Source organism: Barbus barbus (assembly GCF_936440315.1).
Source record: "Barbus barbus genome assembly, chromosome: 9".
NCBI lineage: Eukaryota > Metazoa > Chordata > Actinopteri > Cypriniformes > Cyprinidae > Barbus > Barbus barbus.
The window spans coordinates 23,355,019-23,427,107 of NC_136737.1; the positions used below are offsets into that span (position 1 = coordinate 23,355,019).

A 72,089-nucleotide genomic window follows, 5' to 3' on the forward strand; every position below is an offset into this window, starting at 1 on the left:
TTTTGCTGGGGCTTTGCAGCAAGCTTAAGCCTATTGCGTGCATTTGAACGCAGAACTCTTCATCTGCGCTGACTGCGCGCTCTCTGCTCCTGTGGGACTCTAAACACCGCTGAGTCGCTCTTGACAGTCGCGGCACGGTCTCGTGTTGTTTCCACCAGCGTGGCAATTTTTTTTCATCACTAATTGATGAATGTCTAAAATATCAAAATAAGGAAAAGCCTAAAACAGGCCTGAGGCTTGGCCTGCGTTTGAACTATGACGTGAAAATTGGCCCGAAGCCCAGCCCTAGAGGTGTAAAAAAGTCGGGGTGGGCTGAAATGCAGGGCTCCAACGTTCCCCTCAGTAGAAATCACGTTTCCCCTTAGAATCGTCCTAACTATATCTATATATATATATATTCTTATCACAGAATAAGACAGAAAATATATTCTATACCGTGATGCAGGCTATGCTGATACAGTGGGGCAAATAAGTATGTATTTGTAAATAAGTAATAAGTTGGCAAAAGATGAAATAAAATGGAAATAATTTATTCAAAAATCATACAATGTGATTTTCTGGATTTGTTTTTTTATATTCTGTCGCTCACAGTTGAGGTGTACCTACGATGAAAATTACAGATTTCTCCGTTCTTTGTAAGTGGGAAAATAAATCGGCAGTGTAACAAATACTTATTTGCCCCACTGTAAGTGTTGCATCGCAATTGTGTTTATTGTCTTCATGTTTCATCATCTGCACGTTACTCAGCTGTAGTGATATCTGCTGCGTTTGTCCATTTAAGGAATTTCCCGGAATGTCATAAGTTTAAAGCCTCTATGAGTCTATTCTAGTAGACTCAAAAAGTATTTTTTTTAAGTATACTCTTTCCACCACTACCATTTGGTCCTCCAAAAAAAATTAAAAAAAATAAATAAATAAAAAATAAAAAACTCTCTGAAGAAGTCCTGCAGGCGCCCCTATTCTGAAGCTATTCAACAGGTTTTGGAAGAAATTCAGTTACAGTATATGAGTAATTTATATTATACTCACAGAAAATATTTCCTCCTGTTCTGTCCTGTGAATTGATGCCTCAACTGCAAACTCTTTTTAGATCAGCTTTGTAGAGCAGAGCATGGATGGATTTATGATGAAGCAATTCAGATGGAGAAAATCCTAGAAAACAGGATTGGGCTGTACTTGAGGCGGTGCTACATGTGTCCTTAACTCTCATTGGCTCAGTCATCTTTTATGATAGGAAACATGTTCGTAGTTTTATTGTTCAAGTATGTGAGAACTGGAAATTTTTCACAAAACCTTCGTTATGTAACCTTTTGCTGAATTCATTTTTTTATATCACTTTTTGTCAATTCATGATTTATAAGAAAATAAAAAGAGAGAGAGATAAATGTTGATGAATCATGCATTATCATATGTCTTATGCAAAGTTTTATATATGTTAATTAGAAAAACAAAAAAGCAAACACACTAGACCATTCTTTTTAATGTTTCAAAAAAAGTACCTCAGATAACATCTATACAGTGCTGATGTTTGCATTACTGCTCTAACATAACACATGCTTTCAGTTTCAATTAACTAATTCAATTACACTTGATTTGTGTAGGGCGGCTATACAGTGTATATTTTTAAGATCTCAGTCCAATACATAATATCATTTTTATTAATATCAATAATAAGTCAATATCTATAGTTAATATTGGTTAAATGGGTGGGGGAAATCCTATCCTGCCCATATCCCGCAAGGGGAAAAAAATGATAAAAGCACTACTATTCATTTGCTGAAGTGGTATTCAGGAATTGTGAATAAATCACTGCATAATAATAATAATAATAATAATAATAATATAATGGCAATAATAACATACTCTGCAACCCTTAGATAAAGTTTAATTAATATGTAAACACAGTACCGGTCAAATGTTTGGACACAGTACAGTTTTTAATGTTTTTGAAAGAAGTCACTTATGCTCATCAAGCTATACATTTATTTGATCAAAAATAGCCTACAGAAAAAAAACTAAAACAAAAAAAAAACAAAACAAAAACAGCAGTTGTTTAATATAGAAATATTTTGTAACAATACCATTCAAAAGTTTGCAATTCAATGGGTCAGAATTTTTTTTCTTTGCTTTTTTCTAAAGAAATTAATACTTTTATTCAAAAGGATGTGTTAAATTGATGATGAAAATTCAGCTATGACACAAATAAATAGATATTTTAAAGTGTGGTAAAAAAAACAGAAAACCATATATATATATATATATATATATATATATATATATATATATATATATATATTTATTTATTTATTTATTTATTTATTTTTTATTATTTTTTTATTATTATTTTTATTATTTAAAATAAAAAAAGTTCAAGTTTCACAATATTTTAGTTCTTTCTGTATTTCTGATCAAATAAATGCAGACTTGATGATCATAAGCGACTTATTTCAAAAACATTAAAAATAGTAATGTCTAAAATTTTGACTGGCTGACTATGTAAGTAAAAATATACAAATTTTAAAATTAAATGTATAAATAAAAAGGTTTGTAATCATATTTGTTTCAAATGCTTTTTATTGGGGGTGGGGGTGGGGGCTCCAATGGCAATGGCAATTCCAATGTCTCAAGGACAATCTGGTGATTCTGACTCACAGCCTGTAAGTACGTTTCTATATTTAAAGAATTTGCTGACGAGTTTTGAGAAGTGCTTGTTTGGTGTTCCACCAATCACAAATGCAGACATGGTGTTATGTTTACGCGGGGCGCAGCGCAACGCAATGAGTAAAAAGATCATTAGTCATTATAATCAGTATTTATGTCCTCACTGGATGTTTTATTGTTTTTGCGTCATCGATTGGCATCACAATACTGTAAGGGGTGTAACATTTCCGTCACACGCTTGAGGTATTCGGCCAATCAGAACACTCTGGATAGCTGGCCACCTAGCACAACTCACTTCTCAGAATGATGAGCTTTGTAAAATTCGGCACGTTTCAGAAAGGATGAGCATAGAGGGGCAACAATAATGTACAGTATATGGAAAATGTGTTTTTTGAACCTCAAACCACGTAAACAGATTGCATTACACAAAATAATGTTCTTTTTAGCAACATCATATGACCCCTTTAATGTATTATCTTAATTATGAACACACTGGTTTGTAGTGCAAAGAGTTTTACTATTTACTGCACGTTGTGTTATTCTTGTTGTTATTTTCCTATAGCGGCTGATGAACCGGAAGTCTTTCTTAATTCTGCGTTGAAGAAACAGGTGGAAAATGCCTGAAGCTGTGTGTGTGTGAGTGTATGTATCTGTTTTACACTCTTAATGTTTTATAGTGTAACCCCTTCCTTACTGTCCACTTTTTTACTGCATTGTAGTTGAATTATTGAAGGGGGGGGGGTTGCCCAAACATATCGGCCAAAATATCGGCATCATATATCGGCCATTGCCAGTCCTGACTTTTAAATATCTGCATCAGCCAGAGAAAAACCCATATCGGTCGACCTCTATTTTTCACGTCAGTTTGATTTGGATATTTTAGCTGTATTTTGGCGTCAATTTTTGATGTCAATTTCAGGACTTTTGAACACCATTTGCATCACGTTTCAAAAGGAGATGTGGCAAATCGATGCTGTCCAAGGCCTCAGTTAAAGGGGTCATGAACTGCCTTTGTTTTTATTTTGTATTGTTCTCTGAGGTCCACTTATAATGTTATCAAGGTTTTTACATCAAAAAACAACATAATTTAGAAGTAATAAGCTATTTTCTGTCCTGTTAAACAGACAGCCATGTAGAAGCAGGCATTGATCTTCTTCTGTGGTGCTTATCCACACTATTACATCATAAAGTGGCACATTCAACAAGCTGTCGTTTTGGCAGACTGGCTTCAATATAAGCTGTTTTTAGACTTACAAGAACGTTTTGAGTTCTGAAACTTCCAGGATGTTTTTTTTTATAGTACAATGACATCAAATGATGTAAAAACATCAAGGGAATTTTGGTTTCTCAGTTTAGGACCCTTTTAAGAAACAGTGCTATTTCAACTTAATTAGGCTTACAAAGAATTCGTATTATGCAATAAATATCAATCAAACACACAAATCATTGATGTCAATGTGATGTCCATATGACATCAATTTGATGTCTAAACCATAACATTGACTTGATGTAAACTGAATGTCAAACACATTGGCCTGCATATACATTAGGCCAATTTCAGTGCGCGTATTAATTTAATATTTTCACCCAATTACCACTGCAAGAAATTGCTGTCCAAACTGACCTTAAAACGACGTTATACAGCAACTTGATCAAGTCTTGACTAACATTTAACATCACATTGATATCAAGGTATCCGCTGGGATATTATTTCCTGTAATTAAAGGCTTTTCCTGTAAAGCACCATTTACTTTCAGTTTCACTTTAGCAGAAGTGCATCAGTTTCTTTCATTCGCACCTGAAAAGACAGAAGGAATGATTATCAGATGTGCGTCATTATTTCCTGCTTAGCATTTCCCATTTTAACAAATAGTAGAAGAAAACATACTTTAACAGAAACAGCAGCGTGAATAAAGTGACCAGATTTCAGAAATGAAAACTGAATCTGCTTTTGTGCAAGTGAGATGAGAAAATGCATGTTCACATTTAGTCTAGAACTGCTGTAAGCATCATGTTTACAGAGCACACACAACACTTACTTATTTGAAAAAGTAACTCATTTATTTTGTTACAAATGTGAAAGTAATGCATTACTTTACTCATTACTCAAAAGTAATCTGATTACATAACAAAGATGGTCCTATAATCTCCGCTACAAATTAGGAATAATATTTAGTGTTATGACTTTCATTTTTCTTTTTTTACAATTGTGATTTGCTTGATAAATTGATTATGTTTTAAGACTCATATTAGATTAATATCGAATCACTGATATTACAGCAATAACATTTTTTGTAAATGTTTAAATTGTGTTCAGTGGATTTCATTATTTGTACCACAGATCTTCATCATGCTCCGCTCATCTTCACACATTTGTAAGAAGCTGCTAATGTCACTGAATCTGTTTGAGGTTTTATAGCGTTGAATTGTTCTCACCACTATTGTGTAACTGTTCTAGAATTTCCAGGTCAACGCCCCCTATTTTTCTTGTCTTGTGTTTTAATTTTGTTGTTTTTAATTTTAGTTTGCTTTGATGGTTTTGCAGAATAGGTGTATCAAAGTGACAAAGCTGCATTCTTTGAAAGGTTTTCATGCCGATTGTTTTGATACAGAAAGAGGCAAAAAACTCCAAGAAAGAAACAGGTAAACATTTCATGAGGAAACATCTGGCATTTCCTTCCTCTCTTTGGTCTCTGTTTTCATCATTCCACCTCTGATGGAGGAGAGGCTCACTGAAACGATAAAACTATTCCTAATTTCTCTGTTTTTACTCCATTCAGAAACATAACTTTTGTAAAGCATTGGGCATTTCCATTCTTCTATTGCTTTTCCGTTGTTCTTGTTTGATTTACTGTAAATGTTTAGTCAATATTCTGATCTATAGTGATCCATGACACCTGCTCATGAGAAACCTCCTCAATGTTCAGCAGACTATTAGTTGTTGACAAATTATGAAGATTTTTATTGTTACAGGGTGTATATACTTCCTTTATGTCCTTAATGCTACAAACCCTTTAAATATGTTAAATTATAATGATTGAACCTTATATCATGTTATAATGTAGGTACAGTCACTGATTGTTTATTGGTTGTTGTAGGGGTTTTTATGGTGATGTCAGTCAGAATGGCTCTTCCTCTCATCTTCTCATAATTCACAATGAGTTACAGCAATGCTTACGTTCTATATTCACTGATCAAACTCATTTTATTTCAATTGTTTTCAAAATATTTCATTATTTGTACAGCATCAGTTGTGGCAAATGCCTGATTTCTGCTCATCTTCATCACCCTCCACTCATCTTCCTACTTTTCTCATTAGAAATAGTTCAGCAATTGTATAAGCGGCTGTTAATGTCTTTATGAAATCAGTTTCAAGGCTTTATGTTGCCATAATGCTCCTGATCCATGAGGGGTAATAATTGAACCACAGATCAACACTGACCTCTAGTGAAGCATTTCTGTTGAGCTCTGACTTCATTGCACTTTGTTAACTTTTGTCTAAATGTCGTGTTGTGGTAACCTGTAGTTTTATATTGAACAAAAATCTGTTCCAGTGCACAAGTATAAATGAGAAATACTCTACATTATATATGTATGTCTTGCTAATAATAACTTACATTTGTCAAGATCTCATAAAGAAACATATTAATTGTTATTATTTCTGTTTTTCAGGGGTTTCTAGTGCTGACTGGGGTGTGAGTTACAGTCATTCACACATCTGTGCACTAAAGGATTCATCAGTGATAATGAGCTGCACTTATACATACCCTACTAAATATCAGATCATGAAAGTGTGCTGGAGCAAAAACCCTGTAAAGGTTGTATATCCTCCAGATCTGTTTGAGGACCCTGAATACAGTCAGAGGCTTCAGTTTCTGGGAGATAAACAGCAGAATTGCACCATCAGACTGAGTCATGTGACACAGAAAGATGAACATATGTACTATTTCAGATTCAAAACCAATATAGATAATTGGATTGGTAAACCAGGAGTGAATCTTACCATCACAGGTGACTTTCATGAGGCTGTGCTCTTCTTCCGTGCATTATGTTGAAAATTAAGAGTTTCACCCCGTCATTGCTGTGCACTTTTTTCTGCATTGTGGCAGATCTATAGATTGCACACACAAAGTTTTTGTCAATTTCCCATTCATTTCCTATGGTCGGTCCATTTTTGACCGAAGACCACAATTGTGACTATTTTTTTAAGACCACTTAGCCTGCTCGAATCAAGTCCTGTTCCATGAAGATATTTTATAAATATCTTACCATAAATGTCAACGTAATCAAAACGTAATTTTTGATTAGTAATATGCATCGCTAAGAACTTCATTTGGACAAATTTAAAGCCGATTTTCTCAATATTTAATTTGTTTGCACCCTCAGAGTCCAGATTTTCAAATATTGTCTGATCCTAACAAACCATACATCAATGGAAAGCTTTTGAAAAATTGACACTTAAGACTGGTTTTGTGGTCCACATATTTTAATTGAAATATTTCAATCGCAGCTTCACAATTGACAATGTATCATTTGATGGCCTCAAAGTGTTCAATATTATCAGCGTCTGTTATCCTATTTTTCGTTTCTGTAACTTTCCCTTTAAGTGATCTGTTTTATTAGTGCCGAGACTGGGAAGTCACCTGTAGGGGGAAAAAAAATCAATCCATGGCGACGGTTTTACAATTCGTCCCCTCAGTTATCAACCGTACTCACAAATTGTTAAACTGTTCCCTCGATTTAACAAATCGTGCCCACAGATTAATAAACCTTACCCACAAATTTTAAATCCGTGTGCTCAGATTTTGTAAACCGTACCTTTGGTTTTTAAATCCGTAGCCACAAATTCCTAATCCGTTCGCACGCTTTCGCAATCCGTTCCCGCGGGTTTGTAAACTGTACTCACGGTCACGGATTTGTGGCCCCACCCCCAGTCTGTGCCGGCAGATTCAAACAGGACACCTGTTTATGTGTGGGATGCATTGTATTGTGTTTAAACTTTTTTTTCATAGTATATGAGACCATGATCCGCACTGAAAAAAATAGCCTTCTTTTTAGCGTTTATTTTACATTATTTACATTATTGATGATTAATGTAAAATAAACGCTAAAAAGAAGACTATTTTTTCAGTGCGGATCATGGTAATTTAATAGATTAATGCACCAAAATAAAATATTAAGTGACGGAAGATTGCAACCCAGCAGGGACACAACGTCATAAGACGTTGATATTTGGTTAAATTTAGGTTGTGACATCGAGTGACCAGAATTCAATGTAAATTCAGCATCTAATGTCAATGTTAAATTGATGTCCAATGCTGGTGTCAGCTGACCTTGATATTTTGTTGTTTTTAGGTTGTGTGACCAAAATCCAACGTCAAGTCAATGTCAAATTGACGTCAAACATTGACTTAACCCAATTTTCATTTTCAACCAAAATGCAACGTTTGTCCGATGTCATGTCCAACGTCAACCTGACGTTACATAGACGTCCGGTGCCTGCTGGGAAATGGCTTTGTAAACTTTTTTTCAAAATAGAGAATTTCCTGAATTTTCTAAAAAAAAACTATAGAGTTTCGAGAGGAGAAGGTAAAAAGCAATACAAAACAATGTACAGGTTATGTTGTCATTCCTTTGCTCTTTGGCTGAATGCAGTGTTATAATAGGCCTAGTTATTTAATAATAATATTAACCAGTGAAGACTTACATGTATCTAACTCTGGGGGAAAAGCTTAGTATAAAACAAATCACCAAAATAAGTCTTCATGTTAAATCTGTAGAACAGTTTCTCAAACTGAGGTTCTTAAAAGAGCTAGGGGTTCCAAATTGTTTAAATATGGCTTGCAACCATGTACATAACATTAACATAATATTGATTACAAACAAGAGCTCAAGTCATATAAGGATCATCTTGTACTTTCAGTAACCTCTGAGAAGTCTGTTCTACAACCCAAGTACAAACCTTCATGCATATAAGAAAACAACATCTGAACATTGCATGCAATAAAACTATCACAAAACTGCGACCATAATCAAACAACTGAGCATGCAAGCATTCTCAGTTCATACAGATTTCTCAGACCATAGGCTTCCCAATGACACAAATGTGTTTAAATCTAAAGGTAATACCTGATGCAAAAAAGGTCTGAGACACCGGAAGTATATTAGAACAAGTACAAATCTTCATGCAATTAAGAAAACAGCAACAACTGAACAATCTCTGAAATAAGATGATCTTGCCACGTAGAGAAAGTTCATATGAACGTTACCATTTCATGAGTTCACTAACATATAATATGATTGAGCAATTACTAAGCATATTTGGCGTGCTGTCAGGAGGGAGTGCTCCGAGCTCGGGAGGGAGCCCGAACCCAGAGAACTCCCCAAAAGAAGCTAGTGGCATGGGACAGCAGCCGGAGTGGAAATTGTTAGTAGCCCCCCAAAAATATGCTTTTCATGAAGAAAAATGGGTTGTGCGAGGAGGTGAAATGAGGAGCACGATGGAAGGCCAGGTGAGGGACTCTCGCTGCGTCCGAAGGGAGCTGCGGCTCTGCTGCACCGGAAGGGAGAGTCCCTCTTGCAATGTGTTTTATGTGGCATTGGATAATATATTCTCTGCATTAGATATCCGCTTCCAAACCACTGCAAAGAAATACAAAGAGTTTTTTTGCAATCTTAAAATTAAAAGACTTAGAAGAAAATCAGATTTACCCAGCTTGCCACTCATTAGTGAGCAAATGTACACAGGATCTTACAGCAGGCTTTGAGAATGAAGCGAGGCATCTTAAATCTGTGTATAATGCCACATTTGCAGACTGTCAGTCTCCTCTCGACCTGCTAAATTCAATCTACAGGATGCAGCTCCAGAGCATTTTTGGAGAGGTGTGTGTTGCAGTACTCATCTTTTGCACTCTACCTGTCTCTGTTTCTGCTGCAGAAAGAGCTTTCAGCAAGTTGAAGCTTGTCAAAAACTATCTCAGGTCTACGCAAACTCAAGAGAGGTTTAATAGCCTTGTCCGACGTTCAATTGAAAGCCAGCTTAGCAGACAGCTGGACTTCAAAGACATCATAAGTGTCAACAAAAAGCCCCGACAATGCGATTTTGGTTCATCCTAGGTGAAGTGACGTAAAAGGTCATGAAAGGTTAAAGATCAATCAAACCGTTATACATATAATAATCATTCGTATAATTTTCAGTCGTTTCAAAGTTCATGACTGATTGAAATTAGTTTTTTCTGATTGTGTTTGCTCTCTATTTGTTTTTATATATAATGTCATATTTGAATATTTTGCTTTAACTGATGTTCAGTAAAAACCTTCATTTACATTTATTTGTTATCTGTTTTGTTATTTTGTAAGACACCCCTATTAGATTACATGTGGGCCTCCATCCTCATATATTGTGCAATATATTAAATAAGTGGAGGGGCGTGGGGTCCCACATCAATATTTTTTCAGGGGGCCCCAAATCTTCTAGCTACAGCCCTGGCCATCAAAATGATACATTTAATTATTCTAGCTCCTGTGAGAAAAGGCTATAAATGATCCACCACCTGCAGGATCCTCACAAGCGATAGCCCAGTAGCCGGGACAACTTCTTTATGTTTACAGGCATAGCTTAATGATGCAGTGCTATGCTCGAATTTCCAGCGAAAACCTACCTGTACCACTCAAATTAGAAAACATTATTATAAGCTAACCATTGTGAATCGTGCTAAAGTAAGGTCATAGTTTTGAACACTGGCTGGTTATGTACTTGCTCAAATATTGATTTCAGGTCATTTTTAACCAAAAAAGTTACGGACTGCAGCTTTAAAGAAAGCAAACATCTTAAACAAATAAACACAAGACGAGAAGAGGAGCAGCTGCAGAGATGGAAGGGAACTGTTTTTATAATTGCCAGCATCAGCCCCGACACAGGTGAATCTCCTCAATTATGTGGTGATGCCACTCATACAACCTACAACACAAAAGAAAAACCAAACCACAATTATAACCCACTCTGGGTTCATATGAATTTGTTAGACTCTCTGTGGTTCAAGATCACATGAACAGAAATATGAGAGAGAAATAAAACACATTTATTAAGATCAAGCTTTATTAAGATGGGTTATTAAACCCAGACAGCAGACTTGCATATGCAAGATGCCTGTTAAAGATCACTTGATCTGGAAAGCATTTGCTGTGTACAAACATCTGACAGATGTCTGTAAGATGTCAGTTTTACATACATTCTAAATCATAAACATTTTAAAGACATCTAATAGATGCCTCTTTGACATCTGATAGGAAACTTCCTATAGATGTATTGCAGATGAACAAACACTCTAAAAAAATAGAGTCTTTCCAGATGTAAATGCAGACGTCAAATAGACGTCTCCGTGATGTACGTGTGCTATCAGCGAAGAAACTCCATTTATTGACTCAATCGAGTGCGATGACATCACAGAACTTTGAATGAAGCTTCATTAGTTTTAACGCTTTATCACCATCTCTTTATTTTATAGAAGCTTTAAAGTGTTAGTTCACCCAATAATGAAAATTAGCCTGTGTTTTACTCACCCTCGAGGCATCCTAGGTGTATATGACTTTCTTCTTTCTGACGAATCCAGTCTGAGTTATATTAAAAATTGTCCTGGCTGCTTCAAGCATTATCATTGCAGTAGGCGGGTGCTTTTTTTCAACAGTCCACAAGACGTCAAATAAAGTGCATGCATCCATAATGAAACGTGCCTCACATGGCTCCGGGGGGCGAATAAAGGCCTCCTGTAGCGAATAGTGTTTTTGTACGAAAAATATCCATATTTATACTTCTTTCTCATTTCATCTAACTGTGGTACATGGAAGTCGTTCTGGACGGATGACGTAGGACGTCGGCGTTGCATGATTAGTGACGAACGCGGAGAGAGAACAAAATGCCGGTCACAAATTAGAAGTACAAAATGAGGATTTGTAAAGAAAAATGAAGGACAAATTTGATATAAGCCAAGAGGGGAAACTTTGCTTCCTTTGCTCCTGTAAATAAACTCGCGACACTATCATATCTACATACGTCCTGCATTATCCACCGGAACGGCTTCCGCTTATGACAAATAGCGGAAGTGAGAGAAAAGTGTTTAATATATTTGAAATATGGATATTTTCTTTCAAAAATGCATCGATTCGCTACAGGAGGCATTTATTCACCCCCCGGAGCCGTGTGAGGCAGTTTCATTATGGATGCGTGCACTTTATTTAACGTCTTGTGAACTTTTTTTTTTTTTTTTTTTATTCTTTATTTATTACAGATTTTTGATTTACAACTTTTTACAGCAGTGCCCTAGATCTGCCCATATATATATATATATATATATATATATAAATAAAAAAGTGATAAATAAAATTACATAAATATATGTCATCTCAGGATTTCGAGAGGTCTGATAAATTGTCCAACCAAAATTGTATTGTCTTTCTGGTGGCACCATGTATTTTGACCGTGGTACACTCCAAACAGGCAATGTCCAGCAAGTATGACATCCACATCAATCTAAATGGGATAGATGGATCCAGCCACAGTTTTAAAATAACCTTTTTAGCAGCAGTAAGAGCAGCAGACGTCTTGTGAACTTTTGAAAAAAGCACCCACCTACTGCAATGATAGAGCTTAGAGTAAGGATAATTTTTAATATAACTCCGATTGGATTCGTCTGAAAGAAGAACGTCATATACACCTAGGATGCCTCAAGTGTGAGTAAAACACAGGCTTTTTTTTGTGTGTGTGGGGGGGGTGAACTAACCCTTTAAATTTACCCTACTATAACCAAGAATTGTAAAAAGGGTCCATATTCATTACAAAAGCTCTGCTGTCCTCTGTAGGACATTCATGATAGTCACACAAACTCCTTGGTTTTTAAGACCTAGGTACTTTTATGTTTGCCGAACAATTAAGGACCGCTTAAACATATTCTGACCATTCTTTTTTTTTACATAACACTAGATACATTCAAACTTATATTTTATTAATTCATAAAATGTTTTAAATCTGTTATTTAAACAAATTTACATGTAGAATTTAATCTGTCATTAGTAGCTAACAGAACTGTAGATAAATGATTCATCTTAAAATGTCATGAAACTATTTCAGCAAACTATTTCACATTGGTTTTCCCACAGTTTTGAAAAATGGTAATACATTTGGTTCGGAAAGCAGTGAAGTACAGGGGTAGAGAGAACAAAATTCTATGTAATTTATATACAGTATAACATTCATTTATGTCCTTTATAGAAATAAAACCTGAATATTCCCAGCTAACATTTTTTTTTAAAAACCCTCAAATTCACAAATTGTGGTCTATGAATCAAACACCTGCATGCAGGTGCAGCTTGTCTGTAAGGGCAGGTGGGGCAGAGCCCCACCAAAATATTCAACCAAAACATAGACTTCTATACAAACGGAATAAATAATGAACTGTAAATGTGTTCACCATTCTGAAACAAATATTTTTCAGATTTCCTGACAATTTTAAGTCATAAAATGCACAGGATATATTAAAATTAATCGCAAGCTTCGGCAGGCACATACAATACTAAGTGAGGCAGTCGTGCCGGCGTCCTCCTGAACACAACAGTGCCCCACAAATTTTACAATGTAAATCTGTGGTGAAAAATGGAACTGAAACACGCTCCCATTGAGAGCCATTTGGGCAGTTTTGAGACTGCCCCGCTTATTTTCACATTACCTTCTCACTCAAGACCAAGATGATATCAGTCAGCTTCACCTATATGTGTCTGCATCAGGTCAGTAATTAGCTGGCATGTCTGTTTTATGGCCAGGAGTCACTACTGCATACATGAGAGTCATTTTCATTTGTCATTAGATGCATTCTTCCAAACTCTCGATAGCTTGCTCTTTTGAATATCGGCTCCATTCATATGAAATCACATCCCACATGTGGAATGTTTTCTTAAAGTGTTTTTCCAGATCTTCCTGAAATCTGCACACAAACCACTTCCAATATGGCAGCTCAGAGAAATCAGGGGTGATGCTCCATTCTGCATAAACATTTCCTGCATCTCTGTACTCTCTGCATAGAAACCACTGGCCAGTATAAAACATTTTACTAGTTCTCACTAAATCTGTGCAAAAATCTGCACCGAGACAGTTTGTTTCATCATAACAGCTACCAGTGAGTCCATCCACTCGATGGAAAGGAACACTGTGATCTCCAGAATGGTTTTCTATTGTGTTGGTGCAGGTGGCTGCACAGAACGGACACTGAACCCAGCAGCACTGACAGAGATGATCAATCAGAATCTCATCTGGTCTGTCCTTCTGTTCCACATTTTCTGGAAATGTCTCTATGCTGAATTTACGCTGTATTTCAGATGATACTGAAACAAGTAATTTGCTTATCACATCTTCTAGGAGCTTGAAATCATCAACACCATCATGACTCACTCCACTCAGTTCTTTTATAGAGAAAATCAGCACATCTGAGAGCTGCAGTGTGAAATTATCCAGCCACTTCTGAACATCTCCACTGGTCGTGTTGACCACTGTAGTTGCTCTATGAGCTGCTTCCATGATCTTCTGCTGCAGGAGTTCAATGTTCTCCTTCATCTTGGGGCGAACACTGGCTTCAAACTTATCAGTGATGTACTGACTGACTTCATCTCTGATGAAACTCTTTAAGTGGTCTCTGGGATAATCAAAGTATGTAATGTACTTGTCAAAATCCTCCTGTTCTGCCAACCTCTTGAGAATGTGCTTCTCTAGTTTAGATCTGTTTCCATTTAGTGATTCACAGTTTGTTTTAATTTCATTAGTCAAATCTCTGGCAGTATCTTTGTAGACACTCTTTTGAATGGGCTCTTTCAGTTTCTGACAGATGATCTCACCAAAAATGGCAGCTGATGTTGCACCTTGACAGTATTTCTGGAAAATACTATAGTACTCTTTGCTCTTCTGTTCAAAGTATAAAACAGGATCGTTGGCTTCCCTGAACCTTTTGTGCTGGTAAGTAATTACCTTGTTTATTCTCTTACAGATGGAAATGACCAAATCCATGTAAAATTCCTTCATGAATACAAAGTTCCTGGAACCTTGCTCATATTTTGCTACTCTTGCTTTGATATAATCTGCGAGTTCTTGAATGTAGGTTTTGTTGTAACCAGTCTTTGAAATGTTATATGATATGACTGTTTGGTCTGCATGTTGAGCAATATCACTGACTAAGGTTTTAATTTGGGTTTCAACCTCAAACTTCAGTTTAGCTGATCTGACGGCATGTTCTGTAACTCCTCTGAGTTTCTGTACATAATCTGAATAATGTTGCACAGAGAAAATATTCCTGCTGTTCTTCCAGGCCTCTACAGGGATACTTTCATAGTCACTGAGGAGTTGCTTCATGTCTCCTATTACATTAATGTCTTTGATTCGAGGAGTTTCTGCAGTAATCTTCTTAACACACTCTTTCCAAAAGGAATCAAACTCTTTTTTCAGGATTTTTTCATCATTTGCTTTGTCTTTGAGTTTTATTGCAAGTTCTTTGCTCTTTTCCAAGAGATCATTTTCATGATGTGTCCTCTGAGCATCAATCCTTTTCTTCAATTCTCGCTGCTGAAGAATCTCATTTAATTTCCTTGTTGATTCTCTCAATATATTTTCTCGAAGATCTTTGATTTTGATATAAAATGATATTTTCCACTGTATCAATATATCTTTATCTTTGTCTTTCTCAAAGAATTCTGACATTGATTTTTCTACTTCTTCACTTTTCACATTTAAGTTCTCTTGAAGATCAATTTCTGGAACTATATTAATTGTTTCATTCTCTATGTTGTTGTAGAGTTTGTTCTCTATATCCAGCATGGTTCTACGAAGACTCCAGGACCACTTGCTGTATTCTGTCTCCAGTTTTCGGTATGTTGCTATTTCCAGAGCATTTTTGAAGCTGAAAACAAATCGTTCATTCAGCAATGCTTCCCAGAGATCATTAATACGGTGTTTAAGTTGTGTCAGCTCTAAGCCATATGATTTTGAGGCATGGCTAAAAAAAGTTTTCTTTAGCTCTTGGATGTTTTCACAGTATGATGGGTTTGGAGGTGCCATCGGTGGACTTCCCTCCCAGAGCTGTGCAAAATATTTAACATCTTTCTGTATATCAAAAGTAATAACATCGTTGAAACATTCTGCATCAAAGACTTCATCTTTAGCAGCTAGTTTTGTCATTTCATCCAGTGTCTGCAGCAGCCGTCTTCTTCCCTCCATATTTTTCTCCCCGGCTGTGACTTCTGTAACATTCTGATGAACAAACATGCAACTGGGATTCAGTCTGACCTTCTTCATCCTCATGAAGGCCTGAACAACGATCTGAAGAATGTCCTGCAGCTCTGATGGGTTTTCTCCAAAGATATTGATTAATGTCAGATTACCAAGACCAACAACAAATGTGGCCATTTCATTGTCCTGATGTCTTGCTGACCTCCCAGATAGTTCTGGAGCACGAAGCCCCTCAGTATCAACAACCAGAATATAGTCAAACTTCAGTTGTCCTTTCATCTCATCTGACACTCTGACCAGCTGCATGAAAGCTCCTCTGGTGCACCTGCCAGCACTGATGGCAAACTGGAGTCCGAACATGGCATTCAGCATAGTGGATTTCCCTGAGCTCTGAATCCCTAAAACTGACAGCACAAAGACTCTCTTATCTCCCAGTTTCTGGATGAGTTCATGTAGAACAGCAGTAACCCAGACCAAAGGAACATGAGCAGCATCTCCATCCATCAGCTCCAGTGGAAATCCAGAGATCATCATCTCTGCTGCAAGACTTGGGAGAGAAGAAAAATCACACGGCAGGCCTTCCTTGTTCTTATTCACTGATGTACATGATTCATAGATCTGACCAATCTCCCGTAGGATGTGCTCCAAGCCAAAGGTTGCAGCTTGGAGTGCTTCTGATATCTTATCAAGTTCAAGTTGTTCATTGGACAAATTTATTGCCATCTGGTTCTCAGATCCCTCATTGTTCTCTTTTAGTTTTAAGACTTCTGACCACTTTTCATCATACTTGTGATGTAGAGCAGAAAGGTCAGCAGAGGTATATTCATCCAGGAGGATTGCAAGCCATTTCAGAAAAAATATCTTCTCATTTGGAGATTTTGAATTAATTTCTGTAATAAAGAACTTCATGAACTCACCAATGTCCAACACATGCTGCTCTTCACGTATTTTCTTCATCTCTTGTTTCTTTTTTATTTCCATTTGTATTTCATTTCCCTGAGATCGATGTAGTTCTTTGTTTTTCATACACCACTGATGCCACAGTTTCCCCTGACAGGACAGAAATGATTTTTTAATTTCTGTCACATTTTTATCCTTCAGTAATTTCATCATCTTCTGTGCATCTTCTTTTCCTGTCCTGCAGCCATCATTATATTTCTCATCTACTCTGATACCTGAGTGTCTGGACACATCCTTAAGTCTGAAAACAGAAGGTGATTCTGCCGATAAGAATGAGAGACATTCATTTATAGCTTGTTCAAGTTCTTCAGATACTTCTGACTGATTTCTTTCTTTTAATCCAATTTTGTATTTCCCACTCCTCATCTCAGTTACACTAGATTCATCCTCCGTAAAAAGACAAATAAGTGGCTTTCTGTCCCTGTACAGTTCTTGAATCTGTTCTCCACTCTTGTCATTCTGGTCAAGTCTTGGTAGAATAACAACATTGACTGAGGCCATTTCAGTGAGGATCTGCAGCTGTTTCTCATTGTTTCCTGCATCACCATGAAGGTTACAGAAAGCAATACACTGACTGAATTTATCTGTGTCTTTTCCAGAAGGGCAGAACCAGGCGATCTCCACCACTCCATCCATCAATAGTCTGGTTTTGCTGCTGCCTGGGCAGTTTCTGTGGAAGAACGTGTTGTGTTTCTCATTGATGAGACTGTTCATCAGCTGAGATTTGGATGAAGAGAGTGTGTCATACCTAACGAAAGACACCATAGGTGTTCCTGTCTTCCAGACAGGTTGGATTTTGCTGATTATTTCATTTTTGGCATCTTTCATCTTCCAGCTCTTGTTGATTTGTCTGAATGTCCAAAGAGGAAACTCAATCTCTTGTGTGAATGGATCAGGAACAAGCAGAGGCACAGCGTACTGACACTGAGACAGTTTAGTCACCATCAGCTGCTTCAGGAAATTATCAGCACAATGAAACACAGCCATCTGAACATCCATTGGGTGAATAGCAACTTTCTTGCTTTTTCCTTGAGAAAACAAAGACATTTCTCTAAAAATATTGGCATCACCATTAAATAAGTCATTGTTTGTTTGTCGTCTGTCATGCTGCTTATTTGTCTCTTTAGTTTTAATGTATCTTGCTCTGTAGTTCATCATCATAAGTTTTTGTAGGAAAGTCTGAAAGAGGTCCTCCTCAGCACAAAACTCGCGAGACTGTAAAGAATGTGCAGTTAACTGAAGAAAATCTGCAGCTCTTAGTTTACATTGATGCCTGTCATAAAGATGAAGCCTTTTAAATAGATGCTCTACTTCTTTCTTCTTTTCATTTCTTTTGATTTGATTCAGTCTTGCACTATCTATTGATTGGGCATCTCCCTGTAAATAAACAAGCAATTAGCTTACAACATAATTTACAGTTAATTGAAATAAATATAGACATTTTTTGTAATGCGGACTAAAAGTTGATAAAAAAAAATACCCAAGAAAAATAAGACTCTTTGCATTACATTTACCAGCAACTATACTAGACAGCTCCAAAAACATAAAAGGTCAAGTAAAAAATATATGACAAGGAACCATTTGGTTAAAAATAAATACTTCTATAAGCTGTATGTCTACATTCACGGAATTCTTTCTAACTTCCTTTTCATATTCTATTTTTACACTACACTTACCTCACGTGTCCTTCTCTCTGTTGTTGATGTGTAGTCCATACTCTTACCAATAATTGTGGGTGGATCTTGTGAAGGAAGGTGAGAGAAATATAAAAATGGAACTGAAATTTGATTAAATTTAAAGTTAAACAATAACACAAAATCTTTTTGGATATGACTGATATGTCTGCAGTTTTCTAAGTCTCATATGAGTGCACATCAATTTTACACTAGTGTAATTTAGTCTTATATATAACCCACTTGTACAGTCTAATTTAACAAAACACCAACATATTTGAATCTACAATCAGAGCTGGGTAGTAACTGATTACCTGTAATCTGGATTATGTAATCAGATTCCAAAAATTAAGTACATTTTAAAATACTCGTAAATAGACTACAGTTACTTTTTTATGGATTACATGATTGCATGTTATTCACACAATAGCTATACATTATTCATAATTCATTTATTCTCCCTAATTTCTCTTTTTCATCTTTTAAATTTTCCCCTCTAAAATAGCCTACCGATTATATACACATTAAATATGCATATATAGTCCAGTTTTGTGGACATTCACACAAAGATCAGTCATTAGTCAGGTGGTGACAGCATTTGACCACTGGATTTACAAAAATCATTTCATTTTAAGAAGGGTTTCAACATTGCATCAACTATTGAACACATTAATTTGTATTTGAATTACATTTTACATTTACATTTATTCATTTAGCTGACGCTTTTATCCAAAGCGACTTACAATTGCTATATATGTCAGAGGTCGCACGCCTCTGGAGCAACTAGGGGTTAAGTGTCTTGCTCAGGGACACATTGGTGTCTCACAGTGGATTCGAACCCGGGTCTCTCACACCAAAGGCATGTGTCTTATCCACTGCGCCATCACCACCCCATTTTTATTACTCTGTAGATTTTTTAACCACGTATTATTAATTATAACTAATTAAAATGCACATATTCACGTTATTTCTTAGTTACATGTAGTGCAGGCATTCCAAAACTTTTTCTCATCAGAATCGGAATGAGCTTTATTGCCAAGTATGCTTGTGCATACAAAGAATTTGTTTTAGTGTCACAATGGATCTAAGAGGGCATGAAAAAACATCTAAACCTTATTCACCAAATACACTCACCTAAAGGATTATTAGGAACACCTGTTCAATTTCTCATTAATGCAATTATCTAATCAACCAATCACATGGCAGTTGCTTCAATGCATTTAGGGGTGTGGTTCTGGTCAAGACAATCTCCTGAACTCCAAACTGAATGTCAGAATGGGAAAGAAAGGTGATTTAAGCAATTTTGAGCGTGGCATGGTTGTTGGTGCCAGACGGGCCGGTCTGAGTATTTCACAATCTGCTCAGTTACTGGGATTTTCACGCACAACCATTTCTAGGGTTTACAAAGAATGGTGTGAAAAGGGAAAAACATCCAGTATGCGGCAGTCCTGTGGGCGAAAATGCCTTGTTGATGCTAGAGGTCAGAGGAGAATGGGCCGACTGATTCAAACTGATAGAAGAGCAACTTTGACTGAAATAACCACTCGTTACAACCGAGGTATGCAGCAAAGCATTTGTGAAGCCACAACACGCACAACCTTGAGGCGGATGGGCTACAACAGCAGAAGACCCCACCAGGTACCACTCATCTCCACTACAAATAGGAAAAAGAGGCTACAATTTGCACGAGCTCACCAAAATTGGACGGTTGAAGACTGGAAAAATGTTGCCTGGTCTGATGAGTCTCGATTTCTGTTGAGACATTCAGATGGTAGAGTCAGAATTTGGCGTAAACAGAATGAGAACATGGATCCATCATGCCTTGTTACCACTGTGCAGGCTGGTGGTGGTGGTGTAATGGTGTGGGGGATGTTTTCTTGGCACACTTTAGGCCCCTTAGTGCCAATTGGGCATCGTTTAAATGCCACGGCCTACCTGAGCATTGTTTCTGACCATGTCCATCCCTTTATGACCACCATGTGCCCATCCTCTGATGGCTACTTCCAGCAGGATAATGCACCATGTCACAAAGCTCGAATCATTTCAAATTGGTTTCTTGAACATGACAATGAATTCACTGTACTAAAATGGCCCCCACAATCACCAGATCTCAACCCAATAGAGCATCTTTGGGATGTGGTGGTACGGGAGCTTCGTGCCCTGGATGTGCATCCCACAAATCTCCATCAACTGCAAGATGCTATCCTATCAATATGGGCCAACATTTCTAAAGAATGCTTTCAGCACCTTGTTGAATCAATGCCACGTAGAATTAAGGCAGTTCTGAAGGCGAAAGGGGGTCAAACACAGTATTAGTATGGTGTTCCTAATAATCCTTTAGGTGAGTGTATATTTGCTTTAAGTACCCCATACATTTTAAAATAAAAATTTCAATAATTAAGTATCACATTTGCATGTTCACGGTTTCTTTGATGTTGATTAATGATCACATGGTATGCAGGTAAATAAAAATATTTCATCTTTTTTAGTAAGTGTTTTATTTAAAACAAAGACTATAGAAATACAAAGACGGTTCACTCCTATACTTATGAATGGGAGAAACTGTAACATACAATATGGAGGAATAGTCCCACCTTCGAAATAAAAGAGCCAAATTTCCCATAGAAACCTGACTAGACCAGCCAATGCACATGCGCAGTTATAAGCACGTTATGACTGAATGCGCTTTGGCTGGAAAAATAAGCTTTTTAAACACTATTTGAGCATAAGAAACAACATTCATGGGGCAATTAATTTCAGATTTTTGTTGCTGATTTGACATGTAATTTAATTGTGATTTCAGGATTCCTCCATTCATTAAGAGAGGTCTTGTACGAGCTGCCTTGAGGCATTGCAAATATGGCCTCTGAGTGAAGAGACTTTCCTCAAAAGGGAGTTTGTTTTAAAATGATTTATTTTCATTTAAATTTTTTATGATTTCATTAATTTTCAGCTTTTCATTAAACTCACAACCCCATTGCAATTCCTTTACGAACCCTAGTTTGGGAAACCTTGGTGTAACAATGTTTAATGCACTTCATGTTGTAAATTACAATGAATGGAACAAGTTTTCTTACTCTCTGCATTTTTTACATCATTATGGTACAAGATAATGCTATTTAAATCGATGTGATAAACGAGTTAAATCAAAAGTAATCTAAAAGTAATCTGATTATATTACCTAAAATGTGTAATGTAACGGATTACATTACTGACTACATTTTTTGTCATGTAATCTGGAATCAGTAACGGATTACAATTTGTAAGTAATCTACCCAGCTCTGTCTACAATACTGTTGTAGACATTTCTGAGTTTCATGTCTTTTTGGTTTTATTATCGCCAAGTGTTTTCTGTTTGTTAATTAGTTATTTGTTTTTTAAAAGCCTTTTTCCTGTTCTTGGATCTAGCTTTATAAGTGGAACATATTTGTCTGGTCCAGTCTGTTCATCAATTTTAGATGTTCTTTTATCTCATTAAAAGCTGAATGGTGATTCTAAATCTTGGCACAATTTAATATCTGTTACAAGCACAATTGGTGAATAATAAATGAAAGTTTTAGAATCAGGTGTAAATAAATGTGTCAGAGAACCAACATAAGATCAATGAAACCAAATCTGTGTTCTTACCACTTTGACATGTCCTTTTCTGCAGGTCTTCTCTTTCTCTCAACACTGTGTTGTACTTCTCACTGGTGTAGCACTGCTGTTTATTATCAATAAACAGTTGCTCAATCCTGTTCATCAGGTCTGTCATCTCTGACTGGTTGGTCATGTTCTTGCTGCAGGTGTGATATCTTCCACCACATTTCTCAATCAGCCGCTCCAGAGCAGAGTTTTTCTTCAGATCATCTATTATAGAGTCAGACTCTTCCTGGCTCTCATAGGTGAAGAGAATCATCACAAACTGAAGTACTCTATCACCAAATACTCTCTGAAGCCACTCAATGCCCAGCTTATCAGCATCTGTTAACTGGCCCAGTCGCACAACAAAGATGAAGGTGATTATTTCATTTTCATTCACTAGTTGACCAGTGAGGGGATGCAGATCAAGTGCAGTCTCATGTAAGCCAATTAGGTTGATCACTGAGACGTGCTGTCCTGATTTTTTCATCTGCAAAGGAACAGTCCTGGATATTGCTACATTTTCAATATCTGGTAATATTTCTCCAAGTAGAAAATTGTCGCTTTGAAACTGGACTGCAGCAGAGTTTCCAAATAACACAATGGTCAGACTGTGATCTAGAATAAACATCAAAAAAGTTCTCAAATTGATCAATAACTTGTAACATAAGAACAAGTTACATTCATCATTGAAAAAATATGGGCCCGTTTTCACAAAACATCTTAAGGTTAAAAGTAGCTCATAACTCGCCGATTTAGGAGAAAATCTTAAAAATAATGGGCGTGTCTGTCCTAAATTTATGACTCCTAAAGTTTTGTATTTCACAAAGCATTTTAGCACTAAAACTAGCTCCTGCATCTGTGAAACGTTAGAAGCAGTGAAGAGGACTCCTAAGTCACTAAGACAATCTGCCTTGGAATGTAAACATTTTAGAAACATTTGACAATAATGAGCTTTTAAAAAAGGTATATCGCCTTAATCACTGGGGTATTAAGACTCTTGTAGAACTTGTCGGAGACAATTTTCCTTTGATTATTTCCTTGTTTTCAATAACCAGTTGGACAAGAAGTAACGTACTCTGTTACTATCGTAACCTCGGTTCCCTGAGATACTCCACTCGTACTGCGTCTTGCTAAAGACGCTATGGGAAAAAGCCTTTTTTCTCCTTTACTGAAGCCTTATTCAATCACGCAGTGAAACTGCACGATCATTGGTTTGTGCAGTGTGATAAAACGAACCAATGTGTCGGCAGCGGAGCTGCACGAGCCTATGGCGACGGAGCCCGCCAGATCCCGCCAGAATGGGCGGGGTTATCTGGCTATATAATCAGCCGTCTCGCCATAGGATCCTCAGGTTTACTTCGACTGAAGCGACGACTGAGTCGTGCAGCTACCTGGCACGGCAAAGTACGCAGTACTCGTTCCGTATCTCAGGGAACCGAGGTTACGATAGTAACCGAGTACGTTCCCTATCGATACTCCACTCGTACTGCGTCTTGCTAAAGACGCTATGGGAACACAATTCAATCACGCCGTGCTATGGTAGAGGAACGACTGTGTAAAATACCTCCATAAGCATTACATGCTCAGAGGGAAGTATAATAGTATACTCGGGCTAAAGCGAGCTGAGCTCATAGAGGTCACGCTCGGCCCGGGTCATTCCATGTATTCCTCGCATACTCAGCACTTTCAGGGCTGAGATATGTAAGGAACCCATCAGAGAGCTTGAGTGCCCATGCAGTCAAGAGATCTCCGTTAGGGATGTTCCCACAACATAAGTCATACTCATCTAAGCAGATAGGACCTTGGCCTGTAAGGTCGGTACATCCAACTTATAAAACTTTGCAAATGTGGACGGCGAGGCCCAGCCGGCCGCCACACAAATGTCTGTAATGGACACACCGCTAGACCAGGCCCACGACGAGGCAATGCCTCTAGTCGAATGGGCTCGTACTCCAATGGGGCATTGAAGGCCCAAGGAAGAGTAAGCCAGCGTAACGGCATCCACTATCCACTTAGAGAGTCTCTGCTTCGTGACCGGAAGCCCCTTGGCGCGGTTACCGAAGCTAACAAAGAGCTGTTCCGTGCGCCTGAAGGAGGCGGAACGCTCAAAGTAGATCCGTAGGGCTCTAACAGGGCATAACAGAATGAACTCCCGGTCCTCCTCAGAGGGAGGAAGCGCGGAGAGTGTGATGACCTGAGCTCTGAACGGAGTGGAAAGTACCTTAGGTACGTATCCATGCCTTGGTTTTAGGACGACCTTGGAGTCGTTTGGCCCAAATTCCAGGCAGGCAGGGCTCACAGAGAGCGCCTGCAGGTCTCCTACTCGCTTGACTGACGCTAGTGCTAGTAGCAAAGCAGTCTTCAGCGACAGCGACCGAAGGTTCGTAGACTGGAGCGGCTCAAAAGGAGGGCCCCTCAGGGCCCTCAGCACAGTGGGTAAGTCCCACGTAGGGACAGTAAGGGGCCGAAGCGGATTCAGCCTCTTGGCACCCCTTAGAAAGCGGACGATAACATTGTCCCTGCCCACTGATTGGCCCGCGATAGGGGCGTGGAAGGCCGCTATAGCCGATACGAACACCCTGAGTGTGGAGGGAGAGCGTCCTTTATCCAGCAGTTCCTGCAGGAAGGACAGAATCACCGCCAACTCAGATGTAGGGGGGTCCTCACCGCGGTTTAGAAAACCGCCCATTTAAGGGCATAGAGGCGTCTCGTAGACGGGGCTCTAGCCTCAGAAATGGTATTTAGCACTCGCTCTGGGAGGCTGGTAGGCTCCCGTTGAGCGGCCAGAGGTAAAGCGCCCACAGTTCGGGACGAGGGTGCCACAATAAACCGTTCGCCTGAGAGAGGAGGTCTCGTCTCAGGGGCACGGGCCAGGGGGCTGCGGTTAGCAGCTGGGTCAGCTCTGACATCCAAGGCTGGTTCTCCCACAGGGGGGCCACCAACAAGACCTTGTGTCGTTGTTCCCTGATTCGCCTGATGACCTGAGGAATCAGAGCGATCGGAGGGAATGCATAGAGGAGGAGGTTGGGCCAGTCGTGGGCCAACGCGTCCTTGACCTTCGAATAATAGGCTGGGCAGTGAGAGTTGTCTTTGGAGGCGAAAAGGTCTACCTCGGCCTTGCCAAAGATTCTCCAGATCATTCGAACCGTCTGCGGGTGGAGCATCCACTCTTCTGAGGGGACGTTGCTCCGTGATAACATATCCGCTCCTTGGTTCAATCTGCCCGGCAAATGTGCTGCTCTCAGCGAGCGCAAGTTGAGCTGAGCCCACTCCAGAAGTCGCTCTACCATAAGGAAGAGGCGCTTCGAGGAGAGACCTCCCTGGTGATTTACGTAGGACACCACTGACATGTTGTCTGAGCGGATCAGCACATGTCGTCCCCTTAGCTCTGGCAGGAAAAACTGGCAGGCTCGACACACTGCTAGCATCTCTAAGCAGTTGATGTGGAGGTTCTGCTCCGCCTTCGACCAAAGGCCAAAGGTCGGTTTGCCTTCGCACAGCGCCCCCCAACCCATGTTGGAGGCGTCTGTCGTGACAACTTTCCTGCTGCAGACCATCCCTATGGTCACACCCTTTCTGAACCATTGTGGGTTCTTCCAGGGGGCTAGGGCTGTTACACAGGCCTGGCTCACCCTGATATGTAGGCGACCGTGTCGCCATGCGTGGGGCGGAACCCGTGGTTTCAACCAGCGCTGAAGTGGCCGCATGTGAAGCAGGCCCAACTGTAGCACCGGCGATGCTGCGGCCATGAGGCCCAGCATCCTCTGAAATGCTTTGACGGGGCGAGCGGTGCTGCTCTGGAAGGAGGCTGCAAGCTTTTGAATGGCCAGAGCGCGTTCCGGCGCTAGCACAGCTCTCATCTGAGCTGAGTCCAAAACTGTTCCCAGAAACGACACCCGTCGGCTGGGAAACAGTGCGCTCTTGGCAAAATTGACCCTGAGCCCCAGGCATTCTAAGTGGCTGAGGAGGAGGGCTCTGTGTGAGAGTAGTTGTACCTCTGACTGGGCCAGAATGAGCCAGTCGTCGAGGTAATTGAGAATGCGGATTCCCATCTGCCTGAGAGGGGAAAGAGCCGCGTCCATGCACTTCGTAAAAGTGCGTGGAGCCAGGGACAGTCCAAAGGGAAGGACCGTGTACTGATAAGCCACTCCCTCGAAGGCGAATCTCAAGAATCGTCTGTGATGGGGGGCTATCTGGACGTGAAAGTATGCGTCTTTCAGGTCCAGGGAACAGAACCAGTCCTCTGAGCGAATTTGCGAGAGGATCTGCTTCAGTGTGATCATCCTGAACGACCTCCTCATGAGGGCGCGATTCAGGCGTCTGAGATCGAGGATGGGCCGGAGGCCGCCGTCCTTCTTGGGAACGAGGAAGTAACGGCTGTAAAAGCCTGATTCGCTCTGAGCTGGAGGAACCATTTCTATGGCTCCCTTTTCCAGCAGCGTCATCACTTCTGAACGTAGAACGTGAGCGTTCTTGCCGTCTACAGAAGTGGAGACCACGCCGCTGAAGCGCGGGGGTCTGCGAGCGAATTGGAGTGAGTAACCTCGTTCTATTATCCGTACAACCCATTCTGACACTCCGGGGATGGCCCTCCAGGCCTCGGCCCGCGTGGCAAGAGGTTGGATAAACTCGAGCGATCGACTGCACGGAGGCAGGACGCTCGTGATGGAAGGAAGAGGAAATTTGCTCTCTCTTTGAGAATGTTTGTGTTTTATTTTGCCCATTATAACAACGGACGGTTGCAAGGACGCTTGTACGGGCCCTGTGTTTGCAACAGACACAATGTGCTCTGCACCCGGCGATGAGCGGAGTGACAAGAGGTTTTTTAAGAGAGGCCGCTTGGCGGGCGGTCCGGCCGCGGCGGGACTTGGTCCTCTCCTCTTCCTGGCCTGCAGATCAGGAAGACGCTGGAGGCGCAGGGTCCAACACAATCCTGGGTCGGGGCCCCTGGCGCTGCGGATGGGGGTAGCGTCTGGCCGATCGAGAACGCCCTCGCGTCTGCGGAGCCTTGGCAGGCTGAGAGGCGGAGGCAGGAGGCGGGGGCTTCGCAGGCTGCTTAGTCGGCACAGGCTTGGGGCGACTAGCGGCAGCAGAAGAGCTTGATCGCTTGGGCAGGAAGTGTCGCATGGCTTGCGACGCCTTCTGTGCTTCCGTGAAGCGTTCAGCAAAACCCTCCACCGCAGGTCCAAAGAGGCCGCTAGGCGAAATCGGTGCATCAAGGAAGGAAACCTTGTCTGCGTCCTTGATCTCCGTCAGCGTGAGCCACAGGTGGCGCTCGAGCACCACTAGGCTGGCCATGGACCGTCCAATCGCCTGGGCGGTGGTCTTGGTGGCGCGCAGAGCCAGGTCTGTCGCACTTCTCAGCTCCCTGAGAGTTGCAGGATCAGGTTCAGACTCGTCCATAGCAGCGAGGAGTTTGGCCTGATAGACCTGTAGAACCGCCATAGAGTGAAGCGCCGACGCCGCCTGTCCAGCTGAAGCATAGGAGCGTCCAGCGAGTGCTGAAGTGGTCCTGCATGGCTTGGACGGATGGGCGGCTTTAGCCTTCCAGCCGATGGCAGTGGGTGGGCAGAGATGGGCAGCCACTGACTCATCCAGTTGAGGCATTTTCCCGTACCCCTTTTCTTCAGCGCCGTCAATTGTAGTGAGGGCGGATGAAGAGGAAGTGCGGAGGCGGGCGGAGTAGGGGGCGCGCCACGATTTCGTCAGCTCGTCGTGAACTTCAGGGAAGAACGGCGAGGGTCGCTGTAGAGGGGCCTGACGGCGCCCCGGCAGGAACCACTCATCAAGACGGCTGCGAGAGGGCTCCTCTGGTGGAGACCAATCCAGTCCCAGCTCTTCAACCGCTCTGGAGAGGACACGGAAGAGCTCGGCGTCCATCCCAGCTGCAGCGGTGCTGGGCGCTGAAGAATGCGGGAGGGCGGAGTCTACAGCAGAGCCCGACAGCTCCTCCGCATCAGAAGCTGCCAATGACATGCTGTCATCGGCCAGCTCTTCGTCACTTTTTCCGAACGAGACCAGATCGCTCGCGGCAGCGGAGGGACGCTGGTCGGGCTGGGAAAAAAGGACGGGAGAATGCTCTCTCTGTGGCGAAAGCGAGGCACGCGGGACTCGAGCCGGCGTGAGCTCGCTCTCAGCCAAGCACTGAAATCCTCTGCCCCGCCGCTTTTTCCTCACAGGTGCCTGGGAGGAAGAAAACGGGAGGGCGCGAGGGGCGGGATCGCTCTCTGAAAAGAAAGCGATCCGCGAGCGCAGAGAGGCGAGACTGAAACGCTCGCAGTGCGAGCATTCAGTGTCAGCGAGCGCTGCATCTGCATGGGATTTCCCCAAGCAGGAAACGCACTCGCTGTGGCCGTCATCGGAGTGCAGGGGAGCCCTGCACGAGCCGCAAAGTCGGCCAGGCATTTGAAACAACGCCTAAATTTGCTCTTTTAGAGTGCGTGAATTCGCCGGATGGCGGCAGCGAACAGACCGGGGCTTCTGCGGGGCTGGAGCGCGAAGAGCGTCGTCTCAGCAGGCAGGAGGTCTCTGGCTCAGCTGCGAGGCGTGTCAACGGCGATGGCGGCTTCTTGGGATCAGCGAAGGCAAGATGTCGTCGCTGAAGGAGAAGAAATCTGAGGATCCTATGGCGAGACGGCTGATTATATAGCCAGATAACCCCGCCCATTCTGGCGGGATCTGGCGGGCTCCGTCGCCATAGGCTCGTGCAGCTCCGCTGCCGACACATTGGTTCGTTTTATCACACTGCACAAACCAATGATCGTGCAGTTTCACTGCGTGATTGAATAAGGCTTCAGTAAAGGAGAAAAAAGGCTTTTTCCCATAGCGTCTTTAGCAAGACGCAGTACGAGTGGAGTATCGATAGGGAACAGCTCTTCTTGTGTCTAGTTTGGTTTTCTTTTATGTTTGCATGTCTTACTATCAGCCATGATTATTCCACTCTGGAAATTAAAAGGCTGTTTATATGAATATTCACTAATCGTTTACAAAAATCATACATGTAAGAGGCTGACAATTATCTGAACATACAGTTGTGGTCATAATTATTGGCACCCTTGGTGCCAATGATCAAAGAAGGCTGTGAATAATCTGCATTGTTAATCCTTTTGATATTTTATTTAAAAATAAATAAATAAATCTAGCCTTTCATTGTAGAATAAGAATTTAAAATGGGAGGAAATATCATTATGAAATAAATGTTTTTCTCTAATACACATTGGTCACAATTAACGGCACCCTTTTATTCAATTGTTTTAGTTCAATGAAAGGTTCGATTTTTTTTTTTTTTAAATAAAAGCTCAAAAGGATTAATAATGCAGGTTTATTTTCAGAGCCTTCTTTGATCATATTTACCAAGGGTGCCAATAATTCTGACCACGACTGTATACTTGTTTAATTAGTGACTCTTAGCCTACATTTTAAAATATTTATATAAATGTAGCAATTAACATTTCTGTTTTTAAACATTTATTTGAATATTGTGCTCTACAATATTTCTATGTATAAATCGCTGATAGAGCCTGCCCCTATCAGCCACTGTGTGTATAGTTAGTAAGCATGCTGACATCATCCATACCAACAAGGTCAACCCACCCTTACTCTTACCTTAAGGCTTCTCTCTATTCCTTAGTAAAAGCTTTGTGAATTGGTTTTAAGAGAAAACTCGAAAAACTTGCTATTTAGGAAAACTCTTAGTGGTAAGATAAAATGTTTTGTGAATACGTGCCCTGATATATACAGTATATATTTTTTTGTTAGTTTTCTTACCCATACTGCTGAGCATCAGACAGCTCAAATGATTCACTAATCAGGTTTGGAGACACTCTTTTATTCTAGAAGCTCTTCATTATTCTGAAAAAGATTAATTTTCATTTTCAAATGTGCAAGAGCATGTGTATATAACAAATCATGAAGTCTAGCTTTCTAGACAACTGTATATTTAGCTTGTGTTCAGCATCTGAGTGATGTATGAGTATCAAGTTATAACTCCAGAGACTTGAACTCTTCCTGCTTATATAGGTGTATATCCAGTCTAACAGGATTTACAGTTTACAGAAACATATTCTTTTCTAAGAACATCTGACAAACTATAAAAGCTGACGAACCATGCTAGTTATTTGAGCCCATGTCCATTTAACTTCCTATTTGTTGAAACAAACAATTACTTTGTTGATTTTTTTTTTCAATCACTTATATGTGCTACAAAACCTAAATCTAGATATTGCTTTTGATATTAATACAACTTGTCTGTGTCATGTCATACTCCCATTATTGTGTGCTTAAGCAGGTGTGTATTGTGAAATGCTGTATCTTTACATGTTGAATATTCTTGTAATATTAAAATTCTACTTCTTCCTTTAGGACACTAAATAATGAACAACACTAATTAATTTAAGGGATAATGTGCAATCAGCTGATTGTTATTGCAGAATAAACCTTGACAGGATTATTAGGTCTAGTAACACTCTGAAGGTTGGCGATTATAAACCACTGGATGGCGATTATAAATCAAGTATTCCAGATAGCAATATGTGATAAAAACTAATAAAGTGATTTATGAGAACCTGACACCTCTGTCCTGAATTCCATGCATATTCCTTTTTGTGTCGTGATGACATAACAGAAAGTGAAAAAGGTTGTTGTTTTTTTGTGATCACTGAATACCTGAAAGACATTTTAAACAAATCACTAACTTTTCTGAGATATATTTGTAATATTTAACTGTAATAGACACATGATGACTTGTCATGTTTTACTGTAAACTGATGATGAGCAACACATTACTGGTATGGTTACCTATGGGTTTAAGTCCTAATTGTGGAAATTTGACAACATTAATAATAAATTTCAACTTTCCTCAAACAATATAGTTTACCAAATGTTGAAGTTGGTGATAACTGTTAAACATTGTGAGTGATGTAAATTTACCTCAATTATGGCAACCTCACTTAAAACTGCAGTAATTCACCTGACAGGAAATTTAGTTCTTCTATCAGTAGTCAAATAACTTAAACATTATGGTTCTTAAGTATTTTGTCAAAACACAGTAATAAGAGATATTTTTACCGTGTCCTCCTCGTCGAAAGGGTCTTGGCTTGCATAAAACGCCAGTTCCTCTCAACAGCTGTTTCTCGATATGCCTTCTTTTCAGTACTTGTGCTCTTGTGGACTTGTGAACTGTCATCAGTAGCTGCTCAAGTACTGTTCAAAGTTCAGCGTAGTACAGATTTTTTTCAAGGATGCACCAGGGAGGAGACAGGTTGGCTGCACGTCAGAGAAATGGGCTTGTCGAAAGGTGTGCCAAAAAGTCGCAAAAGCTGCCTGTTCTTCATACAAGGTTAAACTCTATTGGTTTACAGATTAACAGGACGTGCATAAGGACAACATAAACAAGAGATTTTTACTTTGTAGTTATGCCTAACCGAAATTCCTTTTTTTTTTATTGTAATAATGGTGATAATGACATTAAAAATATTACAAATAAAACTGATTCTTGAGATAAGGGACAAAACAGGTTTTAAAATGTCAGTTTTTGTTATGTAATGATACATTTTATAAACTGATATATTTGTAGAGAAATTTCTCAGCTAATAAACCATGTTCCAGGGAACAGGTTTTTCTGAAATTTATTTTTATTTAATTTTTTTCTAAAAATGTACATTTATTCCCTTCATAACTTCGTCAGCCGCATTAAAAAGCATGATATTTTTTGATCCATCCAATAACAATGTAAAGTCTTCAGTTATGAAATAATGGTGTTCAGTAAGTAAGGGGGCTGGAGTTGACGCAAAGTGAGGACACAACTTTGAATTGTATTTTTTATGGGAAATTCAAGATTTACTTTTTGTAATGTTTGATATTACAGATCTCTGCCTTTCAATATAAAATTATGTGTTTTCAAATTTGTTGCATTTTTAAACACTTTGTTTGGCAGTTTGACATTGTGACCTCATGCTGAGGACAGGCTAAATTACAAATTTTTTTCAAGTATAGAGCACGTATTTAAAATAATACTAAAGAAATTAAAAATAAAAGCATTGAATGCCCTTAGTATACAGATGTTCTTAGCATGTTTATTTTGATGAATTTCATAATTTTTAACATAAAGAGGACTTTTGTTTGTAGGACATGTTTTGTCCCTTATCTCAAGAATCAGTGAAAAGTAACTTTGTGCCAACATTCTGTCAACTGAGTTAGCGACCACCTAGTCATCACCACCACAAAGTTTGCCTTGGATTTAGTGTAACAGAAATTAATTTAGGGCACCATTTATAATAATCATAAACAAGTTATAATTATCATTTGTCGCATGTCTTTTGAAATAACAGTGTTAAGAGTCACAATACAGTCGTGGTCACAATTATTGGCACCCTTGGTAAATATGATCAAAGAAGGCTGTGGAAATAAATCTGCATTGTTAATCCTTTTGATCCTTTATTTAAAAAAATCACAAAAATCTAACCTTTCATTGGATAATAAGAATTTTAAATGGGGGGGGGAATATCATTATGAAATAAATGTTTTTCTCTAATACACATTGGCCACAACGGCACCCTTTTATTCAATACTTTTTGAAACCTCCATTTGCCAGTTTAACTGCTCTACATTTTCTCCTATAATGCCTGATGAGGTTAGAGAACACCTGACAAGAGATCAGAGACCATTCCTTCATCCAGAATCACTCCAGATCCTTTAGATTCCCGGCTCCATGTTGGTGCTTCTCCTCATTAGTTCACCTCACTCATTTTCTACAGGGTGCAGGTAAGAGGACTGGAATGGCCATAGCATACGTTTGGTTTTGTGCCTAGTGACCCACTTTTGTGTTGTTTTTGAGGTTTGTGTTTGGATTATTGTACGGTTCGAAGATCCAAACATGGCCCATTATAAGATTTCTAACAGAGTCAGTCACTTGTTGAGTTTTCATCTGTTGGTATTTGATAGAATCCATGATGCCATGTGTCTGAACAAGATGTCCAGGACCTCCAGCAGAAATATAGGCCCACAACATAAAAAATACAGCAGTATATTTCATTGTAAACATGGGTGGTACTGTTTATCCCTGTGTTCACCAAACCCATCTTGAGTGTTTGCTGCTAAAAAACTCATTTTTGGTTTCATCTGACTGTAGAAGCCAGTCCCATTTGAAGTTCCAGTCCTGTCTGATAACCGAATATGCTGGAGTTTGTTTTTGGATGAGCTAGGAGAATTTTTCTTGAAATCCTCCCAAACAACATGTGGTGATGTAGGGGCTGTTTGACAATTATTTTTTAAGGTTTTCTGACCCCAAAACTCAACCTTTCTCTATAATTCTCCAGCTGTGGTCCTTGAAGAGTCTTTAGCCACTCAGACTCTCCTTCTCACCGTGCATTAGGACGACATAGACACACGCCCTCTTCCAGGCAGTTTTGTAACATTTTATGTTGATTGGAAATGATTAATTATTGCCCTGATGGTGGAAATGGGAATTGTCACTGCTCTAGCTCTTTTCTTAAAGCCACTTCACTGTGGCCGCCGGTTCCACCCCACGTGCTTTTATGCTTCCTGGTCGATTACGTCACCCGCCTGTGACGTCTTGCCCTTCCATTGGACAGATTACACATGTGATTCAGAGCGCGGTCACGCTGGAGACGTTCCCCTAGCGTTTTCGACGCAGCTCAAGTTCCTGGAAGGGAACCTGTTTTAACCTTTGTTCATGTTTCATATTAATTGTAATTTAATTGTTTTATTGACCACAATATTGTTGTTAATAATTGTTGAGAGGGGAACTTCTGATTAATTTTGTAAATGGTAGAAATTCAAGCACCCAGAGGAAAAATCAAACACAAAGACAGGAACCATGAAATGAAGGTGGATGTTTTTACAGTTATAGTAAAAGACTGTTTACTTGAATAAACTATCATTATAGGCATGTAGTAGATTGTGTACAGCAGGTTTTTCAATTTAGAGGCCTTAGCAATTTGATATGGTGGGCTTTATAGGGTTAATCAGTCATTAACAAACTGTATTTAAGTTGGAAATTATTAAATAAATACAAACTTGTTTAAAAAAACAAAGTTGATCATATTTCACATACCTGTGACCAAAAGCTGCGTGCTTGGATTTTGATGTGCCTTTGTGATGTAGCAGACATACTTTCCAGCATCATTATATTGAAGGTTGTTGAGTTTGAGCGAGAAGTTTCCTTTCATATAGCTCGGTAGGGAAGGTTTCAGCTCTGTTCTTGTACGCCGAGTCCTGCTTCTCCACCGATCCTTTACCCTCAATTATGTCATAAACATTTTGGCTGCTATTATGTCTCCAATAAACCGTTATATCTTCTTGTTTAAGGTGATTGTCAACAGAAGAACAGGGCAAGACAGCAGAGCCTCTGACATTACCCTCAACAGTGACCTGCAGACACACTAAAAAAGTCAAGACTTTGTAAATCATTTAAAAATAATAATTTCTGGTACTGATAAAAATATTTGGACACTGACACATCCAATGGAAATGGCTAAACTCACCTTTGTTTACTAATACTGCAAATACAGAAGATACAGAAGAAGCAGCACCTGTAAAAAGCACGTTATATATCCATTTACATCAACAATACTGCAGCACAGCCACAGAACGGCAGTCTAAAATTAGAGATGAGAGAAGGAGCTATTTTTGTTGTTTGTGTTTAAACGAACTATTCAAATGAACAAACAACAAAATAAAAGTAACATTGATCGTTTGCAGAAATGGTCGGAGCAGTGATAAAGGAAAACAACGATCTAACTTACTGCATTACGACAAAAACATTATACTCGCCTATACATGGTTCTCATGGTGCAAACTCTCACACATGTAGCAGAATCATATGGATCCTTGTTTTTGTTCAGAATTTGAGAGGACGGACAGTCTCCACCTGCGAGATGCCATGTAGTGATCGCTGCAAGCTCGGAGACGAGGAGCTTACGGCAACAACAACAGCAAGTCGGTGGGGCTTATGCCGCAAGTAGGCTGGATTTCATAGTAGTTTAAAAAAATATAATGCATTTTCATAGTTTAAATTTAAATTCTTTCAGTTTTGTCATTATTGTTTGTATCCAAATATCATTCACTGTCAACACTGAAATCACTTCTTTACAATTAAAGGGTTTAAAATGACATCATCACAAAGTATGACAAAAGGTGTAATGTAATTCAAGCATATTTCTGGATATTACATTTTACTACTACAATTCTTCAACAGTAGCCTACTAAGGAACATATTAAAGTGAGATGCAGTTGCACTCAGGAGGTAAATGTGTGACACAGAAAATGCTGAATACTGTTAAGAGTTATATTCTTCACTTTTGTTTGAGCATTAAACAAAAGAGCATTAAAAAGCATATAAAGCATTAAAAAAACCACAATGTTAATACTTACTTTCCAGCCACAAGAAGTGTGCCTGATTCCTGAAGCTTCCTTGTCCAACTATATCCCTGAACCTGTTGCAAACCAGTGACAGGGGCATGTAGGCAGCATCTCCTTCTTCAAGGACAACTTTGAGTAATATTTTCTTTAGCAATGCTCCTGATAACTGATAAGATAGCAACCGTTAGCTCAGGCTGTTAATAAAAAACACTGAAAATAACATTTTTTTCACCACCTTGAAGATGAAGCATGATGGAGGGTCATCATCTGTTAACAGCTTTTCCTTAAAGAAAAATATAAGTGAATTCAAACTATTCCATCATATGCATTTTGAATCATCACCAAAAATTGATTGTACTTACCTTGTCAAAAACAGAGGGCCCAATTAGTGTTCGATCTGCTGAAATGAAGTAATTTATAGTTATCAATATTATAGTTACATAATTTAAAACACAGCATGGTATGTGTACTTTGCTTCATATCAGAGTTCTTACCCTTATATCCTAGTTCTGCTTTTTTTCACCTTTTTCCCGCCAAAGGATTCAGGCACAAGCGTAGAGCATTCTTCTTCTGAAAGTGGATTAGAATAAAAAAAAATTGATACAATTATCCATTAAAGTTTAACAAAAAATCTGCAAAATATAAAAAGCTGACAATACCAGCTGCAACAGCTCTTTTTCTCTTTCTCCCATGTCTTCCAGAATTGATTGTCATGCAACAAAAGCAAATAGTAAGCAACAGAACCATAACAATATCACAATTAAGTTATTTTAAGAATGCACTAAATTGATCACAAATCACAGAAAAGCCTTTGACATTGATACAATTTCAAATTATTGCTCCAATTTCAAACAATTAAATCATTTTTTATTCAACAGTGAAAAAATGAAGCAGACACTTTTGAGAAGAAATGTTTCTTCAGCATCAAATCAGCATATTGTATTGATTTCTGACAGATTGTGACACTGAAGCCTGGAGTAATGACAGAAACACCTATTTTAAATTGTAGTAATATTTCACAATATTAATGTCTTCACTGTATATTTTTGATCAAGTAAATGCTGTCTTGGAGAGATATTTTTTTAACAACATTACAATATCTTGCCATTTCCAAACAGTACTGAAGAACAGATATTGTTGATAGATAGATAGATATAGATATAGTTTCATAGAGGAAATACTGTTTACACCTGCTGATTTTTATTAGGAATACTTTGCTACTTCTTTCACTCAGGGTCTGCAGAATATAGTTTTACTGAATATTATGAGTGATTCACTAAATCATTCCATTCAGTGACTTCCTAAATTTGTTCACAGCTTACAAGTGAACAAGAATTATTTCTTCTTTTCTTTAAAGGTTTCTTAAAATCACCACATGTGAAAGAACAGTTCTTTTTTTTTGCTTAAAACACTTACTGTTAGCTCTGAAACCCAAGCACCCTAAAGATGTAAAGAAAAGGTTGGTGCTCCAACAGCAGAGGCAAGCACATTACTACAACCGACATGCCAAACCTCTGTCTGTGATTCAGCCGCGATCAGTCGTCAGAGTGGAAACATCATGGGGATGGAAGCCAGCAGTAGTGACAGAACAAAGGACGGAGCCTCGTTCTTACAACATTGTGACAGACTCTGGTAAAACACAAAGAAGGAACGGGAAACACTTGCGTACAAGCAAGGATGAAGATGAAGGTGTTCTAGAGGAAGTGGAAGGAGATGACACAGAAGGGACTGTCCAAAAATAAAATAAGCAAGATCAAACTGTGGTGGCCGAAAATGAAAACACGAAGCAAGGAAATCGTACTAGGAGTGGGAGGATTGTAAAAAAAGCCAAATAGATTCAGTGATTTTTAAATGGGCTAAGAAGAACAGTGAAAAAAAAAAGAAATAGTCAGAAATAAGTTTGTGTTCTGACTCTTTTGGTTAAAGATAAATAGCAAATAGGTAATTGGGTGCTGTTTATTCCAATTGTCTTGAGTTGTTTATTAAGTGAGTGGTAATATTTGTTCTTTTCCTGCTTTTTCCCTTAAAATGTCCTAAAGGGGGGGGGGGGGGGGGGGGGGGGGTGTAGTATATGCGGCTGCATATAGGTTATTAAAGTAACTCAGACTACGGCTGTGTCCAAATTCAGGGTCTGCATCCTTCGGAGTACTCATTTGAAGGATGTTACGTCACAGCGCCGCGACGAAGGCTGTCCAAATTCGTAGGATCCTTCAAATGCGGCCCACAAATACGTCCTCCTTTTCCCCGAATTGGAAGGATGGGTGTGGTGGATCCTTTCCCGTCCTACCTATCCCATAATTCTTTTCGGCAGAGCGTAATGGCGGACGAAGCGAGCGGTAGCGGAGTGGGAGAGGAGTTTCTCTGACAAAACAAGCTAAAGTTTATGCTTCGGCTCAATGAATTTGTAGGAGAAATTAGTAGAATACTTAAAAACAAATAAAAATAGGCTATAATGGCTTACCTGGATGTGACTGTCTTGTAGTCTGATATAAAAAACTCTCCGACAACGAGCAAAGAAAGTATTTAATTTATTTAATTGCTTTATTTCTTCCAAAATAATTAAAATGAGGAGAATAACTCTTTGTTTGTCCATTTTCCCGCTTCTTGCTTGGCGCTGTCACGGTTGCTAGGCGACAGGATATGAGCAACGGGTAAGAGAGGGAACTGAAAGAAGGGTAGGCTGTCCAAATTCACAAACACCGACTTCCGGGTTTTGCGGACGTCGGAGGATCCCTCCTCCTTCAACCGGGTAGGAAGGATCCTAAGGAGGATGCAGACCCTGAATTTGGACACAGCCTACAAGTGTAATGCTACTTACATCAACGTCCCACTAGAGGGCAGTGTTATGTTGTGGATGTGGGGAAGTAGTTGTTTTGAAGTCCCGGCCACGGGTGTTCTGGTGGCAGCATTAAGAGACGATTAACAATGACAGTGCTCTCCTCTCATGTTTATATAAAGAGAACACGATACAGTGTAGAGAGCTTCATTAATTATTATGGAACTTTGTGAGATCGCGATGAACTGAAGTGTGTGACAGTGTTTAAAGATTATTAAGGGAGTTTGCAAATGTGATATTAAATTAATACAACACTTCAATAAACAATACGTTAATATTAAGTATGTGTACATTGTATAACTTTATCAATATTGCCTGATGAATTTTTAAAATATGTCATATGGTGAAATGGCATTCATCTTGACTTTGGTATGCAATTATTAAAAAATGATACAGTAAAACGACATGAAAATCATCACAGTGGTACTTGGGGAGATGCAGAACAAGAATCTGGTGGAATCTGATTAAATACTGTTGCAGATTACAATAGGCTACTCGAACCATAAAGGTAGAAGCTGTGTTAAAAAATAAAATCTCTCACGCCAGGTCATGACGTCTGCTCAAGTAATATGAATACAAAACACAACATATCAGTTGCCATACAACATCCACGAAGTTCATAATGAAAGAAAAAAAAAAAAGATTATTAGCTTGTTAATTTCACTCCAGAGGCTAATTTCTTAGGGGTCTGTATAGAACTCTCAAGTGGAGAATAGGCTATATCGCCAAAATTCTTCATTTAAATTGTTTTGATATGAGGTGTGCATATAGAATCTCATATAAGAACTGACCATATATATATATATATATAGTTATTTATATGCCCTTTGGAGTGAAATAAAGGCATATTATTTGACAAACAAATTATCTTTTTTTTTCATTGTGAACTTATTTTATTAGCGTTCACTTTCATTAAAAATGAAAAGCAATTCAGTTATTTAGAAAGAATAGGCTACTTTATTTTGTCTTCTTGTAATGAATCATTTAGTAAAACGTGATCTTTAAAGAAAAACACTACTCACTCCTGTTACTTTTACTGTTACTATATATAAGTATAGGATATATGAGTATATGAGTAACAGGACTGAAAGTAACAGGATTGAGATTTTAGGATAAAATTAGCAAATACATATAATCTAGCCAAATGGAGTACATGCTAACATTATGAGAATACTCAGCAAATGATAGTGATTCACCACAGATTTGTATTTTTAAAATAAACAAGTAACACTTAATTACACTAAACAATTAAGGTAACAGTAATATTTATAATGATGCACACAGCCACCGTTACAATATCATCAAATATACAGAAAAGAAAATAAGACCACATGCTTTTGATCATTTCATTGCCTTCAGAAGATCCAGATGCTGCAATATTATGTTGAAAATGTGTCTTGTGGAATTTTTCCAGTTTTTTAGAGGGTGGAATGTGTTAGGGTAACAGGACTGAGTGAAAACCTGGGGACACGACTAAATTGTGTATTTTATCCAAAATATTATAAATTTATTTTGCAATAAATGTATTTAAAGCACAGATGGGACATGGAGGTACACAAAAATAAAATGCAAAATAAAAATGATTTCTGAAAGATTTTAAACATTATATTTAATGTTCAAATGTAGCGTTAGACACATGGGGACATGTACAAATGCTATATTTTCAGTGTTTTAGGAGTGGCCTTTTATTGTGGCCAGCCTAAGGAACACCTGTGCAATAATCTTGCTGTCTAATCAGCATCTTGATATGCTACACCTGTGAGGTGGATGGAAGTCGTGGCCTAATGGTTAGAGAATCGGACTCGTAATCCAAAGGTTGTGGGTTCGCGTCTCGGGCCGGCAGGGATTGTAGGTGGGGGGAGTGAATGTCCAGCGCTCTCTCCACCCTCAATACCACGACTGAGGTGCCCTTGAGCAAGGCACCGAACCCCCAACTGCTCCCCGGCGCCGCAGCATAAATGGCTGCCCACTGCTCCGGGTGTGTGTTCACGGTGTGTGTGTGTGTGTGTGTTCACTGCTGTGTGTGCACGTTGGATGGGTTAAATGCAGAGCACGAATTCCGAGTATGGGTCACCATACTTGGCCATATGTCACTTCACTTCACTTCACTTTTGTGTACATAGAAAAAGTCTTAGATCTTTGAGTTCAGCTCATGAAAAATGGGGGCAAAAACAAAAGTGTTGTGTTTATAATTTTGTTCAGTGTATGTTTGCTATCAGAGGTCGGATGTTTAGAATCTAATTGCAACATTCTATTACGTCTTATTCAAGTTTTTTTCCTCACTCCCCATTGTTTTACTATGACCTTTAGAATTATATCATGCAATATCTCCACTCACTCGTGAAATGTAATGTAAAACGTAAATGTAAAACGGATGAGAGCAAAACCTGACTTCCTGTGCTTGACGTGGTTGAACTTTATCTCTCTTTGCTGTGTCCTAGCGTTCAGAGCTGTCTGTAAGGGACCAGGTTTCATATCAAGTGTTTTTAATTGCAGCTACAACATGAGGATTTTGCAGCTTCATCTCTGTGAGTATTACAGCTTTTAATGTGCTTTCTGAACTTTATTTCATGTACACATCCAGTCAGACGTTTGGATACACTAGACTTGATTAGCTTCTTCTGAATGGTTGTTAAATATAGATAACAAGCCAACAAGTGGCCAGCAAATAAACTGCATTATATGAATGTGTGTACAACATTTTTACTGGTAGTGTTAAGGGGTACTTTTAAACTAATGTGTTTCTTTTTTTCCTTTTTTCCGTCTTGTAGATCTACTCATGTGGTGTCAAGCAGCAGGGACTTTAACAGATCACCTAACATATTTGGGGCAAAATGTGACTGTAACATGTGATCTTAATCAAACTGAGGTGTACTGGTTTTTACTGAAACTACTTGGTTCTCCAGTACTGATATTACGCTCCTTCTCAAACACACATCCTCATTACTTCAGCAAAGTATCTAATCACAAATATTCAGTGAACACTAAACATATTCTGTTCATAAATAATGTCACTATTGACGATTTAGGAGTTTACTGCTGCATGAGCACAAATACAGATCCACAATTCAGCAATGCCACCAAGCTGTACATTATTGGTAAGTGCACTAACTATTGCTAATTAAGCCATTCCGTACAGCGATTATTTAAATATTATTAACCGATTGTGATTTTTTTACTTCCTTACAGAACCAACTCCACCAACTGAGTGTCAGAATTATACAGTAGTGCAGTATATTCAGCAGAATCATACGTTGCTGAAATATATTGAACAGAATCAGACGCCATGGAAGACTCTTACCCTCATATCTGGCCTGATAAATGGTGTTTTGGTCGTTGTTGTCATAGGTGAGTTTTCATTAGTGTAAAAAATATAGCAGCTCAATGGTCTTTTGTTACTAGTTCTAAAGTGATGTTTTGCAATTAGTAATCAAGGCTTGGACTCAGCTGCTCAACAGTCAAACTGAGAATTGAATCTGTGGCGGAAAGAAGTAGTTCACACAAAAGAGGCCGTTTAAAGTCACTCTGTTGTTGTTTCTTATATATTTACACACTTGAGGCGTCAAACTGTAGTATAAACGTAATATCACACTCATAGACGTAAAATATGGCTGTGAATACCAGTGGCCAACTCACAGTCGTGCTGATATAGAGCCATATCACATTACTACTCATGTGATATTGCTCATTTCTACAACAGTTCTTTCTGGTCCTCGAATCTGATTGGCTGAGAGGAGAATGCTATTCTAGTGATTTTACCAATTGTATCGCTCCGCTTGCTGTTTATCTCACAGCGAGTGTCATGGAGGACACCCAAATATAATTTCATAAATAATACTGTTTTTGTGGGGTTTTTTCGTCACGGATTGTAGTTTTAAAAGTTTTTTTAGGCGAGAATGTACTTGTTTAGACTTCAAACATGCAGTTTGTTAATTATTATTATCTATTTAAAAATTTGCTCTGAATTTTTCAGAGATGTGAGCTCCAGGGAGTCAGCGGTCCGATATGATACCAATATATTGTGCATCCCCAATTAAAAAATACAGTATCGGTGCTCCATCTTTAAGAAATATTAACATAATGCTGTACTGTAAATGTTATAATTGCTTAAACATTTACCCCTGGTTTCACAGACAAGGCTTAAGCCTAGTCCCAGACTAAAATGTAAATCTGAGCTGTTTCAACTGAAAGAAACTTGCACTGATTGATCTTAAAATATATCAATGCCTTTGTTTTGTCTCAAGATGCACACCAGTAATGTTTTTCTAAGGCACGTTTATAAAAATTACTTAAATGTCCTAATTAAACTATGGCCTAATCCTGGCTTAGTCCAAGTCCTGTCTGTGAAACCAGGCCTTATAGTTTTATTCAATTCTCAGGACTATTGAAGGTTTGTGCTGGTAGAAATAGAAGGCCTGCAGAACTCTCACAACAACTTCATAATACTGACCTACAGCCAACACAAGTTATTCAACAGCATCTAGATCCAAACCAATCACAGGTACATTATCTATCTATCTATCTATCTATCTATCTATCTATCTATCTATCTATCTATCTATCTATCTATCTATCTATCTATCTATCTATCTATCTATCTATCTATCTATCTAAAACTCATTTCCTCATTGTTCTTTCAGCATGCTGAAGAGGACTCTTCCATGCTGTGTACAAATATTCGTCCCGGTCCAGTCAACAGCACCTATGTTGCTTTACAGCTGCCAAAATCATAAACAGAAACATACAGCCGACCTCATACTGGCTTCATAGCATTTAAGAACTAACTGAAACTCTTGTGGTTGTCCAAGCACACATTTAGATGATGGATGTGCACTGTGGTTTGGTTAGCTTCAGAATAAGTGTTGCGTCTAGACAGATGGTCTACAGTGAAGAGTTTTTCTCTTTGCATTTGTGTTATACTATAAATGTAAATTTTTAGATTTATATTCTGTAATATCTTCAGTCAGTCACTTATGAAGTTCATGTGATTGGTAAAAAAGTGGTCAGAGCAAACCTGACTTCCTGTGATGGACGTGTTTGATGTTTTGTGAAGCTAACATTTGTGTATCTGTCTTCTCACCAAGTGTTTTATATGTTATGATATGGCACACATTTTACAGATTTTTTAGTAAATGAAGGCCTTTCAGCTACTGCTAATGTTATTAACTTAAAGTGCAAATTAAAAAGCTTATTAAATGAAACTGTCATGAAATCCCCTTATATCATCATACTTCTGCAGAATGCTTAAAAAGGTGTGATCATTTGCAGAAAGGACACACACAAATGTCTAGATCTAAGATAAGCATAGTAATACTAGCAATGTTTGTCAACTGAGAATATTAGTTGTTCTGAACATCCTGTATAGTCTAAGTTTTCAAACCACACTGCTGCTATAGCTGTAATTCAGCAACAAGTCTCAGAAATCAGCCAGTAATGTCTAAAAATTTCTCATTCAGTGACTTTGTTAAATTTCCATTATGTTTTCTCCATTAAATCCAAAACTGTATGAATAAAGCTTGTGTGTTTGAGCAGTTTTATTTGAAAAACAAAAGCATGCTGAATGGACTCTGGCTCTAAGTAATAAATAATGTGGCATTCATTCATAGTTAACTTTATTTAAAAAAAGAAAAGAAAAATAGAGAAAAACGTTGGGAAAAAAAGTTCTTATGTAGGTTTAAATAACAGACACTTAGTAATTTTCCTGGGCATGCTGTACTTGTCTCTACCTTTTTGTGGTCCCTACAATACATACTTTCTCTTTAGAGAAGAAGACACAACAGTATGGGATGATACAGCGCCTCTACTGGGCAGACAGGATGAGCAGACAAAAAATTCCAGTGAAGCAGCAGAGGAAATAAAAACCTCTGTGTCAACACTAGAGGTCAGTAGACTGTAATCCCTGGAGGTGAGACTCATAAACGTATAAAACACATTAATATGCAATATTTGTTTTGTTTATACTGAGTATCTCTAGATTATTACATAACTGTTTATGACCAGGGGTTTATTTAGTTCTATATATGCAGTACTCTGACTCTGCTACAAGGAAACAATAATAAATAATAATAAAAATAATAATAATACAAATATGAGTAATAAGGTGGTTTATAAATGAGCCACAAACCAGCTTGGTGGAAAAAGAGGACAAAACACACACACACACATGTTGGTTTATGGGGACTCTCCATAGTCGTAATGGTTTTTATACTGAACAAACTGTGTGTGCTATTGCCCTACACCAACCCTACACCTAAACTTAGCCCTCACAGGAGACTTTGTGCATTTTTAGATTTTCAAAAAAACACCATTTAGTATGTTTTTTAAGCCTTTTGAATTACGGGGACATAGGCAGTGTCTTCATAAACCACCTTCATATTGTAATACCTCTGTCATACCCATGTCATTATACAAATTTGTGTCCTCATAAACCACATAAACATGCGCACACACACACACACACACAGGTACACTAAACAAAAACATCTTAACAAACAAAAAACATTCAGATATGAATCACACATGCACTGTTTTTTGTTATAAATATGAAAGCACTCTGACCAACTTTATGAGTCAGACAGAAACCTGTTGTGGTCTGAGCTTTATTTGGGTCAGTGTCGCACAGAACTATGAATGTGTGTTTTTTTATTTTTTTTTTAATTGTTTTATGTTTTTTTTCCTGTTGGGTGAACAAATATTTCTTGTTCCTAATAGTGTGTCTATTAATGCATGTGTGGTTGATTAGTTTGTGAGTAAAGTATATCTTGTCTGACATATGAACATCCATTCTGCTCAAATTTTGTGCAAAACTATATGTGGTGGCCTTTTCATCATAAACTGTATTTCAAGTCAAAATATCAACGATTATAGTCCATTTGGCTAAAGCTCAGGGCTGGTAACTGGAAGGTTGCTGGTTTGAGTCCTACTGTTACGGGGCTGACGAGACGTGAGACATGCGGATCCATATGCAAGGCTTTATTAAAAAACATGGTCAGAAACAGGCAGGGTCAGACATCGGCAAACAGGTATGGCAAGGGCAAGACAGAGCAATCCGTGGAGCAAGCGTGGGTCAACGATGAGCGAACAGTATCCAAAGGGGCAAGGCAGAGAGATAATCCAGAGTCGAAGCAATAATCCAAACGGGGAGCAAACAGAGACCAAACGGCAAGGCGAAGGGTTAATCCAGGAAACACGGGCAGGGTCAGACACGGCAGGAAAACAAGGCAAGACTAGGACTAGGATGATGGCTCTGTAGAGTTGCTATCGCTTGGGGAGTGATATACGCTAACAATACTCGGCCCTGAGCAAGAGCAAGTCCCAGGCTTAAGTAGTGTGTGTTTGGGTGATGGTGATTGCGAGATGGTTCTCAGGTGTGGGCGTGATCAGTGTGAACAGCTGTGAGTGATTAGTGAGTGCAATGGATGGTGGGAAATGGAGTCCAATGTGCTGTGTAGTGTGAAAGTCCATGTGGTGAGCGGGTGACCTCTGGTGGTGAGTAAACTGAAGTGCATGGCCAGGATTCGTGACACCTACAAGGAGAAAGTCAAAAGCCATTATGTGCTGTTAACTAAGGGACAACCTGAGATTAGATTGATAGAATCAATGCATGCTTAATAACTATTAATGTACAGAAAATGAAAAGAGTGATTCACATTTAAAAATAATACAGAATTAAAAACAGTATGATATAATAACAGGGATGTGTACATAAAAAAATGAAAAATGTAAAAATAACCACAACTATGTGCCTGTGCGCGTTCACGTGATGGGATGTACAGTCCTGTCTAGGAGCTTCAAACGATTATTGACGTGATTGTATCATAAGTTAAACTGCTGACGAATATTGTTCTTGCTTTAGTTTTGCTTCGTTTATGTTTGTGGCATTTCGATGGTTATGTATTTCAATATTTCTTATTCATTCAGTTCTTGTAGTATAGAGAAAAATAATGTTATGTAAATTTGCAGGAATTACATGTCAACCAGCAGCTTTTTATAATAGAAGAGTGTTTCAGTTTTTTCTCATCTATATCAAATCAGTCTAAAATGCTACTCTGCTATTTAGTTATAGGTAAAAAAGTGGAATAAAGAAAGTAAAAGGGTAATGTTTATGTATTTATGTGTTTCAGGAGTGTTTGTGTTGAAGGTGAAATGAAGAGTTTGTCAGTGATGGAGGGGGATTCAGTCACTCTACACACTGATGTTACTCACATACAGAGAAATGATGCAGTGATAGAGTGGATGTTTGGAGCTCAAAACCCAGATATTGTCATTGCTGAAAATGACAGAGAGGCAAATATCAGTGATGTTACTGATAAGAGATTCAGAGACAGAGTGAAGATGGACAGTCAGACTGGATCTCTCACCATCACAAACATCAGAACCACAGACTCTGGACTTTATCAAGTAGACATCACCACAAATTCAGAAGCAGAGAAAACATTTAAAGTAACTATCTACGGTGAGTACAGCAGCAGGGTTTTCTCTCTCAAGATCTGTGTTTTGGCCATAAATCTTTATCACACATGATTAATGTATATTGAAGTGAATGAAATACTAGGAAAAATGTGATTTATTAGTACTATCCCCTGTACGTGTTGACTCTGAGATCTGAAAATACTTTTACTCTGATTTCTCTTCATCCTCTGATATTTTCCAGCTCTTCTTCCTGTTTCTGTCATCATCAGAGACTCTTCACAATGTTCTTCATCATCTGGAAGTTCATCAGTGTCTAAATGTTCAGTGCTGTGTTCAGTGCTGAATGTGAGTCATGTGACTCTCTCCTGGTTCAAAGGGAAAAAAAGTTTATTCTCCAGCATCAGTGTGTTTAATCTCAGTATCAGTCTCTCTTTACCTCTGGAGGTGGAACATCAGGATAAAAACACCTACAGCTGTGTGCTCAACAACAACATCAGCAACCAGACCAAACATCTGGACATCAGTCAACTCTGTCAGCCATGTGCAGGTACATCAGACATGATATTAGCATTTACCGAGCTGATCTCTGTCAGCTGCCTAGTTTTTGATGAAAAAAATACTGTAGTTTTTTATTTTTATTTCTATTCAAATATCAAAATATTTCTGAACCCATTTCAAACCATAACCCACAGATGTATTTTTATTCAGTATGTCATTAGATTCATTGATCATTGTCATCATATTATTTTGTCATCATTTTATTTACCAATTTATGATTTATTTAATTTAATATTTACTAATTGTCGTTTTGTTATTTAGATTTTGTCTCCATTCTGACTGTTACTCTGGTGTTTGGTCTGGTCGGTGTTGTTCTGGTCTTTGGGATGTTTGGTGAGTTGGATTCTGTTTTATTAGAAAACAACAACAACTAAATCAATGAGATTACCATTTACAGCTTACTTTTTGTGTGTGTGTGTGTGTGTGTGTGTGTGTGTGTGTGTGTGTGTGTGTGTGTGTGTGTGTGTGTGTGTGTGTGTGTGTGTGTGTGTGTGTGTGTGTGTGTGTGTGTGTGTGTGTGTGTGTGTGTGTGTGTGTGTGTGTGTGTGTGTGTGTGTGTGTGTGTGTGTGTGTGTGTGTGTGTGTGTGTGTAGTGGCCTAATGGTTAGAGAGTCGGACTCGTAATCGAAAGATTGCGAGTTCGAGCCCCCGGCCGGCAGGAATTGTAGGTGGGGGGAGTGAATGTCCAGCGCTCTCTCCACCCTCAATACCACGACTGAGGTGCCCTTGAGCAAGACACCGAACCCCCAACTGCTCCCCGGGCGCCGCTGCATGGCTGCCCACTGCTCCGGGTGTGTGTGTGTGCATTTGTTCACTACTCACTGCTGTGTGTGTGCACTTGGATGGGTTAAACGCAGAGCACCAATTTCGAGTATGGGTCACCATACTTGACAATACGTCAAAAAACAATAAAACAAACCAAACAATAATGCCAAAATGTGGAAATATATTCAGTTTATTTAGTTTGATACAATTATGCTGATTACAACAAGCTGAATAGTATTTGTACACAACTTTATACTCATAAGTATAAACCACGGGGGTGGTGATGGATAAGACACATGCCTTTGGTGTGAGAGACCCGGGTTCGAATCCACTGTGAGACACCAATGTGTCCCTGAGCAAGACACTTAACCCCTAGTTGCTCCAGAGGCGTGCGACCTCTGACATATATAGCAATTGTAAGTCGCTTTGGATAAAAGCGTCAGCTAAATGAATAAATGTAAATGTAAGTAAAAAGTCAAGGTGCGATACCAAAGACCACTTGGAGAAACTAAGAGACCAATGTATCTATAAGACAGGCCTCTTCGACTCCAAACAACAACAATCCTAACAAACATATATTTAGGCTACAGTGTTACATTTTTTCCTGATTCATCCCACACTAAAACAGGATCTTTTAACCCAATCAGCAAAGCCTGAAACTCATCTACCAAATCAAAGACTGTAATATTTTAGGCACAGTTCCTCCTTTATATTTGATAGTACACTTTTTGCAAAACTCTAGATTAGGTACAAAAATTCAAATTAAATTCTCTTTAGTCACGAATGAATGACGGAATTTTTTGGAAAGAAATGTTAAGCTGATGGAAAACACTATTGTAAATGCACACTTATAACCCCCCCCCCAAAAAAAAAATATATAATATATATTGCATAAAATATATAGAATAGCAGAATAGCAAACAGTGATTTAAAAAGCATAAATCAAAAATGTAATAATGCATCTTAAAAAAATAAGCATGAATCAAACCTTTAACCACATTTAAAATCATATTGCACAAAGCCCACAGCTTTGTCACTAGAAGAGGTACAGAACAGAAGTGTTAACACTCCACAGTTATTGTGAGCCAAGTAAAGAGAGTGAAACATTTCCATATAGCTAACATGAGAGCGTTCTCTACAGGTGTGCCTCGACAGGCTCCCACTCTGCTAAAAACAGGACATATACAATTACATATAAATTTTATAAAACGAATAACACCATGAAAACACCAGTAAAACTAGTGATTGGACACCACTTCTCTGTCACATACACAAAAAAAAACTAGATTGATGAGATAATACTGAGAAAAATACTAAACAATGCACGTGTTGTTTCCTGAGCATTGCAGACGGAAATCCAGATTCAGCCTGAAACTCATGATCACGACAGCAACACACTTATTACTCTTGTTATTTTTCTACAGAAAATTTCTTCTGTAAAAACTGGTTAACTGTAAGTTAATTAGTATCAAAATATATATAACTTTACTATAAAACATGCAAATTAACATAAAAGTTAGTTTAATACTCCTAGATAAAGTCTCACCAGACCTAAGTCTTTTGTATTATAATTGTGATATATCCAAAATACTCATTCTTCTGCCAGCAGAAAGATAGAGAGAAATGACAAATGGTGCTGTTGCCTTATTTCTAACTTGTTTGTGAGGACAGAACAGCATAGATATAAATTTCTATATGAATATAAAGAAAACACAGAAAGATACGTAATATAAAAGTAGCTAAATATAGAGTAAATATATAAAGGTAAAGAGATAAGATTATATTAAATGGTCTGGCAGGATAGTTCAGTTCAATGAGCTCAGGGCACACCTCTCTTTATCTCTATAGCCTACACTCTCGTTGCGGCTTGCAACATGTTCTCAACATTAATGCTTGTATACAGATTAGCCACAGGCTGCGCACTCCTACGAGCCCATATCCCCTCCTGAAACCTAATATCTGTAAGTGAACTAATCCTCATGGTACCATCACAGAGAGGCACAAATCACTTTCCAGAACATTTACATTCACTGTTCCTTGCTGGTGGAATGATCTTCCCAACCCCTATCCGGGATGCCAAATCCCTGACAATATTCAAAAGACAGCTGAATACTATTCATACCATGAGCACTTTCCTACTGAAAAAAAAAAAAAAAAAAAAAACATTCCTCAATGCTTTCCCTTTTTTATAATCTTAGTGTTATGGACTTTGTATTATGCACACTTCTTGTGTGTATTTGCCTCTTTATGATCAATCGCTTGATGTATTCCAGATAAAAGCATCTGCTAAATGAATAAATGTACACGGACATTACAGTATTTCTGTTTTAGTGTGATGTAATGTTCATCTATAAATGAGTTCTGGCTATGGTTTCTGGACAGGCCATTTATGATGAGGTCTGATTCATCAAGTGGTCTTGTATTTTAGCACCTGTATTATTATGGTGGTGATCAGTACAGTATATTGCTATATTCACATTACATACAGTTTTTTTTGTTTAGTTTTTTTACAATCTCCAGGACCAATTTTTCAAAACTTAGGTCACTTTTTCAAAACTCATCATACTGAGTGCAATAGCAGTCTATGTGGGTTAAACTGTGCATTATTTAATCACTGCTTTGGCACAAAAAGCATTCAGTGACTACATCTTTCAAATTACACAAATTCCTTTCTAAAAAAAAAACTAAAAAAAACCTACAGGGCAACTTGCATGTTTACATACTCTTTTTTTTTTTTTTAAATCAAAACTGAAAGAAACAGCCATTTGACAGCAATAAAGACATTTGAAAAAAGAAAATATTGTATAATATTGCCAGTTGTTAGTGTTTTTAGGTTATTGTTTTATGAGGTGACAATCTTTGCTAATGTTATGGATTTGTGTTACGAACCGCTTTTGTTAAGAGTAGCCACATAAGGGTTTCACCACATAAAGAAGGATACGTGAAACACGAGTGCTGCGTTAACGTTTATTATACTAACAAACATAAAAACTCACGAAACACGTATCACAGATAAAGTTACATAATCAACTTCAAAATAATATGAAGGTAACGAATATTAATAAGACGAACAGCAAAGTTTAACTAAAGACAAAGAAAAGAAAAACTTGTTTGCTGGTTCTCTCCTCTCATGCGCCGCTTGAGCGTCCTTATTATAGTGAATCAGAAACGACTCCAACGAGTCGCAGGTGTATAATGATACGCAGGTGCGGACCTAATGAACTCAGACACGGAAAAAAAACAGAGTCATGACGTCATCACAAGGAGAGGAAGACACAAACCGTAACACTCCCCCACTTAAAGAAAGAACCAGTCTTTTTTTTTTTTAAGACAGGTTCTGGATGAAGCGAACAATAAAAGCAACTAAAAACATAGTTACAATTAATACATACTTACACAACGACATATAAACTACATTATACATTTACCTAGCCCCGAGAAAGGGCATCTGCCACGATGTTGTCAGTTCCTTTCTTGTGATGGATCTCAAGATTATAACATTGAGCCATTAGCGCCCAGCGCATCAAACGTTGGTTATGATTGTACATTTTATTTAAAAAAACCAACGGATTATGGTCCGTGTAGACGATGACGGGAGTAGAGCTGTATCCAACGTACACATCGAAGTGCTGCAAAGCAAGCAACATAGCTAGAGTCTCTTTTTCGATAGTAGAATAATTCAACTGGTGACGGTTGAATTTAGCTGAGAAATAAGATACTGGATGGGATATTCCATCAGCACCACGCTGAAGTAGGACAGCTCCAACTCCGGTCGCGCTGGCGTCTACCTCGAGCTTGAATGGACGAGCCAGGTCAGGAGCAGACAACACCGGAGCACTGCAAAGGAGAGACTTTGCACACAAAAAGGCACTTTGACATTCATCAGTCCAGTTAAAAACAACTTTAGAGCTACACATCTTCGTTAAGGGAGCGACCACAGTCGAGAAATTTTTACAAAAACACCTATAATAGCCAGCCATGCCTAAAAATCGTCGCAACTCTCTCCTCGTAGTGGGCACAGGGTATGCAAGAATAGCGGCCACTTTTGCGTCAACCAGACGTACTTGACCGTTTCCAACCTGTTTCCCCAAGTATGTAACGGAGTCTTTCGCAAAGTCGCATTTAGTCAAATTTAAAGTTAAAGAGGCGGCTGTTAATCGGCTAAAAACGTCGTGCAAGGTAGAGATGTGCTCATTCCACGTAGAAGAATAAATAACGTCATCAAGATAAATGTTACAGTTTGGAACGTCACCCAACACTGTAGACATTAATCTTTGAAAGGTAGCAGGCGCGTTCCGAAGACCAAACGCCATACGCGTATATTGAAAGAAAGAATCGGGAGTCACAAATGCGGAGATCTCAGAAGCACGTTCAGTCAATGGCACCTGCCAATAGCCCTTCAAAAGATCTAATTTTGTAATGTACCGAGCAGTACCAAGATTGTCAATACAATCCTCTATTCGAGGCAACGGAAAGGCATCCGGCACAGTAACAGAATTCACCTTGCGAAAATCGGTACAGAAACGGAATGAACCGTCAGTTTTGGGTACTAAAATGCACGGTGAACTCCACGGGCTATTACTCTTTTTGGCGAAACCATTTGTAACCAGATAGTTCACTTCACGTTTCATGATCTCCCGTTTACCTACTGGAGAACGATACGCATGCTGTTTTATGGGAAGTGCGTTACCCACCTCAATATCATGTTGGATGACAGAGGTACCAGACGGAACATCACTAAACAAATGGAAATAGTCTTCTATTAAGTCAATCACATCCTGACGCTGGTCGCTAGATAAATAAGACAAATGAGATGGTAAAACTCTTAAAATCTCCAAATTCTTTAAAGGACCCCCACTGAACATCTCCGTTGACATTTTCAACCCATCATCTACATCCTCAGCACCCATGGTACTGGACAGCAAAGATACTCGTTCCACGTTTAACACCGGCTGTACCTCACTCTGAGACAAATCAGTCACCTCATCAGTCTTCACAGTTCGAGCTACATATTGTTTCAGCATATTTACATGACACAAACGTGTCTTCCGTCGTCGTTCTGGGGTATTAACTATATAGTCAGTGTCACTCAGTTTGCTCTTAATTACATAAGGACCAGCAAATCTCATTTGCAGAGCCAGGCAAAGGAAGCAACACTAGTACTTTTTCTCCAGGCATAAAATTACGCACAACCGCGCTCTTGTCAAAACGACGCTTCATTCTCTTCTGCGAAAGAGAAAGAGCTTCTTTCGCAACAGCACAAGCATTTCGCAATCGTTCACGGGTACGAGAAACGACATCAAGCACATTACGTTTCTCAGTCACACCAGTGGAGAAAAATTCATCTTTCAGTACTTTTAAAGGACCCCGTACATTATGTCCAAAGACCAACTCCGACGGACTAAAACCAAGTGACTCTTGTCGTACTTCACGCAGTGCAAATAAAACCAAAGGGACTCCCTCATCCCACTCATTCCCTGCCTCTAGGCAATATTTTCGCAAACTGGACTTCAACGTCTGGTGCCACCTCTCAAGTGCCCCCTGCGATTCAGGATGGTAGGCACTGGATGTGACACGCTCAAACCTTTCAACACATTTCGGAATATCTTTGACAAGAAGTTAGTTCCTTGATCTGTTTGAACAGTTCTCGGCAATCCGAATGTTGTGAAAAATTTTATTAGAGCTTTAGTGACGCTTTTGGCAGTTATATTCCGTAACGGAATTGCTTCTGGAAACCGCGTGACGGTGCACATGATTGTTAAAATATACTGAGAACCAGATTTAGTTCGTGGCAGCAGCCCAACGCAATCTACCAAGACGCGTTCAAACGGTTCACCTACAGCCGGAATAAGTCGAAGCGGAGCCGGTGGCACAATCTGATTGGGCTTTCCTACTACTTGACATACATGACAAGACTTACAATATCGAGACACATCAGCTTTCAACCCAGGCCAAAAGAAATGCTGGAGCACCCGATGGTAAGTTTTATTTATTCCAAGGTGCCCAGACCAAGGATGATCATGTGCCAAGCTTAAAATATGCTGTCGAAATTTCGAGGGTACCACAATCTGATGGACCACGTTCCAGTCATCCGAATTTTCATCATTCGATAATCGAGCATTCCAACTACGCATTAACACCGTGTTGTTCCAATAGAACTGATGGTTATACGAAGGTGACTTTTTAGTGTCCGCACTTAAACGACATTTCTCTAACGCATGATCACTTTTCTGAGCTGCAGTAAGAACATCGCATGAAATAGGCAAAAATACATCAGGATCGGGACAAATAGATTTTTGGATCGAATTAACATCCACATGCTCTGTCACAGCATTTTTCTCAAAAATCTCTGCAAAGATAGACTCACCTAAATTCACTTCATTCTCCTTACCGAGACTTTTCGCCTGAGCGCGTGTCATAACTGCACTAGAAGCAAAAACATTTGGGAAATGTTGTGCGAGCGCATCTGGTTGCTGATCAGTAACTGGGATTTTGGTAACATGCACAACTGGCATCACTTTTCCTCCAGCAAGATCATTTCCCATGATAAAATCAATACCTTTCACAGGTAAGGAAGAACGAGCCGCTACATTAAAACATCCAGAAACTAATTCAGACGTCACCCAGACACGATAAAGAGGTACAGTGATGAAACCCATTTCTATACCTTGCACAATAGTGTTAGTATCACATTCGGAGCTTGCACAAAAAGGCAAAGTGTCAGACAGTATAAAAGACTGAGATCCTCCCGTATCACGCAAGATCTTCACAGCTTTCTTATCCTCAACACGACCAGTCAATGATACATAACCGTCAAACACGAAAGGCTGAAAACACTCCTCAGGAGCTACCGAAATCATGGTCTGTGGAGACACAGCTTTTACCAAAACTGAACCCCGAGATTGAGCTGAAAAATCCTGACGTTCATGCTTTCGTTTTAAAATTCGACACTCAGCAATAATATGCCCAACCTTGTGACAATAGCCACACTCTTTACGCATTTTCAAGCTAGATGGACTAGACCTGACTTTAAAGTCAGAAAAATTATCTTCATTCTCTCTTTGTGAAGTGTATCCTAAATCACTCGAACGCTTTACAAACACAGGTTTATGAATAAGTGCATACTCGTCTGCTAAAACAGCCGCTTGCTGCACAGTAGTAACCTTCTGTTCATTTAAATATAAAGCAGTACGCTCAGAAACACAATTCTTAAACTCTTCAATGAGCAAAAGTTCGCACAAAGATTGGTAATCCACGACTTTACACGCCTTTATCCATCGATCAAAGAGTAAACCCTTCTCACGGGCAAATTCGACATATGTCTGAGAAGCAGATTTTTTTGTTGAGCGAAAACGTTGTCGGTAATGTTCAGGTACTAACTCATAGGCACGGAGAATCGCATTTTTTACTGTCTCATATTGAACACTTTCCTCTAACGGAAGAGATGCACAAACTTCTTGCGCTTTCCCTGTTAACTTACATTGTAACATCAATGACCAAACCTCTGTTGGCCACTTCAAAGCAGATGCTATTCTCTCAAATGCCTGAAAATAAGCCTCAACCTCCTTCTCACGAAAAGGCGGAACAATTACAATATTTTTTGCTACATTAAACGAAGTTGAATGATCAAGAAAATCCGTTAACACAGGTAAAGAGTTAACTATAGGTATCGCATGAATATTTGGCACTAATGCAGCAGCTTCAACCTCAGAACTAAATCTATCTTCAAATGCAAATGACATTTTAGATCTTTTTGGATCGTCTCGCACAGCCTGTAAGTCTAACTCCCGCATTTTAACTTTCATCTCCGCATCAATACGGTGCAATTCAAGCTGATGCTGCAACTCATCCTTCCGTGCTTGAGCTCTGTCTTGCGTCTCAAGCTGTAAACGAGCTAATCGTACCTTTAAACGCAAACCTCCCTGATGTACAGGTGATCCTTCGGTAGAGAGGGATAAAGGTTCAAACTTAGGCAAAGAAAGAGGTGGTGGTCCTACCTTCACCCCACCACCGGCACCCGGCGTAACTGGATCGCCATCGTGAAAACGCAGTGAGGTAAAAGAATGCCGTAGGAGTTGTTCCTCATCCATAACAGCTGCAACTGATTCTGCTGATTCCGGAACATCCTCCAATAAAGACAACACCCCATCATTAATTAAACCAGTTAACAAACAAGCTTTCAAATCTTTCTTAAGCAATGTTTTAGAAACAGGTATTTCAAAGTGTCGAGCAATAAGGAACAAATCGTCCTTTCTACATGTTTCCAATACTGCAATGCTAGGTTGACTTACAAACTCATTTAAATCAAACGTCGCCATAATAAATTAATGAGCAAAAAAACAAACATAATAAATTAGTAGGCTAGAACGTCTCCGGACCTAAACCTGCCTAACCGAGACCTAACTAAGACCTCTCTAGTCTTCAGAGGGTACCAGTTAAGAGACAAGCCTCTCCCCCGGAATACCTCCAAAAACAACAAACTAAAATAATAAAGAAAACAATAAATAGTAAACCGTAGTGAGAACCGGCGCTAAGCACGGCCCCCCTGGTTTACTCTACCTACCCGGAGATCGCCCAGCACCACCAACTTTATCTGCTCAAACAAAATTAAAGTAATCCAAAATCTCGGACGAGCCCCCAATTTATGTTACGAACCCCTTTTGTTAAGAGTAGCTACGTAAGGGTTTCACAACATAAAGAAGGATACGTGAAACACGAGTGCTGCGTTAACGTTTATTATACTAACAAACATAAAAACTCACGAAACACGTATCACAGATAAAGTTACATAATCAACTTCAAAATAATATGAAGGTAACGAATATTAATAAGACGAACAGCAAAGTTTAACTAAAGACAAGAAAAAGGAAAAAAAACAAAGAAAAGAAAAACTTGTTTGCTGGTTCTCTCCTCTCTCCTCCCATGCGCCGCTTGAGCGTCCTTATTATAGTGAATCAGAAACGACTCCAACGAGTCGCAGGTGTATAATGATACGCAGGTGCGGACCTAATGAACTCAGACACGGGAAAAAACACAGAGTCATGACGTCATCACAAGGAGAGGAAGACACAAACCGTAACAATTTGATTTGAGACATGAAGTGTGAAGTGTTTTTATAGTTTTAGTGCATTTGAGTGTGAAATTAGTCGATGTGCCAAGCTGAAATTGTTGATTAGGAGAACTGTGTGGAGAGTTTTGAAAAAGTGACGTAAGTATTGAGAAACGTGTCCTAGCGATTGTAATGAAAAAGACAAGGTCTACTTTTTACAGAACATCACATGAGGCTTGGGACTGGTTCACATTAAAACATTTTCACAGCCTTTTGTTCACTTTTGTATACCTCACAATACTGTAACACAAGCAGGAGCGTCATGCACTCATGATTTTTGAGGGGGCATGAGTGGGGGGGGGGGAGTTGTGGGCTCGTCATGTGACACACAGCAGCAACAATAGCACTGTATACCTGATATAGGCTTATGTTTTATTTATTTACTTTTTTTCCTTTTTATTCGAAATTTTCGTTAACTATATCAGGAAATATCTCGATTCTCAAATATGTGGAAGTAAATGCGTTTTGCTCCTTTATAGATTATGTTATTTCATCTATAATGGGTGATGGGCAAAGTAGACTAATAGTGTAATCTATTAACTACACATGGGTGTCATGCCATAAAATATTTTTAATACTACTGACTTTGTATTTAATGTGAATTTAATAACAATATTGTGAGTTACTAATTATAACACTTTCGTTTTACAGAGAGCAAAGAACATTTTCATTCAGTCTAGCCAGAGTTTAGGCAGTCTCAGAAACTCCCATTAAAATCACTGAAGCGGTTTACACTGTGAAATGAATATGTTTCTTACATTCGTACGCACATCTGCACTTTGTTGTTTCTGATGAGAGAATTGGCCTGATATTTCAGTCAGCGAGCAAGTGAACAAAACACTGCGTTTCAGCGATGACTCATCTGAACGTCTCTGATTGGCATTCATAAGCTCAACAGAATCATGTGTGATTGGTTATAATGCAGCGCTGTACAAACACATCTGTCTCAGGCTCAGCACCAGGCCACCAGCCGGCGAACGCAGATTTGAATTTAGCAGCTGATGCTGTGCCACACTGAACGATCTAATCACGCCGGTGTGATTGTATCAAATGGGCATGACCCCTCTCACCACAAGAACCAGAACTCATCATTGATGTCTACCTCTATCACAGTAGGTCATCTATAATAGAGAGAGTTTTTACATTTTCAATACATGCTGGTATTTGCACCACTGTGCAGAAGGTTCAGATGGGCTACGCAGATTAATGAGGGTGAGAACGAAAACAAAGTAATATCTACAGATGATATACAGATAATTCTAGGTTCCTGTGCAGATGACGTCGAGTCGTAGGAACTGGGAAGTGAGCGATGACAAAAACTCCTTAGAAAGACGCTGTGGCAGAGTTCTGTAAAACAATGTTACAGTATTTAATTAGAAGCTGTCACTTAATTACAATATCAAGTACATGTTAATTATGATTGATGAATGAACTTACAGTCAATGAAAATATAATAGAGAACGGAAATGAACATTACAATCAACTCTGGTTTTGGTTTTGTTCCTTCACTGGGGAGTTGTCTTTCTGGTCTCTCTGGAAGACAAAAGAATTACAAATGCTGGAGGAAAAACACAAGAAAACATGAGTGCATCCTTTCATATGCAAAAGAAACCAGGCTGAAATATAAACTTTCTGTCATTCGTGTGGTTTTGCACACCTTTAATCAGAAGCTCCACAGTCTGGTCTTCTGATTCCTCCATGATGTAGCATGTGTATTTTTCTGCATCAGTGTGTTGAATATTGTTGAGTTTGATGGAGAAGTTTCCTCTCACATACTCTTCAGGGAAGCTTTCAACTCTGTTCTTGTACTCTGAATCCGGTTCTTCCACAGAGACGTTACCATTAATAATGTCATACACATGCAGGTCATACTTGTTTCTCCAGCGCACTTGATAATTCTTGAATAAGTCTTTAATTATAAGTGGAGGTTTTGTAGAAGAACAAGGTAAAATAGCAGATTCTCCAATAAAACCCTCAACATTCTCCTGCAGGGACACTGAAAACAGAGAGAAAGTGTGATCAAAAAAAGTATGACATTGCTTAACAAATAATTGTTCATTTTAGTGCTCACCTTCATTTGCTAACAGTAACAAATGCAGCAGATTAAAAAAACACCACCTGTGTAAACCGAAAACAAATGATTTAATTTCTCTGAGGCTGAGCTAAATCATCAGAAACACACACTGGAGTAAATGCATAATATCTCAGCCTATACAATTAACGCTTTAGAGATATACAATGTTCTTCTAGGACATCATGAGATAAAAAAAAAAAGCAAAGAGGTTTTTTGTTTGTTTTTTTCAAAATATCAGAAATATATATAAAAATAATAATTATATCAGTCCACAAATCTGACTTGTGATGCAGTCTGCAATCATAAATCACTCCATGTTTGTTTATTTAGGCAAGAGGAGAACTGGACCTAAAATGAGCTTGGTTTCTCTTAAGGCTTTTTAAGCTTTTCTCTCAACTCTTTTCAATACAGTGTAAAATGTGTCCATCTAGTGGTCATAACAATGTATAGCACGTACCAAACTGCCACTGGTTTCATTTTCACTTTCAAAATGACACTTTTCAGCAAAGCTACTTTTAAACAATCTGCGTTGTATAAAGCATATATTTAGCTATATAAATAAAGGTGACTCGACTTGTTTTTAATTACTTCAGCCATTACATTTAGTCAATAAAAAATGTATGTGAAATTTTTTCCAGTATTGTATAAAAGCACTGTATTCTAATTTCTAATATACTTCATAAAATGTTTGGCTATGCCGGACATTTAATTTTCTTTTGCCAGAATATAAATGTTCATCCTCTGAAAATATGTAAAATTGTAAAGTGTACATGAGTTAGCCTATATAAAAAAATAAATAAATAAGAAAGTTACCTCATGAGATTTCCAGATGAGATTGTTTTGTAGACTGCCATGCTGACAACAACAAACTACTTTTTGTAAGAGCAGCTGTAGATTCCCAGACAAATCTCTCAAATATAGTCCATCTGCTAGCAATCCTCTTCAGTTCTGTGAAAGTAAATGCATGCACATCATGAAAACATATTTTATTCAGTGCTCACTCTTACCAAACAATTAAACTATTCAGAAACACAAAGTGACATTCACTTTCAAAAGCTGGCAATAGAATAGAATAGAATAGAATATTGTCCTTTTTGTAGCTCCTGCACACAGTGCAAAAATGTGCCTGTTATGTCATACGAAATATCGGGTCAAATTACAGGTTTGGAATGAAACAGTGGTGAAAGTTTTCATTTGAGGTGAACTGTCTGTCTCTTTAACTGGCTGCCTCTGTTTTAAACACAGACCTGACAAGAACATAATTACATGGTTGCAGTTCTTGGACGCTGGTCCTGTCTTGTCCAAAACAACAAATAAAAGTTGTAAATGGTTAAAGAACATTTATTATCAAAAAATGCATTCGTCTACAAATTAAAGATCTAAATATGTAAATAGCACTTACTGTATTATAACATAATGCATGCATTTATTTGCAAAATGATACGTTTATTTTAATACACGTAAAAGCAACCAGCTTTAGTAGAGCTTTTACTATTACTTTACCAGCAAAGTAAAGTAAGTTCTAGTAAAGTCTGAGGATGATGCTCCTTCGCGTTCAGATACCACTCACCCGTCTGATAAACCGAAAACTGATGGGCTACGTTAATGTTTCTTTGTCTTTCCTCATTACACCCACAGTAGTGAAACACAAATAACATAAAAACGACATTCAAAACAAAACTTTTCCGTAAAACAGCAAGTTTTCCTGGATTCAAACTCGTCATATCCATCTGCTTACCTGGTGTTCGGAATTAAATCGGAAAGATAATGCCAACCCCCTTATTTTATTTATTTTTTTGGCTTTGTGTGAACAGCCAACCTCGCCTTCTTGTCGTTTCGTCTCGTAAAGGAGAGCGTACTATGTACACGCCCACCAAAGTATCGTTTGCTTGCTCCACTGATTTCCCTCATGCAGTGCGAGGACTGGGATTGGGAACTGCTGTGCAAAGGAAGGTCGATTCTTCTTCTTCTTACGGTTTTCTTTTTCTTTTCTTTTTTTTTGTGGCAAGTTGCTTTATTTGTGCATATCGCCATCTGCTTTTGCTGTTGTGCAGTCATGATTTATTTATAGTCAGTTTTCCTTGTTTTTGCTCTTGCCTCTTTCTCACATATCCATCCATCCATATATTTATATATAATTATTTGATGCTCCGTCCCATTCCATCTCCCAAAGTCCCACCTGGCGCTGCATGTTCAACTCCTCCAGATTGGCCCCTAAAATAGAATAGAATCTGGAATAGAGCATCCTCATTCTATATTAAATCTTTTCACTTAATCCAGTATATAAATGCATTTTTATTCATATTCTATATCTTACTCTATCTCTATTAAAATCATAACCTAACAAATATGCCAAATCCTCATTTACCTTACCTCTTTAGTTTAAATATGATATTAATTCCTTTCTTTCCTCATCAGATCTTTTACAATCATATATCACGTTTCTTTCTCCCCTCAATTCTCACATAAACCAATCTCCCAAACAGTTATAAATAGCGATACGTCCTAGTAATTATGACCTCTTCTTTTCTATTTCTACCATTTATACTTTTCTTAGTATCTACCATTTTTATATTATTTAAATGCCACCCCTTATTATCTGTATTCCATTTTATTGCCACTCTTTAATGATGTATTTCCTTGATAAAACTTACTTAACAACATTAAAATCTATTTCTTCCCTTTTTTTTTAATTCATCAGCAGATTCACTACCAGCTACTCCAACATGTGCTGGCACACAGCAGAATCCAACTACCACTCCTTTCCTTTGTATTAATATAATTGTAAATAATTCAACATCAGATCTTAATAGTGATGTTACAACCCAAATTCCAGAAACGTTGGGACGTTTTATAAAGCATAAAATGAAAACTAAAAGAATTTCAAATCACATAAGCCAATATTTTATTCACAACTGAACATAGATAACATAAATGTTTAAACTGAGAAAGTTTACAACTTTATGCACAAAATGAGCTCGTTTCAAATTTGATGCCTGCTACAGGTCTCAAAATAGTTGGGACGGGGTCATGTTTACCATCTCCTCTTCATTTCAAAACAGTTTGAAGACGTCTGGGTATCGAGGTTATGAGTTTCTGGAGTGTTAGTGTTGGAATTAGGTCCCATTCTTGCCTAATATAGGATTCCAGTTGCTGAAGAGTTCGTGGTCGTCTTTGACGTATTTTTCATTTAATGATGCTCCAAATGTCCTCTATAGGTGAAAGATCTGGACTGCAGGCGGGCCAATTCAGCACCCGGACTCTTCTACTACGAAGCCATGCTGTTGTAATAGCTGCGAGTATGTGGTTTTGCATTGTCCTGCTGAAATACATGTCGTCTGGAGGGGAGCGTATGTTGCTCTAAAACGTTTATATACCTTTCAGCATTCATAGTGCCTTCCAAAACATGCAAGCTACCTATACAGTATGCACCCCCATATCATCAGAGATGCTGGCTTTTGAACTGAACGCTGATAACACACTGGAAGGTCTCCCTGCTCTTTAGCTCGGAGGACACAGCTTCTCCTTCACACTTCCTGCTTCTCACGGCCGAGTATTGTTTGCGCATATCACTCTCCAAGCAATAGCTACATTACAGAGCCAGTCTAGTTTTTTTCCAGTCTCAGTTCATAGTCTAGTCTAGTCTTGTTGTGTATTGCCTGTTACCTGATTCTTGCCTGTGTATCTTGGATTTACCCTTTTGTCTCACCGTTTGGACTGTGTTTGCACCTTGCCTGGACTATCGTTCGTGTTATTGGATTACCCCTCTTGTCAAGCCCTCTGGATATCATTCACTGTCAATTGACTCACGCCCGTTTTGGTTTCTCTTTTGTCTTGCTCTCAATATACCCGTTTGCCATTATCTGAACCTTGCCTGTTTCATGACCACGTCTCTGAATAAAAGTCTTGCATATGGATCTGCATGTCTCTCATCGCTGTCGCCTCGTAACACTTAAAGTATACTTAAAAGTATATTTTATATATTAGAAAGTGGGCCAATTTAGTCCCAAGGAGTATTGAAATAGTACACTTACAAGTATACTACTAGAACACTGATATACTTACTACATGAAGTATACTTGAAATTTACTGAAGTATACTTAATAAAATAAAGTATACTACTTTTTTGGTAAGGTTTATGCACAGAGTTTTCACCAGTTTCTCTGAATCTTTTGATGATGTTATGCACTGTAGATGATGATATATGCAAAGCCTTTGCAATTTGACGTTGAGGAACGTTGTTTTTAAAGTATTCCACAATCTTTTACGCACTCTTTCACAGATTGGAGAGCCTACTTCTGAGAGACTCTGCCTCTTTAAGACATCCCTTTTATAGCTAATCATGTTACTGTTATGCGTTGCTGAAGTAGGAGGCAGGACGACGAGGGATGCAGAATAATCAGGTACTTTAATTGAGTAAACGTATTAACAACAGAAATAACAGCATGAACAACTTTAGGTTGAGACTCGAAGGCTAGAACAAAACTGAATGCTTATAAAGGAACGGGAACAAAGGAGTAAACGAGATAATTAACACAAGACAGGTGAATAGGATGAATCATTAACTAAACAAGGACAGGAACTACCAAATAAGGGCAAAACAGAACTGAAAGAAACCGACACGTGACAGATATCGCTCCCCTCCCGGAAAGTGCGTCCCGCACCGTAACATACACATAGGGGGGCGGGCGGATCAGGAGATTCCGGAAGCCATGGTGGGACAGGAGACTCGGGGAGCCATGGTGGGACTGGAGACTCGGTAGACCATGGAGGCACTGGAGACTAGGGAGGCCATGGCGGATCTGTATATACAGGAAAGTTAAATGATATAATTTAACCATACCCATTTTCTCCCATTGGAAGGTCGATTTGTTGCTAAAAGTTGCTAAATGACCTTGTGATGTCATTGGGCGATGACGTCATTACGTAATCACGATGCAGAATTGTGTCACTACATCAAATCTCAGTCAAAAATATATTTTATATGTTAATTTAGATTTGTTCTTAAAATAATATAAATGCTAATATAATATTAAAATATAACTATTTTGAATACAAAATTGAATTATTGTTCAATAAGCTTACACATTTTTGAACAATTACAATTTAAGTTTTATTTTTTATTAGCTACTAAACTAGTAAAACTACACATTCTGAACAATTACAGTTTTAAGCAGTATATTAGTAGTTAGTGTGCTACACTCTAAGAAAAGTCGGTAAAAATAGGGCACAATCTACTATGTTAATATGAAGGAATTTTCCTTATTGATTTTTCACAGGTTTTTTACCTGAATTTTAAATTACGCATTGTATTTTGTGTTTTAGGGTTACAGGGATACAATGGATAATGGATAAGAAATAATATTCTAAAAAAGTACTATATAATACCTTTTCCATTTTTCTAGATATTTTTCTTACAGTGTACTACCTGATCAACAATCCCAGGTACAAGCTACTAACAAGGTGTATCATAAACAAACAATCATTCAGTTATTATTATGATTATTAAATTTAACAATTGCAAATAGCAGCTAACTTAATTCATGTGATGTGTGCTGCTAGGCATCTTTAATTTCCTCTTTTTGTGCAATTTAGATGGAAAATGTGTGCCTTTATATTGTTTGTTTGAGTCACTTATCAAAAGCTAAAAGTTGCCAAATAAATATAAGAAATAGCTAAACTTGTTGCTAGGTGATTTCAGAAGAAAAAGTTGCTAGGGTAGCAACACTGCCTCATGCTCAACTCTATTTATGAGGTAAGCTATAGATGGCGCTGTGCCCATTTATAAAATATTTTAGCTTCATTTGCACAAAGATGTAGTCATGTTTCAGTCTATTCTACTGTATAGATATGCAATTGTGTTTTATACGTTTTCCCTCTCAACTTCTGTTGTTTGTCTTTCCAAGGGACCAAAAATGTAATGTAAAAGAAGTGTTAAAGTAGGTTAAATGTGTCTTGCACAAATAAATGTTAGTTGCATAGGCTGTCAATGGGGGGACAGAAAGCTAGTGGATTTCATCACACATGTCTTCATTTCTATTCTGAAGATGAACTACATTCTTAAGGGTTTGGAACGACATGAGGGTAATTAATGACATTATTTTTATTATGGTCAGAACTAACCCTTTAAGATCATTTGAGTTAAATGATGATGAATTAGTAAAACTAATGCAAATAAAAAGTTTCATGAAATATTATTCTTCAAGACATTTTATAATTTTATTCACAAATGTCATCTATTGTGTTTAAAAAGCATGGGAGTTCTGCCATTTCAATGATCGTTTTTGCATTTTCATGGGTTGCTCTTGCTGCCTTTATTATAGCATCTCCCACAGAATCAGCTTCTTCTGCCTCTTTGTATCCAGTGATTCCTCCTCCAACAGCTCCTGTGAGAGCCGCAGCTCCGATAACACTGGCAGCAATTCCTGAACTCGCTGCTGCTCCGATGCCGGCGCCTGCAGCTGCTGCCACCCCAATGGCTTTCACCGCTGATGCAAACTTTGCTGCTTTGAGTAAAACCACAACAGCTGCCACTGCAGTGCCGATGCCCAGGAAAGCACCGATCAGTGTCCCTGTGGTCACTCCGGCAAGCCTAATGAGAAGTTTTTTAGAAACATTTTCTTTAGCTCTTCCTTTTTTTTTCTTCTGTATGCAAAATGTCCTCTATATTTCCAATCTCTTCTTGAATTTCTTCCTCCACCATCTGAAGCAGCTCATTGTTAAAGGAGCCTTTCTCGCTTCCTTTCAGATTCTTTTCGAAGGGCCTCAAAAGTTTTTTCACCTGAACTCTGTTGCTCCTGTAACCCCACCAGCGTTTTCTCCAGTGTTTGTTGTCAATAACATGACAGATACCTCCACATTTTTCAACAAGCTGCTGAAGTTTTGGACTCTCCTTCACAAATTCCTCAATGGTTTGACCTTCTAGATCTTCACCGTGAGTGAATAAAACTGATATGTGATTAAGGATATCACCACACTGCTCAAAATATGCATTCATAATATCCACAATCTCCATTTCTTGTTTTGTGTACCTTGCAACCTTTAGAATCATTACTATCATGTCAGGACTTGGACCTATTTCAGTGATGGATTTAATGATTTCGGCTCTGATGGCGTCCTCAGTAACAAGCGTGTCAAAAATTCCAGGTGTGTCAATAACAGTGATTTTTCTTCCCAAAAGCATCCCATTTCCACTCACACAGTCTCCAGTCATCGATGTAGGTGAAGCTTTACTCTTGAATATTCGCTTTCTAAGGATTGTATTCCCAGCGCTACTCTTGCCAACTCCTGTCTTCCCAAAAAGAACAATCCTTCTCTCAGGTTTAGATTTTTTACCTATTAGAAGAAAGAGTTTTGTTATGAAACTGTGTTTTTCCCCTCGTAAAAATAAGTTGCTGCCTTAAATATTTAAGTACAATTAACTTCAAATAAATTTCATGCAATTTACAGTGTAAAACAGGCACAATTGTATTTTAGAGTTATTTTATGCCAATATTTCTTACCGCCCATTATTCTTGTCCTATAAAGCTCTGTAATCTGTGAAACAAGGTTGCATTAATTCAATTGCCCTTTCTTTTTAAACAAGCATTGCTCTGAATATGAAACAAAAACTGCACCAAAAATTATTTTTGTTTCTCATTATCTTAAACATGTCCCTCCTTTAGTAATGTTTAAAAGATGCACGTGTTGAAGTTGAATTAATGAATCCAGAGTGAACTGAAATCTAGACAAAGAAGAAGCTTAAATATGGTGTCACGTGTTTTACACATTATACACTTCCTTAAGTGTTTATATGACTTTAATAAGTAGATGTGTTCAAACCTTCGGCTGTTATAACCGATAATTATTATTTGCAACTAAATCCGGAATCAAAACACATATCGAATGATAAAATACCAAATTACTTGCAGATGTCTTCTAGTGAAGTGAAAGACAACAATGTCAGTGAACAAGCAATATCAGTGTAAGCATAAGTCATTTTTCCATCGCTGGGACTGTAGTTACAGAATCATACATAAGTTTTTGATCTGCACTGATAATAGAACTGCGTTCAATCTCCAATCAACAATGCATTTGAAAATCTCAATAATTAAGGTTTAGTTGCTTCTGGAAAAGTATAATGCTGAAGTTTAATGTCTTATGTAGTTTACTTTCATCACATTTCTTGTATTAGAATTTCACAACAACAACAGAAAAAACAAAACATTTCATTAAACAAGGTATTACTTTAGAACAATGCAGTGAGTTTATACAAAAGTGGTATATTCGGTAAATGATACATAAAAACACTTCCTCATGAAATACCATTTTATTGTCATATAAGTTGAACTTCCTCACTAATGTTCTGCTTTCAGTTGTGGGTATAGTTCTCAAAAATATCAGTTTTCATGTATTTTTGGTTTGCATTTCACTGTTCCCCTTGTTCTCACTTCTTGCGTGTTTGATAGGCCTGTCTGCTATTTTTGACAAAGATGAATTATGTTTAACCTGAATCTTTTTCTCAACCAATTCATTCAGAAGAATTGATTTATTTACCAAATAAGTCTATTTATGAGTGAGTTCTTCAATCATACACTACAGAGATTCATTCAAATACAATGATTCTTTCAGAGAAGAAACACTAATTTTGTGATTTTTGGAGACCACATCTTTTGTTAATGCTTATTGTGATATTCTCGTTAGCGGAGATTTATTTTTAATTTTTTGTATCGTTTTATAAAAGTAATAGGCCTTGCGCACTTGTGATCATGCTGTAGCATTGTAGTTCGTGCATGATTTCTCAGTCGATTTAGATGAAAAAAAATAATAATAATTTTAGCTAAACTCAGTAATATTAAGGCACTCAAAGGAACTTAAACAGCCCAAAATCACAAACTGAAATTTCTGCCAAAAAGACGCCCTATCAATTTATTCTTTATTCTTTTGTTTAGAAGTTAAAACTATCATTTTACTCCACAAATCTAAAAACATTAATGGAGGAATCATCATATACCATATTAAGGCCTACAAACGAAGGACAATAACTATAAAGATAAAGAAAATGAAGATATAGTTATAAAAATCACAAAGAATAGCATAGTTCACACTACAGTTATAACGATAATGATACAAAGGAACAATATCATTGTGATCAATTTTATTAAATTTTTTTCCAGCTGATGAACGATAAAAAACTGACAGCCAATCAGAATTCATTTGAACTTAAAGGGCTCGCTCATTTAAAATGGTAGAAGACATTGCAGCGAAGCTAATCACCGAGGTCCAGAAAAACCTACCATTATTTGACAAGTCAACACAGAACACATCTATTTTTATAGAACATCCAGTAACCTAGGCAGATGATTCAGAGGAAGCAAAGGATGCAGATGAGAGACATCTATAACCAAAAGGGCAGAACCAGGGAAAAATTCACCTCTACCTCCACAAGGACTGTTGGTAGTGCTCCATCTGCAGTTGATGCTGCAATAATGGAGTATTTGCAGAAAAACAGCATCAGGAGGATGAGCTTGATGCATTTTTAAGTCCATGGCTACCACCATGTGAAAGATGCCAGAGCACACAAAAACAAAGCTAAAATGTACTGTTCATGAGCTATAGTCCAGAGAGGAGAAATGGAAACAATGCATGAAGCCAGTGGATCCTCTTTAACCTGTGAATTTGAACACACATTCTTATAAACTTCCATTATATTCTGTGACAGTGGGAAGGTCTTATCATCCACAATCACATGGGGGATGTTTTTTTGAGAATCCAGGCAGTGGTTTTGGTTGAGGGATTGCCAACTTGTCATTTTTTTATTGCTTTCCCTAAAGCACTTTGAGCAAAAATGCCCTCGTCACTGTTGGAGCCATGGCCACCAACATCTGCAAGTACTGATGATTGGATGAAAATAGCAGATGGATTCCAGGAAAGTTCCCAAACTGCACTGAAGCTCTAGGCACCATCCAGGTGATCCAGGCACCATCAAACTCTTGATCCACCTTTTATAATTACAAAGTTGGTTTCTCTGTTGTTTTGATGGTACTGGTTGACCACAGGTATTGTTTTACCATAATGAACATGTACTGAGGCTGCAGTTTTTTTTTTTTCGTTTTTTTCCAAACATGTTGCGACCAGCTCGTTCTAAAGCCGTAACATAACAACTTAAAAGACGGATCAAACAAAAGTTCTCAAAGCAAATTGTTTTATTGTATTAAACTAATGCAAGAGCATTCAGTAACGATAATAAACATAAGTCTACGGATAATAAAGAAAATCAAAGAAATACATATGAATGAATGAATGAATGATGCATGCATTTATATAGCGCTTTATTATGTACAGTTGTGGTCAGAATTATTGGAACCCTTGGTAAATATGATCAAAGAAGACTGTGAAAATGAACCTGCTTTGTTAATCCTTTTGATCTTTTATTTAAAAAATTCACAAAAAGCTAACCTTTCATTGGATAATAAGAATTTAAAATGGGGGGAAATATCATTATGAAATAAATGTTTTTCTCAAACACACGTTGGACACAATTATTGGCACCCCTAGAAATTCTTAAGAGTAAAATATCTCTGAAGTATACTCCCATTCATATTCACAATTTTGAGCACTCCAGGGTGATTATGAACATGAAATTATCCAGCCATGGCTTCCTGTTTCACAGAAATATAAATAGGAGGGAAAACAAAGCCCAAATTCCCTTAATCATCCATCACAATGAGAAAAAACAAAGAATATATTTCTGATGTGCAGCAAAAGATAATTGAGCTTCACAAATTAGTGAAGTGGCTTTAAGAAAAGAGCTAGAGCAGTGAAAATCCCCATTTCCACCATCAGGGCAATAATTAAGAATTTCCAATCAACAGAAAATGTAATGAAACTGCCTGGAAGAGGACGTGTGTCTATATCGTCCTAATGCACGGTGAGAAGGAGAGTTTGAGTGGCTAAAGACTCTCCAAGGACCACAGCTGGAGAATTGCAGAAAATAGTTGAGTCTCGAGGTCAGAAAACCTTAAAAAAAAATTGTCAAACAGCCCCTACATCACCACATGTTGATTGGGAGGATTTCAAGAAAAATTCTCCTCACTCATCCAAAAACAAACTCCAGCATATTCAGTTATCAGACAGGACTGGCACTTCAAATGGGACTGGCTTCTATGGTCAGATGAAACTAAAAAATGAGCTTTTTAGCAGCAAACACTCAAGATGGGTTTGGTGAACACAGGGATAAAAAGTACCCCATGTGTACAATGAAATATACTGCTGTATTTGTGATGTTGTGGGCCTATATTTCTGCTGGAGGTCCTGGATATCTTGTTCAGACACATGGCATCATGGATTCTATCAAATACCAACAGATAAAAAATCAATAAGTGACTGATTCTATTAGAAATCTTATAATGGGCCATGTTTGGATCTTCCAACCGTACAATAATCCAAACACAAACCTCAAAAACAACACAAAAATGGGTCATTGAGCACAAAACCAAGCTTCTGCTGGCCATTCCAGTCCTCTGACCTGAACCCTGTAGAAAATGAGTGAGGTGAACTGAAGAGAAGAAGCACCGTCATGGAGCTGTGAATCTAAAGGATCTGGAGTGATTCTGGATGAAGGAATGGTCTCTGATCTCTTGTCAGGTGTTCTCTAACCTCATCAGGCATTATAGGAGAAGATTTAGAGCTGTTAAACTGACAAATGGAGGTTTCAAAAAGTATTGAATAAAAAGGTGCCAATAATTGTGTCCAACGTGTGTTTGAGAAAAACATTTATTTCATAATGATATTTCCCCCCATTTTAAATTCTTATTATCCAATGAAAGGTTAGCTTTTTGTGATTTTTTTAAATAAAAGATCAAAAGGATTAACAAAGCAGGTTAATTTTCACAGTCTTCTTTGATCATATTTACCAAGGGTTCCAATAATTCTGACCACAACTGTATTGCTATACACCCAAAGCGCTTTACAATCATGTGGGGGTCTCTCCACTTGGATGATGCGACGGCAGCCACAGGACAACGGCGCCAGTGCGCTCACCACACACCAGCTACAGGTGGAGAGGAGAGAGAGTCATAGAGCCAATCAAGTGGATGGGGATTATTAGGAGGCCATGATAGACAAGGGGCAGTAGAGGGAATTTGGCCAGGACACCAGGGTTACACCCCTACTCTTTACGAGAAGTGCCATGGGATTTTTAATGACCACAGAGAGTCAGGACCTCGGTTTAACGTCTTATCCGAAAGATGGTGCTTTTTGACAGTATAGTGTCCCCGTCACTATACCGGGGCGTTAGGACCCACACAGACCACAGGGTGAGCACCCCCTGCTGGCTTCACTAACACCTCTAAATATAACCACAACATAATTTTAACCACATAATATAAGCAATGCAAAGAAGAAACAAATGTTAGAGTCAACAAGGTCTTACATGTTGAATCAAAACCACTCCTGAGAAACCACCCCACAGGGTGCCTATCTCAGTTAACACATAACACATTATATATGCTACTAATTAACAATTAACATGAAGAAGACCAATCAAAAACTTCCACACTCTACCCAATAGGATCCAGAGAAGACTCAGGGTTGTCACAGTCACACACCTATTATTGTGGCTACAGTGGTATTTTTCTTGTCGATGTTGACTGAGAGGTGGTTTTCCATTTTGTTTGAGTGTGCATCTCTTCTCTGTAAGCCATCTCACTGTTGTCAGTGATCAGTCCTACCACCATTGTGTCATCAGCTAATTTGACGAAAACACGGGATCTGTGTGTATCTGCACAATTGTG

General features: G+C 38.5%; 2 protein-coding genes and 1 pseudogene across 3 annotated transcripts; all 3 read right to left on the minus strand.

Moving 5' to 3' along the window:
• Nucleotides 1-13,516: 13,516 nt before the first annotated feature.
• Nucleotides 13,517-31,412, minus strand: LOC306875273 (interferon-induced very large GTPase 1-like; the record flags this gene model as incomplete). The annotated part of the gene is made up of 5 exons (XM_079425746.1): nucleotides 31,249-31,412; nucleotides 29,950-30,033; nucleotides 22,186-22,797; nucleotides 18,562-18,626; nucleotides 13,517-18,262 (listed from the first exon to the last, which is right to left on the minus strand). The coding sequence occupies exons 2-5, from the start codon at nucleotides 29,963-29,965 to the stop codon at nucleotides 13,517-13,519; spliced, it is 5,439 nt and encodes a 1,812-aa protein (XP_079281872.1). The 5' UTR covers nucleotides 29,966-30,033; nucleotides 31,249-31,412.
• A 26,231-nt stretch (nucleotides 31,413-57,643) lies between these two features.
• Nucleotides 57,644-61,168, minus strand: LOC306874735 (CD276 antigen homolog). Its single transcript, XM_079424964.1, has 6 exons — nucleotides 61,055-61,168; nucleotides 60,130-60,264; nucleotides 59,314-59,360; nucleotides 58,900-59,238; nucleotides 58,680-58,775; nucleotides 57,644-58,589 (listed from the first exon to the last, which is right to left on the minus strand). Coding segments are annotated over exons 2-6 (525 nt in total). The 5' UTR covers nucleotides 60,171-60,264; nucleotides 61,055-61,168; the 3' UTR covers nucleotides 57,644-58,587.
• A 4,367-nt stretch (nucleotides 61,169-65,535) lies between these two features.
• Nucleotides 65,536-66,529, minus strand: LOC306875274 (GTPase IMAP family member 7-like; annotated as a pseudogene). The gene has a single exon. The product of its transcript is annotated as a GTPase IMAP family member 7-like (transcript).
• Between the last annotated feature and the right edge of the window lie 5,560 nt (nucleotides 66,530-72,089).

Excerpts from the sequence above, each read along its gene's own strand:
- LOC306874735 (XM_079424964.1), bottom strand. The coding sequence starts at position 60,170 with ATGGCAGTCTACAAAACAATCTCATCTGGAAATCTCATGAG. Across the intron at positions 59,361-60,129 it reads TCATCTGGAAATCTCATGAG|GTGGTGTTTTTTTAATCTGC; the intron begins GTAACTTTCTTA and ends CGGTTTACACAG. Across the intron at positions 59,239-59,313 it reads GTTACTGTTAGCAAATGAAG|TGTCCCTGCAGGAGAATGTT; the intron begins GTGAGCACTAAA and ends CTCTGTTTTCAG.